We start from the raw sequence: 66042 nt of genomic DNA, 5'->3' as shown, positions 1-66042 counted from the left end.
CATTTTATAGCTGGATCTGGTTTTATTACATTCTGAATTGGACGTTGAAAATGAGCTTATCTCAGCCAGCAGAGAGGTCAAATCACAGTAATGCAAACTCAGTCAGAGACATAGATTTTCACTTGCAACTTGCTTTAACATGTTTAACAGTGCATGAAATGTTGTCTAAAACAAAAAAGAATGATGCATTTTATAGCTGGATCTGGTTTTATTACATTCTGAATTGGACGTTGAAAATGAGCTTATCTCAGCCAGCAGAGAGGTCAAATCACAGTAATGCAAACTCAGTCAGAGACATAGATTTTCACTTGCAACTTGCTTTAACATGTTTAACAGTGCATGAAATGTTGTCTAAAACAAAAAAGAATGATGCATTTTATAGCTGGATCTGGTTTTATTACATTCTGAATTGGACGTTGAAAATGAGCTTATCTCAGCCAGCAGAGAGGTCAAATCACAGTAATGCAAACTCAGTCAGAGACATAGATTTTCACTTGCAACTTGCTTTAACATGTTTAACAGTGCATGAAATGTTGTCTAAAACAAAAAAGAATGATGCATTTTATAGCTGGATCTGGTTTTATTACATTCTGAATTGGACGTTGAAAATGAGCTTATCTCAGCCAGCAGAGAGGTCAAATCACAGTAATGCAAACTCAGTCAGAGACATAGATTTTCACTTGCAACTTGCTTTAACATGTTTAACAGTGCATGAAATGTTGTATAAAACAAAAAAGAATGATGCATTTTATGGCTGGATCTGTTTTTATCACTTTCTAAATTGGACGTTGAAAATGAGCTTATCTCAGCCAGCAGAGAGGTCAAATCACAGTAATGCAAACTCAGTCAGAGACATATATTTTCACTCTCAACTTGCTTTAACATGTTTAACAGTGCATGAAATGTTGTCTAAAACAAAAAAGAATGATGCATTTTATGGCTGGATCTGGTTTTATTACATTCTGAATTGGACGTTGAAAATGAGCTTATCTCAGCCAGCAGAGAGGTCAAATCACAGTAATGCAAACTCAGTCAGGGACATATGTTTTCTCTTGCAACTTGCTTTAACATGTTTAACAGTGCATGAAATGTTGTCTAAAACAAAAAAGAATGATGCATTTTATAGCTGGATCTGGTTTTATTACATTCTGAATTGGACGTTGAAAATGAGCTTATCTCAGCCAGCAGAGAGGTCAAATCACAGTAATGCAAACTCAGTCAGAGACATAGATTTTCACTTGCAACTTCCTTTAACATGTTTAACAGTGCATGAAATGTTGTCTAAAACAAAAAAGAATGATGCATTTTATGTCTGGATCTGTTTTTATCACTTTTGAATTGGACGATGAAAATGAGCTTATCTCAGCCAGCAGAGAGGTCAAATCAAAGTAATGCAAACTCAGTCAGAGACATAGATTTTCACTTGCAACTTGCTTTAACATGTTTAACAGTGCATGAAATGTTGTCTAAAACAAAAAAGAATGATGCATTTTATAGCTGGATCTGGTTTTATTACATTCTAAATTGGACGTTGAAAATGAGCTTATCTCAGCCAGCAGAGAGGTCAAATCACAGTAATGCAAACTCAGTCAGAGACATAGATTTTCACTTGCAACTTGCTTTAACATGTTTAACTGTGCATGAAATGTTGTCTAAAACAAAAAAGAATCATGCATTTTATGTCTGGATCTATTTTTATCACTTTCTGAATTGGACGTTGAAAATGAGCTTATCTCAGCCAGCAGAGAGGTCAAATCACAGTAATGCAAACTCAGTCAAAGACATAGATTTTCACTTGCAACTTGCTTTAACATGTTTAACAGTGCATGAAATGTTGTCTAAAACAAAAAAGAATGATGCATTTTATGGCTGGATCTGGTTTTATTACATTCTGAATTGGACGTTGAAAATGAGCTTATCTCAGCCAGCAGAGAGGTCAAATCAAAGTAATGCAAACTCAGTCAGAGACATAGATTTTCACTTGCAACTTCCTTTAACATGTTTAACAGTGCATGAAATGTTGTCTAAAACAAAAAAGAAAGATGCATTTTATGGCTGGATCTGTTTTTAGCACTTTTGAATTGGACGATGAAAATGAGCTTATCTCAGCCAGCAGAGAGGTCAAATCACAGTAATGCAAACTCAGTCAGAGACATAGATTTTCACTTGCAACTTGCTTTAACATGTTTAACAGTGCATGAAATGTTGTCTAAAACAAAAAAGAATGATGCATTTTATAGCTGGATCTGGTTTTATTACATTCTAAATTGGACGTTGAAAATGAGCTTATCTCAGCCAGCAGAGAGGTCAAATCACAGTAATGCAAACTCAGTCAGAGACATAGATTTTCACTTGCAACTTGCTTTAACATGTTTAACAGTGCATGAAATGTTGTCTAAAACAAAAAAGAATGATGCATTTTATGTCTGGATCTATTTTTATCACTTTCTGAATTGGACGTTGAAAATGAGCTTATCTCAGCCAGCAGAGAGGTCAAATCACAGTAATGCAAACTCAGTCAAAGACATAGATTTTCACTTGCAACTTGCTTTAACATGTTTAACAGTGCATGAAATGTTGTCTAAAACAAAAAAGAATTATGCATTTTATGGCTGGATCTGGTTTTATTACATTCTGAATTGGACGTTGAAAATGAGCTTATCTCAGCCAGCAGAGAGGTCAAATCACAGTAATGCAAACTCAGTCAGAGACATAGATTTTCACTTGCAACTTGCTTTAACATGTTTAACAGTGCATGAAATGTTGTCTAAAACAAAAAAGAATTATCCATGCTATGGCTGGATCTGTTTTTATCATTTTCTGAAATGGACGTTGAAAATGAGCTTATCTCAGCCAGCAGAGAGGTCAAATCACAGTAATGCAAACTCAGTCAGGGACATAGATTTTCTCTTGCAACTTGCTTTAACATGTTTAACAGTGCATGAAATGTTGTCTAAAACAAAAAAGAATGATGCATTTTATGGCTGGATCTGTTTTTATCACTTTTGAATTGGACGATGAAAATGAGCTTATCTCAGCCAGCAGAGAGGTCAAATCACAGTAATGCAAACTCAGTCAGAGACATAGATTTTCACTTGCAACTTGCTTTAACATGTTTAACAGTGCATGAAATGTTGTCTAAAACAAAAAAGAATGATGCATTTTATGGCTGGATCTGGTTTTATTACATTCTGAATTGGACGTTGAAAATGAGCTTATCTTAGCCAGCAGAGAGGTCAAATCACAGTAATGCAAACTCAGTCAGAGACATAGATTTTCACTTGCAACTTGCTTTAACATGTTTAACAGTGCATGAAATGTTGTCTAAAACAAAAAAGAATGATGCATTTTATAGCTGGATCTGGTTTTATTACATTCTGAATTGGACGTTGAAAATGAGCTTATCTCAGCCAGCAGAGAGGTCAAATCACAGTAATGCAAACTCAGTCAGAGACATAGATTTTCACTTGCAACTTGCTTTAACATGTTTAACAGTGCATGAAATGTTGTCTAAAACAAAAAAGAAAGATGCATTTTATGGCTGGATCTGTTTTTATCACTTTTGAATTGGACGATGAAAATGAGCTTATCTCAGCCAGCAGAGAGGTCAAATCACAGTAATGCAAACTCAGTCAGAGACATAGATTTTCACTTGCAACTTGCTTTAACATGTTTAACAGTGCATGAAATGTTGTCTAAAACAAAAAAGAATGATGCATTTTATGGCTGGATCTGGTTTTATTACATTCTGAATTGGACGTTGAAAATGAGCTTATCTCAGCCAGCAGAGAGGTCAAATCACAGTAATGCAAACTCAGTCAGAGACATAGATTTTCACTTGCAACTTGCTTTAACATGTTTAACAGTGCATGAAATGTTGTCTAAAACAAAAAAGAATTATCCATGCTATGGCTGGATCTGTTTTTATCATTTTCTGAAATGGACGTTGAAAATGAGCTTATCTCAGCCAGCAGAGAGGTCAAATCACAGTAATGCAAACTCAGTCAGGGACATAGATTTTCTCTTGCAACTTGCTTTAACATGTTTAACAGTGCATGAAATGTTGTCTAAAACAAAAAAGAATGATGCATTTTATGGCTGGATCTGTTTTTATCACTTTTGAATTGGACGATGAAAATGAGCTTATCTCAGCCAGCAGAGAGGTCAAATCACAGTAATGCAAACTCAGTCAGAGACATAGATTTTCACTTGCAACTTGCTTTAACATGTTTAACAGTGCATGAAATGTTGTCTAAAACAAAAAAGAATGATGCATTTTATGGCTGGATCTGGTTTTATTACATTCTGAATTGGACGTTGAAAATGAGCTTATCTTAGCCAGCAGAGAGGTCAAATCACAGTAATGCAAACTCAGTCAGAGACATAGATTTTCACTTGCAACTTGCTTTAACATGTTTAACAGTGCATGAAATGTTGTCTAAAACAAAAAAGAATGATGCATTTTATAGCTGGATCTGGTTTTATTACATTCTGAATTGGACGTTGAAAATGAGCTTATCTCAGCCAGCAGAGAGGTCAAATCACAGTAATGCAAACTCAGTCAGAGACATAGATTTTCACTTGCAACTTGCTTTAACATGTTTAACAGTGCATGAAATGTTGTCTAAAACAAAAAAGAATGATGCATTTTATAGCTGGATCTGGTTTTATTACATTCTGAATTGGACGTTGAAAATGAGCTTATCTCAGCCAGCAGAGAGGTCAAATCACAGTAATGCAAACTCAGTCAAAGACATAGATTTTCACTTGCAACTTGCTTTAACATGTTTAACAGTGCATGAAATGTTGTATAAAACAAAAAAGAATGATGCATTTTATGGCTGGATCTGTTTTTATCACTTTCTAAATTGGACGTTGAAAATGAGCTTATCTCAGCCAGCAGAGAGGTCAAATCACAGTAATGCAAACTCAGTCAGAGACATATATTTTCACTCTCAACTTGCTTTAACATGTTTAACAGTGCATGAAATGTTGTCTAAAACAAAAAAGAATGATGCATTTTATGGCTGGATCTGGTTTTATTACATTCTGAATTGGACGTTGAAAATGAGCTTATCTCAGCCAGCAGAGAGGTCAAATCACAGTAATGCAAACTCAGTCAGGGACATATGTTTTCTCTTGCAACTTGCTTTAACATGTTTAACAGTGCATGAAATGTTGTCTAAAACAAAAAAGAATGATGCATTTTATAGCTGGATCTGGTTTTATTACATTCTGAATTGGACGTTGAAAATGAGCTTATCTCAGCCAGCAGAGAGGTCAAATCACAGTAATGCAAACTCAGTCAGAGACATAGATTTTCACTTGCAACTTCCTTTAACATGTTTAACAGTGCATGAAATGTTGTCTAAAACAAAAAAGAATGATGCATTTTATGTCTGGATCTGTTTTTATCACTTTTGAATTGGACGATGAAAATGAGCTTATCTCAGCCAGCAGAGAGGTCAAATCAAAGTAATGCAAACTCAGTCAGAGACATAGATTTTCACTTGCAACTTGCTTTAACATGTTTAACAGTGCATGAAATGTTGTCTAAAACAAAAAAGAATGATGCATTTTATAGCTGGATCTGGTTTTATTACATTCTAAATTGGACGTTGAAAATGAGCTTATCTCAGCCAGCAGAGAGGTCAAATCACAGTAATGCAAACTCAGTCAGAGACATAGATTTTCACTTGCAACTTGCTTTAACATGTTTAACAGTGCATGAAATGTTGTCTAAAACAAAAAAGAATCATGCATTTTATGTCTGGATCTATTTTTATCACTTTCTGAATTGGACGTTGAAAATGAGCTTATCTCAGCCAGCAGAGAGGTCAAATCACAGTAATGCAAACTCAGTCAAAGACATAGATTTTCACTTGCAACTTGCTTTAACATGTTTAACAGTGCATGAAATGTTGTCTAAAACAAAAAAGAATGATGCATTTTATGGCTGGATCTGGTTTTATTACATTCTGAATTGGACGTTGAAAATGAGCTTATCTCAGCCAGCAGAGAGGTCAAATCAAAGTAATGCAAACTCAGTCAGAGACATAGATTTTCACTTGCAACTTCCTTTAACATGTTTAACAGTGCATGAAATGTTGTCTAAAACAAAAAAGAAAGATGCATTTTATGGCTGGATCTGTTTTTAGCACTTTTGAATTGGACGATGAAAATGAGCTTATCTCAGCCAGCAGAGAGGTCAAATCACAGTAATGCAAACTCAGTCAGAGACATAGATTTTCACTTGCAACTTGCTTTAACATGTTTAACAGTGCATGAAATGTTGTCTAAAACAAAAAAGAATGATGCATTTTATAGCTGGATCTGGTTTTATTACATTCTAAATTGGACGTTGAAAATGAGCTTATCTCAGCCAGCAGAGAGGTCAAATCACAGTAATGCAAACTCAGTCAGAGACATAGATTTTCACTTGCAACTTGCTTTAACATGTTTAACAGTGCATGAAATGTTGTCTAAAACAAAAAAGAATGATGCATTTTATGTCTGGGACTATTTTTATCACTTTCTAAATTGGACGTTGAAAATGAGCTTATCTCAGCCAGCAGAGAGGTCAAATCACAGTAATGCAAACTCAGTCAAAGACATAGATTTTCACTTGCAACTTGCTTTAACATGTTTAACAGTGCATGAAATGTTGTCTAAAACAAAAAAGAATGATGCATTTTATGGCTGGATCTGGTTTTATTACATTCTGAATTGGACGTTGAAAATGAGCTTATCTCAGCCAGCAGAGAGGTCAAATCAAAGTAATGCAAACTCAGTCAGAGACATAGATTTTCACTTGCAACTTCCTTTAACATGTTTAACAGTGCATGAAATGTTGTCTAAAACAAAAAAGAAAGATGCATTTTATGGCTAGATCTGTTTTTAGCACTTTTGAATTGGACGATGAAAATGAGCTTATCTCAGCCAGCAGAGAGGTCAAATCACAGTAATGCAAACTCAGTCAGAGACATAGATTTTCACTTGCAACTTGCTTTAACATGTTTAACAGTGCATGAAATGTTGTCTAAAACAAAAAAGAATGATGCATTTTATGGCTGGATCTGGTTTTATTACATTCTGAATTGGACGTTGAAAATGAGCTTATCTCAGCCAGCAGAGAGGTCAAATCACAGTAATGCAAACTCAGTCAGAGACATAGATTTTCACTTGCAACTTGCTTTAACATGTTTAACAGTGCATGAAATGTTGTCTAAAACAAAAAAGAATTATCCATGCTATGGCTGGATCTGTTTTTATCATTTTCTGAAATGGACGTTGAAAATGAGCTTATGTCAGCCAGCAGAGAGGTCAAATCACAGTAATGCAAACTCAGTCAGGGACATAGATTTTCTCTTGCAACTTGCTTTAACATGTTTAACAGTGCATGAAATGTTGTCTAAAACAAAAAAGAATGATGCATTTTATGGCTGGATCTGTTTTTATCACTTTTGAATTGGACGATGAAAATGAGCTTATCTCAGCCAGCAGAGAGGTCAAATCACAGTAATGCAAACTCAGTCAGAGACATAGATTTTCACTTGCAACTTGCTTTAACATGTTTAACAGTGCATGAAATGTTGTCTAAAACAAAAAAGAATGATGCATTTTATGGCTGGATCTGGTTTTATTACATTCTGAATTGGACGTTGAAAATGAGCTTATCTTAGCCAGCAGAGAGGTCAAATCACAGTAATGCAAACTCAGTCAGAGACATAGATTTTCACTTGCAACTTGCTTTAACATGTTTAAGAGTGCATGAAATGTTGTCTAAAACAAAAAAGAATGATGCATTTTATAGCTGGATCTGGTTTTATTACATTCTGAATTGGACGTTGAAAATGAGCTTATCTCAGCCAGCAGAGAGGTCAAATCACAGTAATGCAAACTCAGTCAGAGACATAGATTTTCACTTGCAACTTGCTTTAACATGTTTAACAGTGCATGAAATGTTGTCTAAAACAAAAAAGAATGATGCATTTTATAGCTGGATCTGGTTTTATTACATTCTGAATTGGACGTTGAAAATGAGCTTATCTCAGCCAGCAGAGAGGTCAAATCACAGTAATGCAAACTCAGTCAGAGACATAGATTTTCACTTGCAACTTGCTTTAACATGTTTAACAATGCATGAAATGTTGTCTAAAACAAAAAAGAATGATGCATTTTATAGCTGGATCTGGTTTTATTACATTCTGAATTGGACGTTGAAAATGAGCTTATCTCAGCCAGCAGAGAGGTCAAATCACAGTAATGCAAACTCAGTCAGAGACATAGATTTTCACTTGCAACTTGCTTTAACATGTTTAACAGTGCATGAAATCTTGTCTAAAACAAAAAAGAATGATGCATTTTATGGCTGGATCTGTTTTTATCACTTTTGAATTGGACGATGAAAATGAGCTTATCTCAGCCAGCAGAGAGGTCAAATCACAGTAATGCAAACTCAGTCAGAGACATAGATTTTCACTTGCAACTTGCTTTAACATGTTTAACAGTGCATGAAATGTTGTCTAAAACAAAAAAGAATGATGCATTTTATAGCTGGATCTGGTTTTATTACATTCTGAATTGGACGTTGAAAATGAGCTTATCTCAGCCAGCAGAGAGGTCAAATCACAGTAATGCAAACTCAGTCAGAGACATAGATTTTCACTTGCAACTTGCTTTAACATGTTTAACAGTGCATGAAATGTTGTCTAAAACAAAAAAGAATGATGCATTTTATGGCTGGATCTGGTTTTATTACATTCTGAATTGGACGTTGAAAATGAGCTTATCTCAGCCAGCAGAGAGGTCAAATCACAGTAATGCAAACTCAGTCAGAGACATAGATTTTCACTTGCAACTTGCTTTAACATGTTTAACAGTGCATGAAATGTTGTCTAAAACAAAAAAGAATTATCCATGCTATGGCTGGATCTGTTTTTATCATTTTCTGAAATGGACGTTGAAAATGAGCTTGTCTCAGCCAGCAGAGAGGTCAAATCACAGTAATGCAAACTCAGTCAGGGACATAGATTTTCTCTTGCAACTTGCTTTAACATGTTTAACAGTGCATGAAATGTTGTCTAAAACAAAAAAGAATGATGCATTTTATGGCTGGATCTGTTTTTATCACTTTTGAATTGGACGATGAAAATGAGCTTATCTCAGCCAGCAGAGAGGTCAAATCACAGTAATGCAAACTCAGTCAGAGACATAGATTTTCACTTGCAACTTGCTTTAACATGTTTAACAGTGCATGAAATGTTGTCTAAAACAAAAAAGAATGATGCATTTTATAGCTGGATCTGGTTTTATTACATTCTGAATTGGACGTTGAAAATGAGCTTATCTCAGCCAGCAGAGAGGTCAAATCACAGTAATGCAAACTCAGTCAGAGACATAGATTTTCACTTGCAACTTGCTTTAACATGTTTAACAGTGCATGAAATGTTGTCTAAAACAAAAAAGAATGATGCATTTTATAGCTGGATCTGGTTTTATTACATTCTGAATTGGACGTTGAAAATGAGCTTATCTCAGCCAGCAGAGAGGTCAAATCACAGTAATGCAAACTCAGTCAGAGACATAGATTTTCACTTGCAACTTGCTTTAACATGTTTAACAGTGCATGAAATGTTGTATAAAACAAAAAAGAATGATGCATTTTATGGCTGGATCTGTTTTTATCACTTTCTAAATTGGACGTTGAAAATGAGCTTATCTCAGCCAGCAGAGAGGTCAAATCACAGTAATGCAAACTCAGTCAGAGACATATATTTTCACTCTCAACTTGCTTTAACATGTTTAACAGTGCATGAAATGTTGTCTAAAACAAAAAAGAATGATGCATTTTATGGCTGGATCTGGTTTTATTACATTCTGAATTGGATGTTGAAAATGAGCTTATCTCAGCCAGCAGAGAGGTCAAATCACAGTAATGCAAACTCAGTCAGGGACATATGTTTTCTCTTGCAACTTGCTTTAACATGTTTAACAGTGCATGAAATGTTGTCTAAAACAAAAAAGAATGATGCATTTTATAGCTGGATCTGGTTTTATTACATTCTGAATTGGACGTTGAAAATGAGCTTATCTCAGCCAGCAGAGAGGTCAAATCACAGTAATGCAAACTCAGTCAGAGACATAGATTTTCACTTGCAACTTCCTTTAACATGTTTAACAGTGCATGAAATGTTGTCTAAAACAAAAAAGAATGATGCATTTTATGTCTGGATCTGTTTTTATCACTTTTGAATTGGACGATGAAAATGAGCTTATCTCAGCCAGCAGAGAGGTCAAATCAAAGTAATGCAAACTCAGTCAGAGACATAGATTTTCACTTGCAACTTGCTTTAACATGTTTAACAGTGCATGAAATGTTGTCTAAAACAAAAAAGAATGATGCATTTTATAGCTGGATCTGGTTTTATTACATTCTAAATTGGACGTTGAAAATGAGCTTATCTCAGCCAGCAGAGAGGTCAAATCACAGTAATGCAAACTCAGTCAGAGACATAGATTTTCACTTGCAACTTGCTTTAACATGTTTAACTGTGCATGAAATGTTGTCTAAAACAAAAAAGAATCATGCATTTTATGTCTGGATCTATTTTTATCACTTTCTGAATTGGACGTTGAAAATGAGCTTATCTCAGCCAGCAGAGAGGTCAAATCACAGTAATGCAAACTCAGTCAAAGACATAGATTTTCACTTGCAACTTGCTTTAACATGTTTAACAGTGCATGAAATGTTGTCTAAAACAAAAAAGAATGATGCATTTTATGGCTGGATCTGGTTTTATTACATTCTGAATTGGACGTTGAAAATGAGCTTATCTCAGCCAGCAGAGAGGTCAAATCAAAGTAATGCAAACTCAGTCAGAGACATAGATTTTCACTTGCAACTTCCTTTAACATGTTTAACAGTGCATGAAATGTTGTCTAAAACAAAAAAGAAAGATGCATTTTATGGCTGGATCTGTTTTTAGCACTTTTGAATTGGACGATGAAAATGAGCTTATCTCAGCCAGCAGAGAGGTCAAATCACAGTAATGCAAACTCAGTCAGAGACATAGATTTTCACTTGCAACTTGCTTTAACATGTTTAACAGTGCATGAAATGTTGTCTAAAACAAAAAAGAATGATGCATTTTATAGCTGGATCTGGTTTTATTACATTCTAAATTGGACGTTGAAAATGAGCTTATCTCAGCCAGCAGAGAGGTCAAATCACAGTAATGCAAACTCAGTCAGAGACATAGATTTTCACTTGCAACTTGCTTTAACATGTTTAACAGTGCATGAAATGTTGTCTAAAACAAAAAAGAATGATGCATTTTATGTCTGGATCTATTTTTATCACTTTCTGAATTGGACGTTGAAAATGAGCTTATCTCAGCCAGCAGAGAGGTCAAATCACAGTAATGCAAACTCAGTCAAAGACATAGATTTTCACTTGCAACTTGCTTTAACATGTTTAACAGTGCATGAAATGTTGTCTAAAACAAAAAAGAATTATGCATTTTATGGCTGGATCTGGTTTTATTACATTCTGAATTGGACGTTGAAAATGAGCTTATCTCAGCCAGCAGAGAGGTCAAATCACAGTAATGCAAACTCAGTCAGAGACATAGATTTTCACTTGCAACTTGCTTTAACATGTTTAACAGTGCATGAAATGTTGTCTAAAACAAAAAAGAATTATCCATGCTATGGCTGGATCTGTTTTTATCATTTTCTGAAATGGACGTTGAAAATGAGCTTATCTCAGCCAGCAGAGAGGTCAAATCACAGTAATGCAAACTCAGTCAGGGACATAGATTTTCTCTTGCAACTTGCTTTAACATGTTTAACAGTGCATGAAATGTTGTCTAAAACAAAAAAGAATGATGCATTTTATGGCTGGATCTGTTTTTATCACTTTTGAATTGGACGATGAAAATGAGCTTATCTCAGCCAGCAGAGAGGTCAAATCACAGTAATGCAAACTCAGTCAGAGACATAGATTTTCACTTGCAACTTGCTTTAACATGTTTAACAGTGCATGAAATGTTGTCTAAAACAAAAAAGAATGATGCATTTTATGGCTGGATCTGGTTTTATTACATTCTGAATTGGACGTTGAAAATGAGCTTATCTTAGCCAGCAGAGAGGTCAAATCACAGTAATGCAAACTCAGTCAGAGACATAGATTTTCACTTGCAACTTGCTTTAACATGTTTAACAGTGCATGAAATGTTGTCTAAAACAAAAAAGAATGATGCATTTTATAGCTGGATCTGGTTTTATTACATTCTGAATTGGACGTTGAAAATGAGCTTATCTCAGCCAGCAGAGAGGTCAAATCACAGTAATGCAAACTCAGTCAGAGACATAGATTTTCACTTGCAACTTGCTTTAACATGTTTAACAGTGCATGAAATGTTGTCTAAAACAAAAAAGAAAGATGCATTTTATGGCTGGATCTGTTTTTATCACTTTTGAATTGGACGATGAAAATGAGCTTATCTCAGCCAGCAGAGAGGTCAAATCACAGTAATGCAAACTCAGTCAGAGACATAGATTTTCACTTGCAACTTGCTTTAACATGTTTAACAGTGCATGAAATGTTGTCTAAAACAAAAAAGAATGATGCATTTTATGGCTGGATCTGGTTTTATTACATTCTGAATTGGACGTTGAAAATGAGCTTATCTCAGCCAGCAGAGAGGTCAAATCACAGTAATGCAAACTCAGTCAGAGACATAGATTTTCACTTGCAACTTGCTTTAACATGTTTAACAGTGCATGAAATGTTGTCTAAAACAAAAAAGAATTATCCATGCTATGGCTGGATCTGTTTTTATCATTTTCTGAAATGGACGTTGAAAATGAGCTTATCTCAGCCAGCAGAGAGGTCAAATCACAGTAATGCAAACTCAGTCAGGGACATAGATTTTCTCTTGCAACTTGCTTTAACATGTTTAACAGTGCATGAAATGTTGTCTAAAACAAAAAAGAATGATGCATTTTATGGCTGGATCTGTTTTTATCACTTTTGAATTGGACGATGAAAATGAGCTTATCTCAGCCAGCAGAGAGGTCAAATCACAGTAATGCAAACTCAGTCAGAGACATAGATTTTCACTTGCAACTTGCTTTAACATGTTTAACAGTGCATGAAATGTTGTCTAAAACAAAAAAGAATGATGCATTTTATGGCTGGATCTGGTTTTATTACATTCTGAATTGGACGTTGAAAATGAGCTTATCTTAGCCAGCAGAGAGGTCAAATCACAGTAATGCAAACTCAGTCAGAGACATAGATTTTCACTTGCAACTTGCTTTAACATGTTTAACAGTGCATGAAATGTTGTCTAAAACAAAAAAGAATGATGCATTTTATAGCTGGATCTGGTTTTATTACATTCTGAATTGGACGTTGAAAATGAGCTTATCTCAGCCAGCAGAGAGGTCAAATCACAGTAATGCAAACTCAGTCAGAGACATAGATTTTCACTTGCAACTTGCTTTAACATGTTTAACAGTGCATGAAATGTTGTCTAAAACAAAAAAGAATGATGCATTTTATAGCTGGATCTGGTTTTATTACATTCTGAATTGGACGTTGAAAATGAGCTTATCTCAGCCAGCAGAGAGGTCAAATCACAGTAATGCAAACTCAGTCAAAGACATAGATTTTCACTTGCAACTTGCTTTAACATGTTTAACAGTGCATGAAATGTTGTATAAAACAAAAAAGAATGATGCATTTTATGGCTGGATCTGTTTTTATCACTTTCTAAATTGGACGTTGAAAATGAGCTTATCTCAGCCAGCAGAGAGGTCAAATCACAGTAATGCAAACTCAGTCAGAGACATATATTTTCACTCTCAACTTGCTTTAACATGTTTAACAGTGCATGAAATGTTGTCTAAAACAAAAAAGAATGATGCATTTTATGGCTGGATCTGGTTTTATTACATTCTGAATTGGACGTTGAAAATGAGCTTATCTCAGCCAGCAGAGAGGTCAAATCACAGTAATGCAAACTCAGTCAGGGACATATGTTTTCTCTTGCAACTTGCTTTAACATGTTTAACAGTGCATGAAATGTTGTCTAAAACAAAAAAGAATGATGCATTTTATAGCTGGATCTGGTTTTATTACATTCTGAATTGGACGTTGAAAATGAGCTTATCTCAGCCAGCAGAGAGGTCAAATCACAGTAATGCAAACTCAGTCAGAGACATAGATTTTCACTTGCAACTTCCTTTAACATGTTTAACAGTGCATGAAATGTTGTCTAAAACAAAAAAGAATGATGCATTTTATGTCTGGATCTGTTTTTATCACTTTTGAATTGGACGATGAAAATGAGCTTATCTCAGCCAGCAGAGAGGTCAAATCAAAGTAATGCAAACTCAGTCAGAGACATAGATTTTCACTTGCAACTTGCTTTAACATGTTTAACAGTGCATGAAATGTTGTCTAAAACAAAAAAGAATGATGCATTTTATAGCTGGATCTGGTTTTATTACATTCTAAATTGGACGTTGAAAATGAGCTTATCTCAGCCAGCAGAGAGGTCAAATCACAGTAATGCAAACTCAGTCAGAGACATAGATTTTCACTTGCAACTTGCTTTAACATGTTTAACAGTGCATGAAATGTTGTCTAAAACAAAAAAGAATCATGCATTTTATGTCTGGATCTATTTTTATCACTTTCTGAATTGGACGTTGAAAATGAGCTTATCTCAGCCAGCAGAGAGGTCAAATCACAGTAATGCAAACTCAGTCAAAGACATAGATTTTCACTTGCAACTTGCTTTAACATGTTTAACAGTGCATGAAATGTTGTCTAAAACAAAAAAGAATGATGCATTTTATGGCTGGATCTGGTTTTATTACATTCTGAATTGGACGTTGAAAATGAGCTTATCTCAGCCAGCAGAGAGGTCAAATCAAAGTAATGCAAACTCAGTCAGAGACATAGATTTTCACTTGCAACTTCCTTTAACATGTTTAACAGTGCATGAAATGTTGTCTAAAACAAAAAAGAAAGATGCATTTTATGGCTGGATCTGTTTTTAGCACTTTTGAATTGGACGATGAAAATGAGCTTATCTCAGCCAGCAGAGAGGTCAAATCACAGTAATGCAAACTCAGTCAGAGACATAGATTTTCACTTGCAACTTGCTTTAACATGTTTAACAGTGCATGAAATGTTGTCTAAAACAAAAAAGAATGATGCATTTTATAGCTGGATCTGGTTTTATTACATTCTAAATTGGACGTTGAAAATGAGCTTATCTCAGCCAGCAGAGAGGTCAAATCACAGTAATGCAAACTCAGTCAGAGACATAGATTTTCACTTGCAACTTGCTTTAACATGTTTAACAGTGCATGAAATGTTGTCTAAAACAAAAAAGAATGATGCATTTTATGTCTGGATCTATTTTTATCACTTTCTGAATTGGACGTTGAAAATGAGCTTATCTCAGCCAGCAGAGAGGTCAAATCACAGTAATGCAAACTCAGTCAAAGACATAGATTTTCACTTGCAACTTGCTTTAACATGTTTAACAGTGCATGAAATGTTGTCTAAAACAAAAAAGAATGATGCATTTTATGGCTGGATCTGGTTTTATTACATTCTGAATTGGACGTTGAAAATGAGCTTATCTCAGCCAGCAGAGAGGTCAAATCAAAGTAATGCAAACTCAGTCAGAGACATAGATTTTCACTTGCAACTTCCTTTAACATGTTTAACAGTGCATGAAATGTTGTCTAAAACAAAAAAGAAAGATGCATTTTATGGCTAGATCTGTTTTTAGCACTTTTGAATTGGACGATGAAAATGAGCTTATCTCAGCCAGCAGAGAGGTCAAATCACAGTAATGCAAACTCAGTCAGAGACATAGATTTTCACTTGCAACTTGCTTTAACATGTTTAACAGTGCATGAAATGTTGTCTAAAACAAAAAAGAATGATGCATTTTATGGCTGGATCTGGTTTTATTACATTCTGAATTGGACGTTGAAAATGAGCTTATCTCAGCCAGCAGAGAGGTCAAATCACAGTAATGCAAACTCAGTCAGAGACATAGATTTTCACTTGCAACTTGCTTTAACATGTTTAACAGTGCATGAAATGTTGTCTAAAACAAAAAAGAATTATCCATGCTATGGCTGGATCTGTTTTTATCATTTTCTGAAATGGACGTTGAAAATGAGCTTATGTCAGCCAGCAGAGAGGTCAAATCACAGTAATGCAAACTCAGTCAGGGACATAGATTTTCTCTTGCAACTTGCTTTAACATGTTTAACAGTGCATGAAATGTTGTCTAAAACAAAAAAGAATGATGCATTTTATGGCTGGATCTGTTTTTATCACTTTTGAATTGGACGATGAAAATGAGCTTATCTCAGCCAGCAGAGAGGTCAAATCACAGTAATGCAAACTCAGTCAGAGACATAGATTTTCACTTGCAACTTGCTTTAACATGTTTAACAGTGCATGAAATGTTGTCTAAAACAAAAAAGAATGATGCATTTTATGGCTGGATCTGGTTTTATTACATTCTGAATTGGACGTTGAAAATGAGCTTATCTTAGCCAGCAGAGAGGTCAAATCACAGTAATGCAAACTCAGTCAGAGACATAGATTTTCACTTGCAACTTGCTTTAACATGTTTAAGAGTGCATGAAATGTTGTCTAAAACAAAAAAGAATGATGCATTTTATAGCTGGATCTGGTTTTATTACATTCTGAATTGGACGTTGAAAATGAGCTTATCTCAGCCAGCAGAGAGGTCAAATCACAGTAATGCAAACTCAGTCAGAGACATAGATTTTCACTTGCAACTTGCTTTAACATGTTTAACAGTGCATGAAATGTTGTCTAAAACAAAAAAGAATGATGCATTTTATAGCTGGATCTGGTTTTATTACATTCTGAATTGGACGTTGAAAATGAGCTTATCTCAGCCAGCAGAGAGGTCAAATCACAGTAATGCAAACTCAGTCAGAGACATAGATTTTCACTTGCAACTTGCTTTAACATGTTTAACAATGCATGAAATGTTGTCTAAAACAAAAAAGAATGATGCATTTTATAGCTGGATCTGGTTTTATTACATTCTGAATTGGACGTTGAAAATGAGCTTATCTCAGCCAGCAGAGAGGTCAAATCACAGTAATGCAAACTCAGTCAGAGACATAGATTTTCACTTGCAACTTGCTTTAACATGTTTAACAGTGCATGAAATGTTGTCTAAAACAAAAAAGAATGATGCATTTTATGGCTGGATCTGTTTTTATCACTTTTGAATTGGACGATGAAAATGAGCTTATCTCAGCCAGCAGAGAGGTCAAATCACAGTAATGCAAACTCAGTCAGAGACATAGATTTTCACTTGCAACTTGCTTTAACATGTTTAACAGTGCATGAAATGTTGTCTAAAACAAAAAAGAATGATGCATTTTATAGCTGGATCTGGTTTTATTACATTCTGAATTGGACGTTGAAAATGAGCTTATCTCAGCCAGCAGAGAGGTCAAATCACAGTAATGCAAACTCAGTCAGAGACATAGATTTTCACTTGCAACTTGCTTTAACATGTTTAACAGTGCATGAAATGTTGTCTAAAACAAAAAAGAATGATGCATTTTATAGCTGGATCTGGTTTTATTACATTCTGAATTGGACGTTGAAAATGAGCTTATCTCAGCCAGCAGAGAGGTCAAATCACAGTAATGCAAACTCAGTCAGAGACATATGTTTTCTCTTGCAACTTGCTTTAACATGTTTAACAGTGCATGAAATGTTGTCTAAAACAAAAAAGAATGATGCATTTTATGTCCGGATCTATTTTTATCACTTTCTGAATTGGACGTTGAAAATGAGCTTATCTCAGCCAGCAGAGAGGTCAAATCACAGTAATGCAAACTCAGTCAGAGACATAGATTTTCACTCTCAACTTGCTTTAACATGTTTAACAGTGCATGAAATGTTGTCTAAAACAAAAAAGAATGATGCATTTTATAGCTGGATCTGGTTTTATTACATTCTGAATTGGACGTTGAAAATGAGCTTATCTCAGCCAGCAGAGAGGTCAAATCACAGTAATGCAAACTCAGTCAGAGACATAGATTTTCACTTGCAACTTGCTTTAACATGTTTAACAGTGCATGAAATGTTGTCTAAAACAAAAAAGAATGATGCATTTTATGGCTGGATCTGTTTTTATCACTTTTGAATTGGACGATGAAAATGAGCTTATCTCAGCAAGCAGAGAGGTCAAATCACAGTAATGCAAACTCAGTCAGAGACATAGATTTTCACTTGCAACTTGCTTTAACATGTTTAACAGTGCATGAAATGTTGTCTAAAACAAAAAAGAATGATGCATTTTATAGCTGGATCTGGTTTTATTACATTCTGAATTGGACGTTGAAAATGAGCTTATCTCAGCCAGCAGAGAGGTCAAATCACAGTAATGCAAACTCAGTCAGAGACATAGATTTTCACTTGCAACTTGCTTTAACATGTTTAACAGTGCATGAAATGTTGTCTAAAACAAAAAAGAATGATGCATTTTATGGCTGGATCTGTTTTTATCACTTTTGAATTGGACGATGAAAATGAGCTTATCTCAGCCAGCAGAGAGGTCAAATCACAGTAATGCAAACTCAGTCAGAGACATAGATTTTCACTTGCAACTTGCTTTAACATGTTTAACAGTGCATGAAATGTTGTCTAAAACAAAAAAGAATGATGCATTTTATGTCTGGATCTGGTTTTATTACATTCTGAATTGGACGTTGAAAATGAGCTTATCTCAGCCAGCAGAGAGGTCAAATCACAGTAATGCAAACTCAGTCAGAGACATAGATTTTCACTTGCAACTTGCTTTAACATGTTTAACAGTGCATGAAATGTTGTCTAAAACAAAAAAGAATGATGCATTTTATAGCTGGATCTGGTTTTATTACATTCTGAATTGGACGTTGAAAATGAGCTTATCTCAGCCAGCAGAGAGGTCAAATCACAGTAATGCAAACTCAGTCAGAGACATATGTTTTCTCTTGCAACTTGCTTTAACATGTTTAACAGTGCATGAAATGTTGTCTAAAACAAAAAAGAATGATGCATTTTATGTCCGGATCTATTTTTATCACTTTCTGAATTGGACGTTGAAAATGAGCTTATCTCAGCCAGCAGAGAGGTCAAATCACAGTAATGCAAACTCAGTCAGAGACATAGATTTTCACTCTCAACTTGCTTTAACATGTTTAACAGTGCATGAAATGTTGTCTAAAACAAAAAAGAATGATGCATTTTATAGCTGGATCTGGTTTTATTACATTCTGAATTGGACGTTGAAAATGAGCTTATCTCAGCCAGCAGAGAGGTCAAATCACAGTAATGCAAACTCAGTCAGAGACATAGATTTTCACTTGCAACTTCCTTTAACATGTTTAACAGTGCATGAAATGTTGTCTAAAACAAAAAAGAATGATGCATTTTATGGCTGGATCTGTTTTTATCACTTTTGAATTGGACGATGAAAATGAGCTTATCTCAGCCAGCAGAGAGGTCAAATCACAGTAATGCAAACTCAGTCAGAGACATAGATTTTCACTTGCAACTTGCTTTAACATGTTTAACAGTGCATGAAATGTTGTCTAAAACAAAAAAGAATGATGCATTTTATGGCTGGATCTGGTTTTATTACATTCTGAATTGGACGTTGAAAATGAGCTTATCTTAGCCAGCAGAGAGGTCAAATCACAGTAATGCAAACTCAGTCAGAGACATAGATTTTCACTTGCAACTTGCTTTAACATGTTTAACAGTGCATGAAATGTTGTCTAAAACAAAAAAGAATGATGCATTTTATAGCTGGATCTGGTTTTATTACATTCTGAATTGGACGTTGAAAATGAGCTTATCTCAGCCAGCAGAGAGGTCAAATCACAGTAATGCAAACTCAGTCAGAGACATAGATTTTCACTTGCAACTTGCTTTAACATGTTTAACAGTGCATGAAATGTTGTCTAAAACAAAAAAGAATGATCCATTTTATGGCTGGATCTGTTTTTATCACTTTTTGAAATGGACGTTGAAAATGAGCTTATCTCAGCCAGCAGAGAGGTCAAATCACAGTAATGCAAACTCAGTCAGAGACATAGATTTTCACTTGCAACTTGCTTTAACATGTTTAACAGTGCATGAAATGTTGTCTAAAACAAAAAAGAATGATGCATTTTATGTCTGGATCTGGTTTTATTACATTCTGAATTGGACGTTGAAAATGAGCTTATCTCAGCCAGCAGAGAGGTCAAATCACAGTAATGCAAACTCAGTCAGAGACATAGATTTTCACTTGCAACTTGCTTTAACATGTTTAACAGTGCATGAAATGTTGTCTAAAACAAAAAAGAATGATGCATTTTATAGCTGGATCTGGTTTTATTACATTCTGAATTGGACGTTGAAAATGAGCTTATCTCAGCCAGCAGAGAGGTCAAATCACAGTAATGCAAACTCAGTCAGAGACATAGATTTTCACTTGCAACTTGCTTTAACATGTTTAACAGTGCATGAAATGTTGTCTAAAACAAAAAAGAATGATGCATTTTATGTCTGGATCTGGTTTTATTACATTCTAAATTGGACGTTGAAAATGAGCTTATCTCAGCCAGCAGAGAGGTCAAATCACAGTAATGCAAACTCAGTCAGAGACATAGATTTTCACTTGCAACTTGCTTTAACATGTTTAACAGTGCATGAAATGTTGTCTAAAACAAAAAAGAATGATCCATGTTATGGCTGGATCTGTTTTTATCATTTTCTGAAATGGACGTTGAAAATGAGCTTATCTCAGCCAGCAGAGAGGTCAAATCACAGTAATGCAAACTCAGTCAGAGACATAGATTTTCACTTGCAACTTGCTTTAACATGTTTAACAGTGCATGAAATGTTGTCTAAAACAAAAAAGAATGATCCATTTTATGGCTGGATCTGTTTTTATCACTTTCTGAATTGGACGTTGAAAATGAGCTTATCTCAGCCAGCAGAGAGGTCAAATCACAGTAATGCAAACTCAGTCAGGGACATAGATTTTCACTTGCAACTTGCTTTAACATGTTTAACAGTGCAGGAAATGTTGTCTAAAACAAAAAAGAATGATGCATTTTATGGCTGGATCTGTTTTTATCACTTTCTGAATTGGACGTTGAAAATGAGCTTATCTCAGCCAGCAGAGAGGTCAAATCACAGTAATGCAAACTCAGTCAGAGACATAGATTTTCACTTGCAACTTGCTTTAACATGTTTAACAGTGCATGAAATGTTGTCTAAAACAAAAAAGAATGATGCATTTTATAGCTGGATCTGGTTTTATTACATTCTGAATTGGACGTTGAAAATGAGCTTATCTCAGCCAGCAGAGAGGTCAAATCACAGTAATGCAAACTCAGTCAGAGACATAGATTTTCACTTGCAACTTGCTTTAACATGTTTAACAGTGCATGAAATGTTGTCTAAAACAAAAAAGAATGATGCATTTTATGTCTGGATCTGGTTTTATTACATTCTAAATTGGACGTTGAAAATGAGCTTATCTCAGCCAGCAGAGAGGTCAAATCACAGTAATGCAAACTCAGTCAGGAACATAGATTTTCACTTGCAACTTGCTTTAACATGTTTAACAGTGCATGAAATGTTGTCTAAAACAAAAAAGAATGATGCATTTTATGGCTGGATCTGTTTTTATCACTTTCTGAATTGGACGTTGAAAATGAGCTTATCTCAGCCAGCAGAGAGGTCAAATCACAGTAATGCAAACTCAGTCAGAGACATAGATTTTCACTTGCAACTTGCTTTAACATGTTTAACAGTGCATGAAATGTTGTCTAAAACAAAAAAGAATGATGCATTTTATGTCTGGATCTGGTTTTATTACATTCTGAATTGGACGTTGAAAATGAGCTCATCTCAGCCAGCAGAGAGGTCAAATCACAGTAATGCAAACTCAGTCAGAGACATAGATTTTCACTTGCAACTTGCTTTACCATAATTAACAGTGCATGAAATGTTGTCTAAAACAAAATAGAATGATGCATTTTATAGCTGGATCTGGTTTTATTACATTCTGAATTGGACGTTGAAAATGAGCTTATCTCAGCCAGCAGAGAGGTCAAATCACAGTAATGCAAACTCAGTCAGAGACATATGTTTTCTCTTGCAACTTGCTTTAACATGTTTAACAGTGCATGAAATGTTGTCTAAAACAAAAAAGAATGATGCATTTTATGTCCGGATCTATTTTTATCACTTTCTGAATTGGACGTTGAAAATGAGCTTATCTCAGCCAGCAGAGAGGTCAAATCACAGTAATGCAAACTCAGTCAGAGACATAGATTTTCACTCTCAACTTGCTTTAACATGTTTAACAGTGCATGAAATGTTGTCTAAAACAAAAAAGAATGATGCATTTTATAGCTGGATCTGGTTTTATTACATTCTGAATTGGACGTTGAAAATGAGCTTATCTCAGCCAGCAGAGAGGTCAAATCACAGTAATGCAAACTCAGTCAGAGACATAGATTTTCACTTGCAACTTGCTTTAACATGTTTAACAGTGCATGAAATGTTGTCTAAAACAAAAAAGAATGATGCATTTTATAGCTGGATCTGGTTTTATTACATTCTGAATTGGACGTTGAAAATGAGCTTATCTCAGCCAGCAGAGAGGTCAAATCACAGTAATGCAAACTCAGTCAGAGACATAGATTTTCACTTGCAACTTGCTTTAACATGTTTAACAGTGCATGAAATGTTGTCTAAAACAAAAAAGAATGATGCATTTTATGGCTGGATCTGTTTTTATCACTTTTGAATTGGACAATGAAAATGAGCTTATCTCAGCCAGCAGAGAGGTCAAATCACAGTAATGCAAACTCAGTCAGAGACATAGATTTTCACTTGCAACTTGCTTTAACATGTTTAACAGTGCATGAAATGTTGTCTAAAACAAAAAAGAATGATGCATTTTATGTCTGGATCTGGTTTTATTACATTCTGAATTGGACGTTGAAAATGAGCTTATCTCAGCCAGCAGAGAGGTCAAATCACAGTAATGCAAACTCAGTCAGAGACATAGATTTTCACTTGCAACTTGCTTTAACATGTTTAACAGTGCATGAAATGTTGTCTAAAACAAAAAAGAATGATGCATTTTATAGCTGGATCTGGTTTTATTACATTCTGAATTGGACGTTGAAAATGAGCTTATCTCAGCCAGCAGAGAGGTCAAATCACAGTAATGCAAACTCAGTCAGAGACATATGTTTTCTCTTGCAACTTGCTTTAACATGTTTAACAGTGCATGAAATGTTGTCTAAAACAAAAAAGAATGATGCATTTTATGTCTGGATCTGGTTTTATTACATTCTGAATTGGACGTTGAAAATGAGCTTATCTCAGCCAGCAGAGAGGTCAAATCACAGTAATGCAAACTCAGTCAGAGACATAGATTTTCACTTGCAACTTGCTTTAACATGTTTAACAGTGCATGAAATGTTGTCTAAAACAAAAAAGAATGATGCATTTTATAGCTGGATCTAGTTTTATTACATTCTGAATTGGACGTTGAAAATGAGCTTATCTCAGCCAGCAGAGAGGTCAAATCACAGTAATGCAAACTCAGTCAGAGACATAGATTTTCACTTGCAACTTCCTTTAACATGTTTAACAGTGCATGAAATGTTGTCTAAAACAAAAAAGAATGATGCATTTTATGGCTGGATCTGGTTTTATCACTTTTGAATTGGACGATGAAAATGAGCTTATCTCAGCCAGCAGAGAGGTCAAATCACAGTAATGCAAACTCAGTCAGAGACATAGATTTTCACTTGCAACTTGCTTTAACATGTTTAACAGTGCATGAAATGTTGTCTAAAACAAAAAAGAATGATGCATTTTATGGCTGGATCTGGTTTTATTACATTCTGAATTGGACGTTGAAAATGAGCTTATCTTAGCCAGCAGAGAGGTCAAATCACAGTAATGCAAACTCAGTCAGAGACATAGATTTTCACTTGCAACTTGCTTTAACATGTTTAACAGTGCATGAAATGTTGTCTAAAACAAAAAAGAATGATGCATTTTATAGCTGGATCTGGTTTTATTACATTCTGAATTGGACGTTGAAAATGAGCTTATCTCAGCCAGCAGAGAGGTCAAATCACAGTAATGCAAACTCAGTCAGAGACATAGATTTTCACTTGCAACTTGCTTTAACATGTTTAACAGTGCATGAAATGTTGTCTAAAACAAAAAAGAATGATCCATTTTATGGCTGGATCTGTTTTTATCACTTTTTGAAATGGACGTTGAAAATGAGCTTATCTCAGCCAGCAGAGAGGTCAAATCACAGTAATGCAAACTCAGTCAGAGACATAGATTTTCACTTGCAACTTGCTTTAACATGTTTAACAGTGCATGAAATGTTGTCTAAAACAAAAAAGAATGATGCATTTTATGTCTGGATCTGGTTTTATTACATTCTGAATTGGACGTTGAAAATGAGCTTATCTCAGCCAGCAGAGAGGTCAAATCACAGTAATGCAAACTCAGTCAGAGACACAGATTTTCACTTGCAACTTGCTTTAACATGTTTAACAGTGCATGAAATGTTGTCTAAAACAAAAAAGAATGATGCATTTTATAGCTGGATCTGGTTTTATTACATTCTGAATTGGACGTTGAAAATGAGCTTATCTCAGCCAGCAGAGAGGTCAAATCACAGTAATGCAAACTCAGTCAGAGACATAGATTTTCACTTGCAACTTGCTTTAACATGTTTAACAGTGCATGAAATGTTGTCTAAAACAAAAAAGAATGATGCATTTTATGTCTGGATCTGGTTTTATTACATTCTAAATTGGACGTTGAAAATGAGCTTATCTCAGCCAGCAGAAAGGTCAAATCACAGTAATGCAAACTCAGTCAGGAACATAGATTTTCACTTGCAACTTGCTTTAACATGTTTAACAGTGCATGAAATGTTGTCTAAAACAAAAAAGAATGATGCATTTTATGTCTGGATCTGGTTTTATTACATTCTGAATTGGACGTTGAAAATGAGCTTATCTCAGCCAGCAGAGAGGTCAAATCACAGTAATGCAAACTCAGTCAGAGACATAGATTTTCACTTGCAACTTGCTTTACCATAATTAACAGTGCATGAAATGTTGTCTAAAACAAAAAAGAATGATGCATTTTATAGCTGGATCTGGTTTTATTACATTCTGAATTGGACGTTGAAAATGAGCTTATCTCAGCCAGCAGAGAGGTCAAATCACAGTAATGCAAACTCAGTCAGAGACATAGATTTTCACTTGCAACTTGCTTTAACATGTTTAACAGTGCATGAAATGTTGTCTAAAACAAAAAAGAATGATCCATGTTATGGCTGGATCTGTTTTTATCATTTTCTGAAATGGACGTTGAAAATGAGCTTATCTCAGCCAGCAGAGAGGTCAAATCACAGTAATGCAAACTCAGTCAGAGACATAGATTTTCACTTGCAACTTGCTTTAACATGTTTAACAGTGCATGAAATGTTGTCTAAAACAAAAAAGAATGATCCATTTTATGGCTGGATCTGTTTTTATCACTTTCTGAATTGGACGTTGAAAATGAGCTTATCTCAGCCAGCAGAGAGGTCAAATCACAGTAATGCAAACTCAGTCAGGGACATAGATTTTCACTTGCAACTTGCTTTAACATGTTTAACAGTGCAGGAAATGTTGTCTAAAACAAAAAAGAATGATGCATTTTATGGCTGGATCTGTTTTTATCACTTTCTGAATTGGACGTTGAAAATGAGCTTATCTCAGCCAGCAGAGAGGTCAAATCACAGTAATGCAAACTCAGTCAGAGACATAGATTTTCACTTGCAACTTGCTTTAACATGTTTAACAGTGCATGAAATGTTGTCTAAAACAAAAAAGAATGATGCATTTTATAGCTGGATCTGGTTTTATTACATTCTGAATTGGACGTTGAAAATGAGCTTATCTCAGCCAGCAGAGAGGTCAAATCACAGTAATGCAAACTCAGTCAGAGACATAGATTTTCACTTGCAACTTGCTTTAACATGTTTAACAGTGCATGAAATGTTGTCTAAAACAAAAAAGAATGATGCATTTTATGTCTGGATCTGGTTTTATTACATTCTGAATTGGACGTTGAAAATGAGCTTATCTCAGCCAGCAGAGAGGTCAAATCACAGTAATGCAAACTCAGTCAGAGACACAGATTTTCACTTGCAACTTGCTTTAACATGTTTAACAGTGCATGAAATGTTGTCTAAAACAAAAAAGAATGATGCATTTTATAGCTGGATCTGGTTTTATTACATTCTGAATTGGACGTTGAAAATGAGCTTATCTCAGCCAGCAGAGAGGTCAAATCACAGTAATGCAAACTCAGTCAGAGACATAGATTTTCACTTGCAACTTGCTTTAACATGTTTAACAGTGCATGAAATGTTGTCTAAAACAAAAAAGAATGATGCATTTTATGTCTGGATCTGGTTTTATTACATTCTAAATTGGACGTTGAAAATGAGCTTATCTCAGCCAGCAGAAAGGTCAAATCACAGTAATGCAAACTCAGTCAGGAACATAGATTTTCACTTGCAACTTGCTTTAACATGTTTAACAGTGCATGAAATGTTGTCTAAAACAAAAAAGAATGATGCATTTTATGTCTGGATCTGGTTTTATTACATTCTGAATTGGACGTTGAAAATGAGCTTATCTCAGCCAGCAGAGAGGTCAAATCACAGTAATGCAAACTCAGTCAGAGACATAGATTTTCACTTGCAACTTGCTTTACCATAATTAACAGTGCATGAAATGTTGTCTAAAACAAAAAAGAATGATGCATTTTATAGCTGGATCTGGTTTTATTACATTCTGAATTGGACGTTGAAAATGAGCTTATCTCAGCCAGCAGAGAGGTCAAATCACAGTAATGCAAACTCAGTCAGAGACATAGATTTTCACTTGCAACTTGCTTTAACATGTTTAACAGTGCATGAAATGTTGTCTAAAACAAAAAAGAATGATCCATGTTATGGCTGGATCTGTTTTTATCATTTTCTGAAATGGACGTTGAAAATGAGCTTATCTCAGCCAGCAGAGAGGTCAAATCACAGTAATGCAAACTCAGTCAGAGACATAGATTTTCACTTGCAACTTGCTTTAACATGTTTAACAGTGCATGAAATGTTGTCTAAAACAAAAAAGAATGATCCATTTTATGGCTGGATCTGTTTTTATCACTTTCTGAATTGGACGTTGAAAATGAGCTTATCTCAGCCAGCAGAGAGGTCAAATCACAGTAATGCAAACTCAGTCAGGGACATAGATTTTCACTTGCAACTTGCTTTAACATGTTTAACAGTGCAGGAAATGTTGTCTAAAACAAAAAAGAATGATGCATTTTATGGCTGGATCTGTTTTTATCACTTTCTGAATTGGACGTTGAAAATGAGCTTATCTCAGCCAGCAGAGAGGTCAAATCACAGTAATGCAAACTCAGTCAGAGACATAGATTTTCACTTGCAACTTGCTTTAACATGTTTAACAGTGCATGAAATGTTGTCTAAAACAAAAAAGAATGATGCATTTTATAGCTGGATCTGGTTTTATTACATTCTGAATTGGACGTTGAAAATGAGCTTATCTCAGCCAGCAGAGAGGTCAAATCACAGTAATGCAAACTCAGTCAGAGACATAGATTTTCACTTGCAACTTGCTTTAACATGTTTAACAGTGCATGAAATGTTGTCTAAAACAAAATAGAATGATGCATTTTATGTCTGGATCTGGTTTTATTACATTCTAAATTGGACGTTGAAAATGAGCTTATCTCAGCCAGCAGAGAGGTCAAATCACAGTAATGCAAACTCAGTCAGGAACATAGATTTTCACTTGCAACTTGCTTTAACATGTTTAACAGTGCATGAAATGTTGTCTAAAACAAAAAAGAATGATGCATTTTATGTCTGGATCTGGTTTTATTACATTCTGAATTGGACGTTGAAAATGAGCTTATCTCAGCCAGCAGAGAGGTCAAATCACAGTAATGCAAACTCAGTCAGAGACATAGATTTTCACTTGCAACTTGCTTTACCATAATTAACAGTGCATGAAATGTTGTCTAAAACAAAAAAGAATGATGCATTTTATAGCTGGATCTGGTTTTATTACATTCTGAATTGGACGTTGAAAATGAGCTTATCTCAGCCAGCAGAGAGGTCAAATCACAGTAATGCAAACTCAGTCAGAGACATAGATTTTCACTCTCAACTTGCTTTAACATGTTTAACAGTGCATGAAATGTTGTCTAAAACAAAAAAGAATGATGCATTTTATAGCTGGATCTGGTTTTATTACATTCTGAATTGGACGTTGAAAATGAGCTTATCTCAGCCAGCAGAGAGGTCAAATCACAGTAATGCAAACTCAGTCAGAGACATAGATTTTCACTTGCAACTTGCTTTAACATGTTTAACAGTGCATGAAATGTTGTCTAAAACAAAAAAGAATGATGCATTTTATGGCTGGATCTGTTTTTATCACTTTTGAATTGGACGATGAAAATGAGCTTATCTCAGCCAGCAGAGAGGTCAAATCACAGTAATGCAAACTCAGTCAGAGACATAGCTTTTCACTTGCAACTTGCTTTAACATGTTTAACAGTGCATGAAATGTTGTCTAAAACAAAAAAGAATGATGCATTTTATGTCTGGATCTGGTTTTATTACATTCTGAATTGGACGTTGAAAATGAGCTTATCTCAGCCAGCAGAGAGGTCAAATCACAGTAATGCAAACTCAGTCAGAGACATAGATTTTCACTTGCAACTTGCTTTAACATGTTTAACAGTGCATGAAATGTTGTCTAAAACAAAAAAGAATGATGCATTTTATAGCTGGATCTAGTTTTATTACTTTCTGAATTGGACGTTGAAAATGAGCTTATCTCAGCCAGCAGAGAGGTCAAATCACAGTAATGCAAACTCAGTCAGAGACATAGATTTTCACTTGCAACTTGCTTTAACATGTTTAACAGTGCATGAAATGTTGTCTAAAACAAAAAAGAATGATGCATTTTATGTCTGGATCTGGTTTTATTACATTCTAAATTGGACGTTGAAAATGAGCTTATCTCAGCCAGCAGAGAGGTCAAATCACAGTAATGCAAACTCAGTCAGGAACATAGATTTTCACTTGCAACTTGCTTTAACATGTTTAACAGTGCATGAAATGTTGTCTAAAACAAAAAAGAATGATGCATTTTATGTCTGGATCTGGTTTTATTACATTCTGAATTGGACGTTGAAAATGAGCTTATCTCAGCCAGCAGAGAGGTCAAATCACAGTAATGCAAACTCAGTCAGAGACATAGATTTTCACTTGCAACTTGCTTTACCATAATTAACAGTGCATGAAATGTTGTCTAAAACAAAAAAGAATGATGCATTTTATAGCTGGATCTGGTTTTATTACATTCTGAATTGGACGTTGAAAATGAGCTTATCTCAGCCAGCAGAGAGGTCAAATCACAGTAATGCAAACTCAGTCAGAGACATAGATTTTCACTTGCAACTTGCTTTAACATGTTTAACAGTGCATGAAATGTTGTCTAAAACAAAAAAGAATGATCCATGTTATGGCTGGATCTGTTTTTATCATTTTCTGAAATGGACGTTGAAAATGAGCTTATCTCAGCCAGCAGAGAGGTCAAATCCAACACATTCTCACTCCCAACTCGTCATATACTGACGCTTGGTCAGGAACCCTCGGCGTAAGTTATTGACGCACAGGGTACCCCTTTAGCGTCATATTTAGACGTGCAGGGATTCCCTATAGAATCTGTACCTGAGCCTGAAGCGTCATAGGGAGACGCTGGAGGCTCGTATAATTACCAATAGATGTCAACGCACTTTTTAAAACCTGATTTACGCCTATTATCGCAGTTTTCTTCTTTTAAAAATATGTAATTTTTATTTTGATCATGAAAAGCGTCTGTAAACTGGGTCGAAACTACTGTATGAATAAACTTCGGTCCACGTGACATCCCTTCACGGTGAGTTTAACGCCGCTCTGCTATTGGTCAAATTGCATCAACGGTGAGTTCTCAGATGAGTTCAACTGTCAACATTAAATAGTATGTTAATGCTGCATAATGTATTTTTATTGGAGATTAGTTGGTGTTTATAAATATTTTATCATTAACTTTATATTTAATGAGTGAAAATATATTCGGTTGTCCAGTTTAGGTTAACTATAAAACTATACTACTAATAAAACTTTGATTCATTCATATTATTTATTATTTTTTTACTTTAAAAAATATTACATTTCAAGTACTAAGTTTAAAAATGTTTTTGGCTGATCTTTTTTCATTTTAAATTATTCATTGAAGTTGGGGTCATTGTATGTGGCGATCTATTTTTTACAGTCTATGCTCGCTATCCCAAGGTTCATTGCGATCCCAAGGTTCACTGCGGTTTTCCACAAGGTAAGTAAAAAGTAAACAAATAAAGACGATTTGTTGATAAAGCATGTACTGTAAACTAGCGACGTTATCTAATTACATCAAGTTCATTTATTAAAAACATATTTTTCTCACATATAACGTTGGTCATGCATTAGAACAATATATAAATTTTAAGATAAGGAACAGTGTTACCAGATTGTTGTTTTCCACAATAGAATTCGTGCAAAATCTTTATATGATATGCAATATGCAACTCTAATAATACAAATGTATTCGTAATTGTTTCAATATTAAAGAACATCAAGTGTTTCCAAAGGTTTAAAGGCTACATTGTAAAAACAATTATTTTCCATGCCTTTAAAGGAAAAAAGGCAGAAATTTTGCCCGTCTGAGCACGTTTTTAATTTTATTTTATTTTTATTTTAATCTACCACACACACACACACATATGTATGTGTATATATATATATATATATATATATATATATATATATATATATATATATATATATATATATATATATATATATATATATATATATATATATATATAAATACAGGTGTAAATTATAAGGTGTTCACTGTTATACATGAATATATAGATATGAATATTTTTTCTTTGCTCTTTTCAGGTTCTTTAGATTTCTTTAAAAATCCAATTTTGTTTTCTAATAAGCAAAAAGTAAAGCCACTTTACCCATGTCTGTATGTTAAATTGAACTTGTCTTTCTCTCTATCTCTGTTAACACATTTGTATTTGTTTGATTAATTCTTGTGTCTTTCAGCCTGTTTCTGCCTATCACCATGAGTGATTCCTTTATACTCAGATTTATCATCAAGATCTCAATTATAAGCTCAAGTCTTGATGACAACTTGATGATCTGCAGGAAGCACCACCATGTATAGAGGGCAAAGACCACTCTGAAATCAGTCAAGGGTTAGTGAAGTTTTTCATTCCATGTATATGAAATGTCTATATTGTTTAGGCATATATGATTGTATGAGATAAAATGCATTTATTCTTTCACTTCTATTGTAATAACAGAAAGAAACGCATTAGTTTTACTATTACTATTGTTTATGAAAAACATTATAAACTACAGTATAAGCTCACAAAATATTGTGACCTAACTGTTTAAAACTATTTGTTCTGGGTGTTGATAGTGGCCAACCATTTTTTTTTTTCTTTTTCAGAAAGTATTTTGTTTTGTCTGATTTTATGACATCTTATAGGCCATCAACTGTCCACATTGGGGTTTAGGAAATTAAACTACTAATGCTGCTTGTCTACTAGTCTTAGGATAAGTTAGAATTGTTATAAATGTTAATTTCTTTGTTGTTTTTATCTGGTACAGCTCATAGGAACTCCAATCTTCCCAACTGTGAGAGGGCCTTGCTCCAGTGACTGTTGGTGTGTACTTTAATGTTTCCATTAGTCCCTGTATCTGTAGATCTAGGTGAGAGTGGGCTAGAGTAAAAATTTGTTTTTATTTAAACTAAGGCATACTGATGGCCTTTTTTATCTCAGATTTGGTCATGCAAGTATAAATATATCCTAAAATATTTTTATATTCTTTCCATTGGTGGAAAAGAGTTTGGTATAATTATTTTTAATAGACTGCCAAGTTCTCAGCAGACATTTTTCTGAGATACTCTTGAGTGGGAGTCTGTGCAATACAAGGTGGATAGTATTTGCAAGGAAGAGCCCTTCATCTGTCTTGCTTCCACACTAGATATACTGCCAATTTAAGTAGATGTGAACCATAAGCATAACCATTTCATGAATGCACAAGGTACTTTAAACTGTATGTGTTGAAACTAAATTAACAAGAAAACAGCTCTTTGATGTTCACCTAGTAAAATTAGATTAGAAGATAATATTTTGAAGGTTTGTTTACAGCTAAGGATTAAGGATTGACAGGAAGATTTGTGGACTACATCAACTAATGACACTACCTCCAAAGAGTTGCAAAAAGCTGTCCAAAGTTTCAGCACCATCTTTAAGACCATGATTTTAGTGTGTTTCATGCCTAAGCACATGAGTTTATATCTGAGATAGATGAACTATGTGATTATCTTAAACTGATCTACAAGTAAATGCCAAAACTTATTGGTTTACTTATTTGCTTGTTTGTTTGTTTGTTTGTTTTTTTGTATATGTTAACCAGGTGAAATGGAGTGAGGCATACAAGGATATGTGTGGTTTTACTCTTGGGAAGGAGGTTGAACAGTGCAATATTTCTTCTATAGAATTGCAGTGACCAGACATGCTACTGTAACTGTCATGGTCATGTGCTGGAATTAGCAGATATTCAACAATTTGGCCATCTTGCTGACCTATTGATATCAGAAGGTAACGATATCCAGTAGAATTTGTTTTAGATGTTCAGTAACCTATTTGAATAGTATTGTGATTTTTGATTGCTTATCACTGTAGACCGCAACAGCTCTGCAAAGCAAGTTGCAAAACAGAATCCATGAAACTGGCAGTGACCGGAAACCAGTTGGAAGACCTTGGTCTGTGATGTAGAGGAGTGGGCAGAGGGTGAGGAAATTCTTATTAATATTACATGTAGTCATGAAAAATTGTAAGTGTTACTATTATTGTCATTTTTTTCAGTAGCAGAAGCAAAGACAACAAACAACAGAAGTGATATGGATGTCTTCGTCATATGGCATGGTATGTACACTAGACTTCTGTCAGTGTTGATTCTTTAAAAGTTGACGTATATTCCTTGTTATACAACTTTCTTTTTATAAATATATTTCAGACTCTGCTGACCCAGCAACAAAGAGGAGGGTGTTCAACATCATCCTGCTAGTCAGGATTCTTAAGGAGAAGCAGAGGATTCTTGTGGCAGAGATGGCCAACCACTATAAATACCTTTCAACTCATCCTGGTTCCTTCAAAGAACTTTCCTGCTTGTTTGCTACTGAAAAGTACTGGTATGTATTTGTATTATTTGGCATAGACATAAGCATAAGGTTACCCAGTCCAAAGGATATTAATATATTTTTATGTTGTTGTGTTCTTTTAAGATTCGACATGTGGCCTAAACGAAGAGGGGTTAAAAGGTCTATGGATCATCATTCTCAGAAAGCAACAAAATAACTGAGAAATAAACAACAATATGATGGTGCAATCTAGAGACCTGCAAGGTACCTGCAAGTTTTGGCTGGAGCAGAGAACATACATTTTTTAAATAAAGCTCCAGCTGATGAGTTTGACATTGACTGTGGATTTTCTTTTACTGTAATCCAGAAGAGGATGACCTTAACCCTGAATCTAAAGCATGTAATACAATCTGTAAAAATAAAATAAAATTTTCATCATCTATAACCAAATTGTTGTCTTTTTTTTTTAAAACATAGATATGTACAGTATGTAAGCATTCCTCTAAAATCAATCAGTGTTGTAAATTAAGAGCATTATTGTATGCCTAACTGCTTACAACATATAACGATTTAAGGAACTCTATATTAAAATAAAATTATTACATTAAATGACATTAAGAGCTTTTAAAATATTAATTTTATGATACATTTTTATGATAAATTTAATTTTTGCATATACTTGGCCAAAAAATGTACATTATTATTGTCCACTGCTCAGATACCTCCAGTCAATATGTGGCTGAGTCAGGCAACCAGACTTCTACCTCTGAACAAATTAACCTATGATTTACATCAAAGATCTGATGGATCTATTTGGTCCTCATGGATTTTTCTAAAAAAAAAAAAAATGTATCTCCTTTTATTTTTGTCTTTACTTTGAAACATTTGTATTCATTTGTTAGAATGTCTAACAAAAAACTACTGTACTTGTGAGATAACAGTGCCACTGTTGTTATGCAGAAAATAAAAATTAACTTTGTATAATGTTTTATTGAATGCAAGATAAAAAATAAAAAAATAAAGTATTTTCCAAGAGATGGATTGCGGCTGGAAGAGCATCTGCTGCATAAAAACATGCTGGAAAAGTTGGCGGTTCATAGAGCTGTGGCGACCCCTGGTTAATAAAGGGACTAAGCCAAAAAGTAAAATAAAATATGTATTTTTTGTAGACAGAACTTCACAGTAACTTATAAGTACAGCACAGAACTTTTTTACTTCTAGTTTAGATAATTTAAAGGTTTGCATATTTATTTTGTTGGTTCATGGCTATGTATTTTTATTCATTTTGAACTATTCACAGCATTTGAAAGGATATCTTATTGTCATTGTTACCTCATTTCTCACTATTTTCATGATTCTTACAATGCAGCAAATCTTAAAATCATTTGATCATAAAGAAAATAATTAACAAATTAACCCACATGCAGGACAAAGACATGATGTGGAATCATTATTTAACACAAAGTTCATCCATTGTCATCAAAACATACTGTTACACAAACAGTTGAAGATTTAGAAAGTAAAAATAATCAGATAAAGAGTGGTTTTCAAACAAATACATGTCTTTAAAAAGGTTATATTTATAAACATTTACATATTTTAAGAGCTTTTATCCATACTTCAAATAAAGTGAAAACAATTAAACATCACATGATGACCATTAATGAAACACACTTACAGAATTACATCCACACATTTTATTCTGAACTCATAATATTTGTGATGAACATAGATCACTATTGCTAATAACTTGTGATTAAAGAGGATACTAATGTTTAGCTTATTTTTACAGCTTTTTTGTTTTTTTACCACAACTGTACATGTGACAATACAATTTCTTGTCCATGTTGAAGATAATACATCTACATAGCTTAACTGCCCTTTTACTCAAAGGGGATGAGTAGAGCCCCGTAGAAAAGGAAAAAGTATTCACATTTCAAACGAGAAATGAGTGAGAGAATATCAGCAAGACTATTATCTATGCTATGTTCAATAAATAATGTTGGATATAATAGTCTGATATATACTGATCAAGTCAATAAAAGCTGTTTTAAAAAAATACTCATTGTAAAATAACAAATATATGCCTGGCTTTCATATATGTCATAAATATATGCACAATGACCTTATTCAAATAGTCTTTAGTTCATTAAAAATAGTATTTGTTCCATTTTATTACAAAAAGGCTTTAAACTACATTACCCACAATCCTTTGTCGCTGTATAGATGGGACGGGAAAGACATGGCGGTACAAATTGTAGTTCATTGAAAGCTGTAGTTAGGGTTAAGTTTAGGGTTACGATCTTGGTTAATCGGTAACTATTTGAAACACAGCGATAACTCATTGATAAAGGACACTGTAAGTAAAGTGGCAAAGTTAGCAAAACATAGTTAGCAACACGAAGGATCTTTTAATTTGGCTTAGAAGTTATAGTCCAATCACAATGTCGCAATCTACGTCACACTTTGTCTCTATTTGGTAATTTTCCGGTTGAAGGTAGATCATAATAACCTCATAATATAACTTAAATATCAAAATGTGTATTAATATTACATGTTATTTATTGTCTTATTAAAAATACAAATGTATATTTACCGTGAGATTCCTTTGTGGGGGTAACCTGATGTGCAAAATGATCATAGTAAAACCAGATCCTAGGCAGTATACTAAATTTGAAACGAATAATAAAATAATAAAAAAAGCTTCATGTTTGAAAACATTTCCAGCATTTCCTGTAACTAAACACTGCGTCCTGTAGGTATACAAATATAAATATATGTCAAACTTAAATGACAAATATAGTGCCCATTAAATAGTAAAAATAGTAGTTCATTGTAAATGAGTATGCAAATAAACACAATACATCTTAATGAAACATTTATAATTTATTCATAATGCCACAAAAAAAATAAAAAAAATAAATCATGCAAACATGCAAAAACCAAATATATATATATATTTATAACAGTTTTTAATGCAATAATATATTACCATACATATATAAATGATTAAAAACAATTATAATTGAAGGAAATTTATATTTTGTATTATCATTATTATATTTATTTTGTGATATTTATTCATGTCATACATCTGGTATGTCAAGCTCAAGTAAAACTGCACTGCAAAAAATATTTTCAAATGATGCCTTTGGAAATGCCATCATAATAAACAGCTTTCACAACAAAAAGAAGTCAATTTCATGACAAATGCAAATTATGTTTATAATAACAACTTTCTGAACTTAAACATCAAAAGTAGAATAAGTTCAAAACATATTCAAGTATTTACTGAAGAATAGCAAAAAAAAATTGTACAAAACACTGAGAACCAAAGTGTGCTTGGTCAGTCCAGGTGTTTATGCTGACTAGACTGTCATATTGCAATCCGGTTAGCATGAGGAGACTTGGGCGTAAAGTGTCAGGAATTCCTGGAGGGCTCCCATGTGTTATTCCAGATTTTGCCACTGTAAAGTATTAGAAGTGCACAATATCATTACTGAACAAAGAATGAGTGTTAGGTTTCATTTAGAAAGTTCAGTGATATTTATTTATATATGTAAAGTGTCATTAAACCTGGCACTCTTGAATTAACTGTATAATAAGTTAAACTTTTCCAGCATGTTTCCATGTATTCCAAGCAGATCTGTCAGTTCTACAAACTCAGAGATCAGGATAGTGACTGCACTTCTCATTATGAACACCCTTATCCTTCTCATACATTTTTATCACCACTGATGTCCACTGCTGTAGTTTTCATTGAAGGGAATGCTGACACAAATTCCAGCAAGTTTTCTTTTTAAAATAGCAGAATATGGGTATTATTGGGCCAAAACCTTAAAAAATATAAGATGCAAGATTTGAATCTTGATGAACATATTGTTAATTCACTTCTTGCAATTGAAAACACATCTCATGTTTGACTCATCAATTATATGAAAACTACAACAGCATACTGTGCTTCACCCTAAAAATATTTCTAAATTATAACAAGCTTATTGCTTTACAAGGCTAAACATTAATTTCATGCCTGCATGATTCACTGCTTTTACTGAAACCCATTACACTCTTAACTCAAACTAGTTGACTTTATAAAAAAACTGCATGGAAAATGTTGCCTTAAACCCTTTATGTTTTTACACAAGGTGAAACTAAACAGCCCTCTTTAAATTAACCTAGAACCTTTACAATCTTCTTGGACTTACAGTAATATTTTAATTCAAGTATGGCTGTTAAGTTGTACCCTGTATAAAATGTAAGGGGTTTAAGGCACTGGGTTTCTATACAATTTTCTAGTAAAGTCAACTAGATTGGGTTAAAGGAATAGTTCACTATTTACTCTCCCTCAAGTGGTTGTAAACCTTTTTTTAAAAACTTCCAAGTTACTTTGTGTTGAACATGAAGGAAGTTTTTGAAGAAAGCTGAAAAGCTGAAAACATTGACATGCATAGTAGGAAAAAACAAATACCATGGAAGTTAATGTTTGCAGGTTTTCATCTTTCTTTAAAATATAAATTGTGTTTAACTGAAGAAAGCAACTCAGACATATTTGGAACAAGTGAAGTATGAGTCATTAATGACAGTATTTTCATTTTTGGGTAAATCTCTTTAAGAGTATACTGAAAGAAATGTCCTACTCCATGTAGCTAACTTCAGCTGCATGTGTAGCCCCATAAGTACTTATCTAGAAATCAAAACAATAATCACGTTAGTCCCATTTTAGGCCTTTTATATCAAATTGGCCACAGAATGGACTACTTAGTGTTGCAATAAAAAAATAAATAAATAAAACTATGACTTACCACACAATACAAGACAAACAGTGAATTTTCAGCTCTGCCTTTGCTGTACACAAGATGAGGTTCCAGCTTCAACACTGATCTTGAGTGGGGCAGTTGTGCAGCTCTGTGAGGTTGTGACTGTTCAGATGCAGTGCTGTGAAGAGTTCTTTATTAAAATAAAGTACATTCTTTTAAAATCTGTACATAATAACAAAGAAAATACAATGATTTTAAATAATGATTAATTCTGAACAAAAACCTTACCCTTAGTCAAGATGAATTCATATGTCAAAAGTTTCTGCATCTGAACTGAATAAAAACATGTGTGACATTAGTTAAACCCACTAACTACTAGATACATCAGTACTGCATTAAGCAGTTGTAAAGTAATGTAAGTGTAGTCCAAAATGAGCCTTAATCTGTTTAAGATAATGATTTAAAAAACGTTGCTTGTGTTAAAAACAATCCAGCCACTTGTAATACATATGATCAATGGTAAATTTCTGAGAAGGTGCAAGGTAATCCTTGAGTTTTACCATTGCCATCCTGACTGACATAATATTTGACAAAGAAGACAGCTTGTTGTGCCTCTTTACCACAATTTAGAGATGATAGATTCTTTCTTTTATTAAATAAATTGGTAAAGGCCAAATTATACTTGTAATAGTGTAAGATTTTTACTTGAGCTTTTGTTATGTTATATATATATATATATATATATATATATATATATATATATATATATATATATATATATATATATATATATATATATATATATATATATATATATATGTGTGTGTGTATATATATATATATATATATATATATATATATATATATATATATRTGTGTGTGTRTATATATATATATATATATATATGTGTGTGTGTGTGTGTGTGTGTGTGTGTGTGTTTTAAGGCATGGAAAATAATTGTTTTTACAATGTAGCCTTTAAACCTTTGGAAACACTTGATGTTCTTTAATATTGAAACAATTACGAATACATTTGTATTATTAGAGTTGCATATTGCATATCATATAAAGATTTTGCACGAATTCTATTGTGGAAAACAACAATCTGGTAACACTGTTCCTTATCTTAAAATTTATATATTGTTCTAATGCATGACCAACGTTATATGTGAGAAAAATATGTTTTTAATAAATGAACTTGATGTAATTAGATAACGTCGCTAGTTTACAGTACATGCTTTATCAACAAATCGTCTTTATTTGTTTACTTTTTACTTACCTTGTGGAAAACCGCAGTGAACCTTGGGATCGCAATGAACCTTGGGATAGCGAGCATAGACTGTAAAAAATAGATCGCCACATACAATGACCCCAACTTCAATGAATAATTTAAAATGAAAAAAGATCAGCCAAAAACATTTTTAAACTTAGTACTTGAAATGTAATATTTTTTAAAGTAAAAAAATAATAAATAATATGAATGAATCAAAGTTTTATTAGTAGTATAGTTTTATAGTTAACCTAAACTGGACAACCGAATATATTTTCACTCATTAAATATAAAGTTAATGATAAAATATTTATAAACACCAACTAATCTCCAATAAAAATACATTATGCAGCATTAACATACTATTTAATGTTGACAGTTGAACTCATCTGAGAACTCACCGTTGATGCAATTTGACCAATAGCAGAGCGGCGTTAAACTCACCGTGAAGGGATGTCACGTGGACCGAAGTTTATTCATACAGTAGTTTCGACCCAGTTTACAGACGCTTTTCATGAACAAAATAAAAATTACATATTTTTAAAAGAAGAAAACTGCGATAATAGGCGTAAATCAGGTTTTAAAAAGTGCGTTGACATCTATTGGTAATTATACGAGCCTCCAGCGTCTCCCTATGACGCTTCAGGCTCAGGTACAGATTCTATAGGGAATCCCTGCACGTCTAAATATGACGCTAAAGGGGTACCCTGTGCGTCAATAACTTACGCCGAGGGTTCCTGACCAAGCGTCAGTATATGACGAGTTGGGAGTGAGAATGTGTTGGATTTGACCTCTCTGCTGGCTGAGATAAGCTCATTTTCAACGTCCATTTCAGAAAATGATAAAAACAGATCCAGCCATAACATGGATCATTCTTTTTTGTTTTAGACAACATTTCATGCACTGTTAAACATGTTAAAGCAAGTTGCAAGTGAAAATCTATGTCTCTGACTGAGTTTGCATTACTGTGATTTGACCTCTCTGCTGGCTGAGATAAGCTCATTTTCAACGTCCAATTCAGAATGTAATAAAACCAGATCCAGCTATAAAATGCATCATTCTTTTTTGTTTTAGACAACATTTCATGCACTGTTAATTATGGTAAAGCAAGTTGCAAGTGAAAATCTATGTCTCTGACTGAGTTTGCATTACTGTGATTTGACCTCTCTGCTGGCTGAGATAAGCTCATTTTCAACGTCCAATTCAGAATGTAATAAAACCAGATCCAGACATAAAATGCATCATTCTTTTTTGTTTTAGACAACATTTCATGCACTGTTAAACATGTTAAAGCAAGTTGCAAGTGAAAATCTATGTTCCTGACTGAGTTTGCATTACTGTGATTTGACCTCTCTGCTGGCTGAGATAAGCTCATTTTCAACGTCCAATTTAGAATGTAATAAAACCAGATCCAGACATAAAATGCATCATTCTTTTTTGTTTTAGACAACATTTCATGCACTGTTAAACATGTTAAAGCAAGTTGCAAGTGAAAATCTATGTCTCTGACTGAGTTTGCATTACTGTGATTTGACCTCTCTGCTGGCTGAGATAAGCTCATTTTCAACGTCCAATTCAGAATGTAATAAAACTAGATCCAGCTATAAAATGCATCATTCTTTTTTGTTTTAGACAACATTTCATGCACTGTTAAACATGTTAAAGCAAGTTGCAAGTGAAAATCTATGTCTCTGACTGAGTTTGCATTACTGTGATTTGACCTCTCTGCTGGCTGAGATAAGCTCATTTTCAACGTCCAATTCAGAATGTAATAAAACCAGATCCAGACATAAAATGCATCATTCTTTTTTGTTTTAGACAACATTTCATGCACTGTTAAACATGTTAAAGCAAGTTGCAAGTGAAAAGCTATGTCTCTGACTGAGTTTGCATTACTGTGATTTGACCTCTCTGCTGGCTGAGATAAGCTCATTTTCATCGTCCAATTCAAAAGTGATAAAAACAGATCCAGCCATAAAATGCATCATTCTTTTTTGTTTTAGACAACATTTCATGCACTGTTAAACATGTTAAAGCAAGTTGCAAGTGAAAATCTATGTCTCTGACTGAGTTTGCATTACTGTGATTTGACCTCTCTGCTGGCTAAGATAAGCTCATTTTCAACGTCCAATTCAGAATGATGCATTTTATGGCTGGATCTGGTTTTATTACATTCTGAATTGGACGTTGAAAATGAGCTTATCTTAGCCAGCAGAGAGGTCAAATCACAGTAATGCAAACTCAGTCAGAGACATAGATTTTCACTTGCAACTTGCTTTAACATGTTTAACAGTGCATGAAATGTTGTCTAAAACAAAAAAGAATGATGCATTTTATAGCTGGATCTGGTTTTATTACATTCTGAATTGGACGTTGAAAATGAGCTTATCTCAGCCAGCAGAGTGGTCAAATCACAGTAATGCAAACTCAGTCAGAGACATAGATTTTCACTTGCAACTTGCTTTAACATGTTTAACAGTGCATGAAATGTTGTCTAAAACAAAAAAGCATGATGCATTTCATGTCTGGATCTATTTTTATCACTTTCTGAATTGGACGTTGAAAATGAGCTTATCTCAGCCAGCAGAGAGGTCAAATCACAGTAATGCAAACTCAGTCAGAGACATAGATTTTCACTTGCAACTTGCTTTAACATGTTTAACAGTGCATGAAATGTTGTCTAAAACAAAAAAGAATGATGCATTTTATGGCTGGATCTGGTTTTATTACATTCTGATTTGGACGTTGAAAATGAGCTTATCTCAGCCAGCAGAGAGGTCAAATCACAGTAATGCAAACTCAGTCAGAGACATAGATTTTCACTTGCAACTTGCTTTAACATGTTTAACAGTGCATGAAATGTTGTCTAAAACAAAAAAGAATGATGCATTTTATAGCTGGATCTGGTTTTATTACATTCTGAATTGGACGTTGAAAATGAGCTTATCTCAGCCAGCAGAGAGGTCAAATCACAGTAATGCAAACTCAGTCAGAGACATAGATTTTCACTTGCAACTTGCTTTAACATGTTTAACAGTGCATGAAATGTTGTCTAAAACAAAAAAGAATGATGCATTTTATAGCTGGATCTGGTTTTATTACATTCTGAATTGGACGTTGAAAATGAGCTTATCTCAGCCAGCAGAGAGGTCAAATCACAGTAATGCAAACTCAGTCAGAGACATAGATTTTCACTTGCAACTTGCTTTAACATGTTTAACAGTGCATGAAATGTTGTCTAAAACAAAAAAGAATGATGCATTTTATGTCCGGATCTATTTTTATCACTTTCTGAATTGGACGTTGAAAATGAGCTTATCTCAGCCAGCAGAGAGGTCAAATCACAGTAATGCAAACTCAGTCAGAGACATAGATTTTCACTCTCAACTTGCTTTAACATGTTTAACAGTGCATGAAAGGTTGTCTAAAACAAAAAAGAATGATGCATTTTATAGCTGGATCTGGTTTTATTACATTCTGAATTGGACGTTGAAAATGAGCTTATCTCAGCCAGCAGAGAGGTCAAATCACAGTAATGCAAACTCAGTCAGAGACATAGATTTTCACTTGCAACTTGCTTTAACATGTTTAACAGTGCATGAAATGTTGTCTAAAACAAAAAAGAATGATGCATTTTATGGCTGGATCTGTTTTTATCACTTTTGAATTGGACGATGAAAATGAGCTTATCTCAGCCAGCAGAGAGGTCAAATCACAGTAATGCAAACTCAGTCAGAGACATAGATTTTCACTTGCAACTTGCTTTAACATGTTTAACAGTGCATGAAATGTTGTCTAAAACAAAAAAGAATGATGCATTTTATAGCTGGATCTGGTTTTATTACATTCTGAATTGGACGTTGAAAATGAGCTTATCTCAGCCAGCAGAGAGGTCAAATCACAGTAATGCAAACTCAGTCAGAGACATAGATTTTCACTTGCAACTTGCTTTAACATGTTTAACAGTGCATGAAATGTTGTCTAAAACAAAAAAGAATGATGCATTTTATGTCTGGATCTGGTTTTATTACATTCTGAATTGGACGTTGAAAATGAGCTTATCTCAGCCAGCAGAGAGGTCAAATCACAGTAATGCAAACTCAGTCAGAGACATAGATTTTCACTTGCAACTTGCTTTAACATGTTTAACAGTGCATGAAATGTTGTCTAAAACAAAAAAGAATGATGCATTTTATGGCTGGATCTGTTTTTATCACTTTTGAATTGGACGATGAAAATGAGCTTATCTCAGCCAGCAGAGAGGTCAAATCACAGTAATGCAAACTCAGTCAGAGACATAGATTTTCACTTGCAACTTGCTTTAACATGTTTAACAGTGCATGAAATGTTGTCTAAAACAAAAAAGAATGATGCATTTTATAGCTGGATCTGGTTTTATTACATTCTGAATTGGACGTTGAAAATGAGCTTATCTCAGCCAGCAGAGAGGTCAAATCACAGTAATGCAAACTCAGTCAGAGACATATGTTTTCTCTTGCAACTTGCTTTAACATGTTTAACAGTGCATGAAATGTTGTCTAAAACAAAAAAGAATGATGCATTTTATGTCCGGATCTATTTTTATCACTTTCTGAATTGGACATTGAAAATGAGCTTATCTCAGCCAGCAGAGAGGTCAAATCACAGTAATGCAAACTCAGTCAGAGACATAGATTTTCACTCTCAACTTGCTTTAACATGTTTAACAGTGCATGAAATGTTGTCTAAAACAAAAAAGAATGATGCATTTTATAGCTGGATCTGGTTTTATTACATTCTGAATTGGACGTTGAAAATGAGCTTATCTCAGCCAGCAGAGAGGTCAAATCACAGTAATGCAAACTCAGTCAGAGACATAGATTTTCACTTGCAACTTGCTTTAACATGTTTAACAGTGCATGAAATGTTGTCTAAAACAAAAAAGAATGATGCATTTTATGGCTGGATCTGTTTTTATCACTTTTGAATTGGACAATGAAAATGAGCTTATCTCAGCCAGCAGAGAGGTTAAATCACAGTAATGCAAACTCAGTCAGAGACATAGATTTTCACTTGCAACTTGCTTTAACATGTTTAACAGTGCATGAAATGTTGTCTAAAACAAAAAAGAATGATGCATTTTATGGCTGGATCTGGTTTTATTACATTCTGAATTGGACGTTGAAAATGAGCTTATCTCAGCCAGCAGAGAGGTCAAATCACAGTAATGCAAACTCAGTCAGAGACATAGATTTTCACTTGCAACTTGCTTTAACATGTTTAACAGTGCATGAAATGTTGTCTAAAACAAAAAAGAATGATGCATTTTATAGCTGGATCTGGTTTTATTACATTCTGAATTGGACGTTGAAAATGAGCTTATCTCAGCCAGCAGAGAGGTCAAATCACAGTAATGCAAACTCAGTCAGAGACATATGTTTTCTCTTGCAACTTGCTTTAACATGTTTAACAGTGCATGAAATGTTGTCTAAAACAAAAAAGAATGATGCATTTTATGTCCGGATCTATTTTTATCACTTTCTGAATTGGACGTTGAAAATGAGCTTATCTCAGCCAGCAGAGAGGTCAAATCACAGTAATGCAAACTCAGTCAGAGACATAGATTTTCACTCTCAACTTGCTTTAACATGTTTAACAGTGCATGAAATGTTGTCTAAAACAAAAAAGAATGATGCATTTTATAGCTGGATCTGGTTTTATTACATTCTGAATTGGACGTTGAAAATTAGCTTATCTCAGCCAGCAGAGAGGTCAAATCACAGTAATGCAAACTCAGTCAGAGACATAGATTTTCACTTGCAACTTGCTTTAACATGTTTAACAGTGCATGAAATGTTGTCTAAAACAAAAAAGAATGATGCATTTTATGTCTGGATCTGGTTTTAATCACTTTTTGAAATGGACGTTGAAAATGAGCTTATCTCAGCCAGCAGAGAGGTCAAATCACAGTAATGCAAACTCAGTCAGAGACATAGATTTTCACTTGCAACTTGCTTTAACATGTTTAACAGTGCATGAAATGTTGTCTAAAACAAAAAAGAATGATGCATTTTATGTCTGGATCTGGTTTTATTACATTCTGAATTGGACGTTGAAAATGAGCTTATCTCAGCCAGCAGAGAGGTCAAATCACAGTAATGCAAACTCAGTCAGAGACATAGATTTTCACTTGCAACTTGCTTTAACATGTTTAACAGTGCATGAAATGTTGTCTAAAACAAAAAAGAATGATGCATTTTATAGCTGGATCTGGTTTTATTACATTCTGAATTGGACGTTGAAAATGAGCTTATCTCAGCCAGCAGAGAGGTCAAATCACAGTAATGCAAACTCAGTCAGAGACATAGATTTTCACTTGCAACTTGCTTTAACATGTTTAACAGTGCATGAAATGTTGTCTAAAACAAAAAAGAATGATGCATTTTATGTCTGGATCTGGTTTTATTACATTCTAAATTGGACGTTGAAAATGAGCTTATCTCAGCCAGCAGAGAGGTCAAATCACAGTAATGCAAACTCAGTCAGAGACATAGATTTTCACTCTCAACTTGCTTTAACATGTTTAACAGTGCATGAAATGTTGTCTAAAACAAAAAAGAATGATGCATTTTATAGCTGGATCTGGTTTTATTACATTCTGAATTGGACGTTGAAAATGAGCTTATCTCAGCCAGCAGAGAGGTCAAATCACAGTAATGCAAACTCAGTCAGAGACATAGATTTTCACTTGCAACTTGCTTTAACATGTTTAACAGTGCATGAAATGTTGTCTAAAACAAAAAAGAATGATGCATTTTATGGCTGGATCTGTTTTTATCACTTTTGAATTGGACAATGAAAATGAGCTTATCTCAGCCAGCAGAGAGGTCAAATCACAGTAATGCAAACTCAGTCAGAGACATAGATTTTCACTTGCAACTTGCTTTAACATGTTTAACAGTGCATGAAATGTTGTCTAAAACAAAAAAGAATGATGCATTTTATGGCTGGATCTGGTTTTATTACATTCTGAATTGGACGTTGAAAATGAGCTTATCTCAGCCAGCAGAGAGGTCAAATCACAGTAATGCAAACTCAGTCAGAGACATAGATTTTCACTTGCAACTTGCTTTAACATGTTTAACAGTGCATGAAATGTTGTCTAAAACAAAAAAGAATGATGCATTTTATAGCTGGATCTGGTTTTATTACATTCTGAATTGGACGTTGAAAATGAGCTTATCTCAGCCAGCAGAGAGGTCAAATCACAGTAATGCAAACTCAGTCAGAGACATATGTTTTCTCTTGCAACTTGCTTTAACATGTTTAACAGTGCATGAAATGTTGTCTAAAACAAAAAAGAATGATGCATTTTATGTCCGGATCTATTTTTATCACTTTCTGAATTGGACGTTGAAAATGAGCTTATCTCAGCCAGCAGAGAGGTCAAATCACAGTAATGCAAACTCAGTCAGAGACATAGATTTTCACTCTCAACTTGCTTTAACATGTTTAACAGTGCATGAAATGTTGTCTAAAACAAAAAAGAATGATGCATTTTATAGCTGGATCTGGTTTTATTACATTCTGAATTGGACGTTGAAAATTAGCTTATCTCAGCCAGCAGAGAGGTCAAATCACAGTAATGCAAACTCAGTCAGAGACATAGATTTTCACTTGCAACTTGCTTTAACATGTTTAACAGTGCATGAAATGTTGTCTAAAACAAAAAAGAATGATGCATTTTATGTCTGGATCTGGTTTTAATCACTTTTTGAAATGGACGTTGAAAATGAGCTTATCTCAGCCAGCAGAGAGGTCAAATCACAGTAATGCAAACTCAGTCAGAGACATAGATTTTCACTTGCAACTTGCTTTAACATGTTTAACAGTGCATGAAATGTTGTCTAAAACAAAAAAGAATGATGCATTTTATGTCTGGATCTGGTTTTATTACATTCTGAATTGGACGTTGAAAATGAGCTTATCTCAGCCAGCAGAGAGGTCAAATCACAGTAATGCAAACTCAGTCAGAGACATAGATTTTCACTTGCAACTTGCTTTAACATGTTTAACAGTGCATGAAATGTTGTCTAAAACAAAAAAGAATGATGCATTTTATAGCTGGATCTGGTTTTATTACATTCTGAATTGGACGTTGAAAATGAGCTTATCTCAGCCAGCAGAGAGGTCAAATCACAGTAATGCAAACTCAGTCAGAGACATAGATTTTCACTTGCAACTTGCTTTAACATGTTTAACAGTGCATGAAATGTTGTCTAAAACAAAAAAGAATGATGCATTTTATAGCTGGATCTGGTTTTATTACATTCTAAATTGGACGTTGAAAATGAGCTTATCTCAGCCAGCAGAGAGGTCAAATCACAGTAATGCAAACTCAGTCAGGAACATAGATTTTCACTTGCAACTTGCTTTAACATGTTTAACAGTGCATGAAATGTTGTCTAAAACAAAAAAGAATGATGCATTTTATAGCTGGATCTGGTTTTATTACATTCTAAATTGGACGTTGAAAATGAGCTTATCTCAGCCAGCAGAGAGGTCAAATCACAGTAATGCAAACTCAGTCAGAGACATAGATTTTCACTCTCAACTTGCTTTAACATGTTTAACAGTGCATGAAATGTTGTCTAAAACAAAAAAAGAATGATGCATTTTATAGCTGGATCTGGTTTTATTACATTCTGAATTGGACGTTGAAAATGAGCTTATCTCAGCCAGCAGAGAGGTCAAATCACAGTAATGCAAACTCAGTCAGAGACATAGATTTTCACTTGCAACTTGCTTTAACATGTTTAACAGTGCATGAAATGTTGTCTAAAACAAAAAAGAATGATGCATTTTATGGCTGGATCTGTTTTTATCACTTTTGAATTGGACAATGAAAATGAGCTTATCTCAGCCAGCAGAGAGGTCAAATCACAGTAATGCAAACTCAGTCAGAGACATAGATTTTCACTTGCAACTTGCTTTAACATGTTTAACAGTGCATGAAATGTTGTCTAAAACAAAAAAGAATGATGCATTTTATGGCTGGATCTGGTTTTATTACATTCTGAATTGGACGTTGAAAATGAGCTTATCTCAGCCAGCAGAGAGGTCAAATCACAGTAATGCAAACTCAGTCAGAGACATAGATTTTCACTTGCAACTTGCTTTAACATGTTTAACAGTGCATGAAATGTTGTCTAAAACAAAAAAGAATGATGCATTTTATAGCTGGATCTGGTTTTATTACATTCTGAATTGGACGTTGAAAATGAGCTTATCTCAGCCAGCAGAGAGGTCAAATCACAGTAATGCAAACTCAGTCAGAGACATATGTTTTCTCTTGCAACTTGCTTTAACATGTTTAACAGTGCATGAAATGTTGTCTAAAACAAAAAAGAATGATGCATTTTATGTCCGGATCTATTTTTATCACTTTCTGAATTGGACGTTGAAAATGAGCTTATCTCAGCCAGCAGAGAGGTCAAATCACAGTAATGCAAACTCAGTCAGAGACATAGATTTTCACTCTCAACTTGCTTTAACATGTTTAACAGTGCATGAAATGTTGTCTAAAACAAAAAAGAATGATGCATTTTATAGCTGGATCTGGTTTTATTACATTCTGAATTGGACGTTGAAAATTAGCTTATCTCAGCCAGCAGAGAGGTCAAATCACAGTAATGCAAACTCAGTCAGAGACATAGATTTTCACTTGCAACTTGCTTTAACATGTTTAACAGTGCATGAAATGTTGTCTAAAACAAAAAAGAATGATGCATTTTATGTCTGGATCTGGTTTTAATCACTTTTTGAAATGGACGTTGAAAATGAGCTTATCTCAGCCAGCAGAGAGGTCAAATCACAGTAATGCAAACTCAGTCAGAGACATAGATTTTCACTTGCAACTTGCTTTAACATGTTTAACAGTGCATGAAATGTTGTCTAAAACAAAAAAGAATGATGCATTTTATGTCTGGATCTGGTTTTATTACATTCTGAATTGGACGTTGAAAATGAGCTTATCTCAGCCAGCAGAGAGGTCAAATCACAGTAATGCAAACTCAGTCAGAGACATAGATTTTCACTTGCAACTTGCTTTAACATGTTTAACAGTGCATGAAATGTTGTCTAAAACAAAAAAGAATGATGCATTTTATAGCTGGATCTGGTTTTATTACATTCTGAATTGGACGTTGAAAATGAGCTTATCTCAGCCAGCAGAGAGGTCAAATCACAGTAATGCAAACTCAGTCAGAGACATAGATTTTCACTTGCAACTTGCTTTAACATGTTTAACAGTGCATGAAATGTTGTCTAAAACAAAAAAGAATGATGCATTTTATAGCTGGATCTGGTTTTATTACATTCTAAATTGGACGTTGAAAATGAGCTTATCTCAGCCAGCAGAGAGGTCAAATCACAGTAATGCAAACTCAGTCAGGAACATAGATTTTCACTTGCAACTTGCTTTAACATGTTTAACAGTGCATGAAATGTTGTCTAAAACAAAAAAGAATGATGCATTTTATAGCTGGATCTGGTTTTATTACATTCTGAATTGGACGTTGAAAATGAGCTTATCTCAGCCAGCAGAGAGGTCAAATCACAGTAATGCAAACTCAGTCAGGAACATAGATTTTCACTTGCAACTTGCTTTACCATAATTAACAGTGCATGAAATGTTGTCTAAAACAAAAAAGAATGATGCATTTTATAGCTGGATCTGGTTTTATTACATTCTGAATTGGACGTTGAAAATGAGCTTATCTCAGCCAGCAGAGAGGTCAAATCACAGTAATGCAAACTCAGTCAGAGACATAGATTTTCACTTGCAACTTGCTTTAACATGTTTAACAGTGCATGAAATGTTGTCTAAAACAAAAAAGAATGATCCATGTTATGGCTGGATCTGTTTTTATCATTTTCTGAAATGGACGTTGAAAATGAGCTTATCTCAGCCAGCAGAGAGGTCAAATCACAGTAATGCAAACTCAGTCAGAGACATAGATTTTCACTTGCAACTTGCTTAAACATGTTTAACAGTGCATGAAATGTTGTCTAAAACAAAAAAGCATGATGCATTTCATGTTTGGATCTATTTTTATCACTTTCTGAATTGGACGTTGAAAATGAGCTTATCTCAGCCAGCAGAGAGGTCAAATCACAGTAATGCAAACTCAGTCAGAGACATAGATTTTCACTTGCAACTTGCTTTAACATGTTTAACAGTGCATGAAATGTTGTCTAAAACAAAAAGAATGATGCATTTTATGGCTGGATCTGGTGTTATTACATTCTGAATTGGACGTTGAAAATGAGCTTATCTCAGCCAGCAGAGAGGTCAAATCACAGTAATGCAAACTCAGTCAGAGACATAGATTTTCACTTGCAACTTGCTTTAACATGTTTAACAGTGCATGAAATGTTGTCTAAAACAAAAAAGAATGATCCATTTTATGGCTGGATCTGTTTTTATCACTTTTTGAAACGGAAGTTGAAAATGAGCTTATCTCAGCCAGCAGAGAGGTCAAATCACAGTAATGCAAACTCAGTCAGAGACATAGATTTTCACTTGCAACTTGCTTTAACATGTTTAACAGTGCATGAAATGTTGTCTAAAACAAAAAAGAATTATGCATTTTATAGCTGGATCTGGTTTTATTACATTCTGAATTGGACGTTGAAAATGAGCTTATCTCAGCCAGCAGAGAGGTCAAATCACAGTAATGCAAACTCAGTCAGAGACATAGATTTTCACTTGCAACTTGCTTTAACATGTTTAACAGTGCATGAAATGTTGTCTAAAACAAAAAAGAATGATGCATTTTATAGCTGGATCTGGTTTTATTACATTCTGAATTGGACGTTGAAAATGAGCTTATCTCAGCCAGCAGAGAGGTCAAATCACAGTAATGCAAACTCAGTCAGAGACATAGATTTTCACTTGCAACTTGCTTTAACATGTTTAACAGTGCATGAAATGTTGTCTAAAACAAAAAAGAATGATGCATTTTATAGCTGGATCTGGTTTTATTACATTCTGAATTGGACGTTGAAAATGAGCTTATCTCAGCCAGCAGAGAGGTCAAATCACAGTAATGCAAACTCAGTCAGAGACATATGTTTTCTCTTGCAACTTGCTTTAACATGTTTAACAGTGCATGAAATGTTGTCTAAAACAAAAAAGAATGATGCATTTTATGTCCGGATCTATTTTTATCACTTTCTGAATTGGACGTTGAAAATGAGCTTATCTCAGCCAGCAGAGAGGTCAAATCACAGTAATGCAAACTCAGTCAGAGACATAGATTTTCACTCTCAACTTGCTTTAACATGTTTAACAGTGCATGAAATGTTGTCTAAAACAAAAAAGAATGATGCATTTTATAGCTGGATCTGGTTTTATTACATTCTGAATTGGACGTTGAAAATGAGCTTATCTCAGCCAGCAGAGAGGTCAAATCACAGTAATGCAAACTCAGTCAGAGACATAGATTTTCACTTGCAACTTGCTTAAACATGTTTAACAGTGCATGAAATGTTGTCTAAAACAAAAAAGCATGATGCATTTCATGTCTGGATCTATTTTTATCACTTTCTGAATTGGACGTTGAAAATGAGCTTATCTCAGCCAGCAGAGAGGTCAAATCACAGTAATGCAAACTCAGTCAGAGACATAGATTTTCACTTGCAACTTGCTTTAACATGTTTAACAGTGCATGAAATGTTGTCTAAAACAAAAAAGAATGATGCATTTTATGGCTGGATCTGGTGTTATTACATTCTGAATTGGACGTTGAAAATGAGCTTATCTCAGCCAGCAGAGAGGTCAAATCACAGTAATGCAAACTCAGTCAGAGACATAGATTTTCACTTGCAACTTGCTTTAACATGTTTAACAGTGCATGAAATGTTGTCTAAAACAAAAAAGAATGATCCATTTTATGGCTGGATCTGTTTTTATCACTTTTTGAAACGGAAGTTGAAAATGAGTTTATCTCAGCCAGCAGAGAGGTCAAATCACAGTAATGCAAACTCAGTCAGAGACATAGATTTTCACTTGCAACTTGCTTTAACATGTTTAACAGTGCATGAAATGTTGTCTAAAACAAAAAAGAATGATGCATTTTATAGCTGGATCTGGTTTTATTACATTCTGAATTGGACGTTGAAAATGAGCTTATCTCAGCCAGCAGAGAGGTCAAATCACAGTAATGCAAACTCAGTCAGAGACATAGATTTTCACTTGCAACTTGCTTTAACATGTTTAACAGTGCATGAAATGTTGTCTAAAACAAAAAAGAATGATGCATTTTATAGCTGGATCTGGTTTTATTACATTCTGAATTGGACGTTGAAAATGAGCTTATCTCAGCCAGCAGAGAGGTCAAATCACAGTAATGCAAACTCAGTCAGAGACATAGATTTTCACTTGCAACTTGCTTTAACATGTTTAACAGTGCATGAAATGTTGTCTAAAACAAAAAAGAATGATGCATTTTATAGCTGGATCTGGTTTTATTACATTCTGAATTGGACGTTGAAAATGAGCTTATCTCAGCCAGCAGAGAGGTCAAATCACAGTAATGCAAACTCAGTCAGAGACATATGTTTTCTCTTGCAACTTGCTTTAACATGTTTAACAGTGCATGAAATGTTGTCTAAAACAAAAAAGAATGATGCATTTTATGTCCGGATCTATTTTTATCACTTTCTGAATTGGACGTTGAAAATGAGCTTATCTCAGCCAGCAGAGAGGTCAAATCACAGTAATGCAAACTCAGTCAGAGACATAGATTTTCACTCTCAACTTGCTTTAACATGTTTAACAGTGCATGAAATGTTGTCTAAAACAAAAAAGAATGATGCATTTTATAGCTGGATCTGGTTTTATTACATTCTGAATTGGACGTTGAAAATGAGCTTATCTCAGCCAGCAGAGAGGTCAAATCACAGTAATGCAAACTCAGTCAGAGACATAGATTTTCACTTGCAACTTGCTTTAACATGTTTAACAGTGCATGAAATGTTGTCTAAAACAAAAAAGAATGATGCATTTTATGGCTGGATCTGTTTTTATCACTTTTGAATTGGACGATGAAAATGAGCTTATCTCAGCCAGCAGAGAGGTCAAATCACAGTAATGCAAACTCAGTCAGAGACATAGATTTTCACTTGCAACTTGCTTTAACATGTTTAACAGTGCATGAAATGTTGTCTAAAACAAAAAAGAATGATGCATTTTATAGCTGGATCTGGTTTTATTACATTCTGAATTGGACGTTGAAAATGAGCTTATCTCAGCCAGCAGAGAGGTCAAATCACAGTAATGCAAACTCAGTCAGAGACATAGATTTTCACTTGCAACTTGCTTTAACATGTTTAACAGTGCATGAAATGTTGTCTAAAACAAAAAAGAATGATGCATTTTATGTCTGGATCTGGTTTTATTACATTCTGAATTGGACGTTGAAAATGAGCTTATCTCAGCCAGCAGAGAGGTCAAATCACAGTAATGCAAACTCAGTCAGAGACATAGATTTTCACTTGCAACTTGCTTTAACATGTTTAACAGTGCATGAAATGTTGTCTAAAACAAAAAAGAATGATGCATTTTATGTCCGGATCTATTTTTATCACTTTCTGAATTGGACGTTGAAAATGAGCTTATCTCAGCCAGCAGAGAGGTCAAATCACAGTAATGCAAACTCAGTCAGAGACATAGATTTTCACTCTCAACTTGCTTTAACATGTTTAACAGTGCATGAAATGTTGTCTAAAACAAAAAAGAATGATGCATTTTATAGCTGGATCTGGTTTTATTACATTCTAAATTGGACATTGAAAATGAGCTTATCTCAGCCAGCAGAGAGGTCAAATCACAGTAATGCAAACTCAGTCAGAGACATAGATTTTCACTTGCAACTTGCTTTAACATGTTTAACAGTGCATGAAATGTTGTCTAAAACAAAAAAGAATGATGCATTTTATGGCTGGATCTGTTTTTATCACTTTTGAATTGGACAATGAAAATGAGCTTATCTCAGCCAGCAGAGAGGTCAAATCACAGTAATGCAAACTCAGTCAGAGACATAGATTTTCACTTGCAACTTCCTTTACCATGTTTAACAGTGCATGAAATGTTGTCTAAAACAAAAAAGAATGATGCATTTTATGGCTGGTTCTGGTTTTATTACATTCTGAATCGGACGTTGAAAATGAGCTTATCTCAGCCAGCAGAGAGGTCAAATCACAGTAATGCAAACTCAGTCAGAGACATAGATTTTCACTTGCAACTTGCTTTAACATGTTTAACAGTGCATGAAATGTTGTCTAAAACAAAAAAAGAATGATGCATTTTATAGCTGGATCTGGTTTTATTACATTCTGAATTGGACGTTGAAAATGAGCTTATCTCAGCCAGCAGAGAGGTCAAATCACAGTAATGCAAACTCAGTCAGAGACATATGTTTTCTCTTGCAACTTGCTTTAACATGTTTAACAGTGCATGAAATGTTGTCTAAAACAAAAAAGAATGATGCATTTTATGTCCGGATCTATTTTTATCACTTTCTGAATTGGACGTTGAAAATGAGCTTATCTCAGCCAGCAGAGAGGTCAAATCACAGTAATGCAAACTCAGTCAGAGACATAGATTTTCACTCTCAACTTGCTTTAACATGTTTAACAGTGCATGAAATGTTGTCTAAAACAAAAAAGAATGATGCATTTTATAGCTGGATCTGGTTTTATTACATTCTGAATTGGACGTTGAAAATGAGCTTATCTCAGCCAGCAGAGAGGTCAAATCACAGTAATGCAAACTCAGTCAGAGACATAGATTTTCACTTGCATCTTGCTTTAACATGTTTAACAGTGCATGAAATGTTGTCTAAAACAAAAAAGAATGATGCATTTTATGTCTGGATCTGGTTTTAATCACTTTTTGAAATGGACGTTGAAAATGAGCTTATCTCAGCCAGCAGAGAGGTCAAATCACAGTAATGCAAACTCAGTCAGAGACATAGATTTTCACTTGCAACTTGCTTTAACATGTTTAACAGTGCATGAAATGTTGTCTAAAACAAAAAAGAATGATGCATTTTATAGCTGGATCTGGTTTTATTACATTCTGAATTGGACGTTGAAAATGAGCTTATCTCAGCCAGCAGAGAGGTCAAATCACAGTAATGCAAACTCAGTCAGAGACATAGATTTTCACTTGCAACTTGCTTTAACATGTTTAACAGTGCATGAAATGTTGTCTAAAACAAAAAAGAATGATGCATTTTATGTCTGGATCTGGTTTTATTACATTCTGAATTGGACGTTGAAAATGAGCTTATCTCAGCCAGCAGAGAGGTCAAATCACAGTAATGCAAACTCAGTCAGAGACATAGATTTTCACTTGCAACTTGCTTTAACATGTTTAACAGTGCATGAAATGTTGTCTAAAACAAAAAAGAATGATGCATTTTATAGCTGGATCTGGTTTTATTACATTCTGAATTGGACGTTAAAAATGAGCTTATCTCAGCCAGCAGAGAGGTCAAATCACAGTAAAGCAAACTCAGTCAGAGACATATGTTTTCTCTTGCAACTTGCTTTAACATGTTTAACAGTGCATGAAATGTTGTCTAAAACAAAAAAGAATGATGCATTTTATGTCCGGATCTATTTTTATCACTTTCTGAATTGGACGTTGAAAATGAGCTTATCTCAGCCAGCAGAGAGGTCAAATCACAGTAATGCAAACTCAGTCAGAGACATAGATTTTCACTCTCAACTTGCTTTAACATGTTTAACAGTGCATGAAATGTTGTCTAAAACAAAAAAGAATGATGCATTTTATAGCTGGATCTGGTTTTATTACATTCTAAATTGGACATTGAAAATGAGCTTATCTCAGCCAGCAGAGAGGTCAAATCACAGTAATGCAAACTCAGTCAGAGACATAGATTTTCACTTGCAACTTGCTTTAACATGTTTAACAGTGCATGAAATGTTGTCTAAAACAAAAAAGAATGATGCATTTTATGGCTGGATCTGTTTTTATCACTTTTGAATTGGACAATGAAAATGAGCTTATCTCAGCCAGCAGAGAGGTCAAATCACAGTAATGCAAACTCAGTCAGAGACATAGATTTTCACTTGCAACTTACTTTAACATGTTTAACAGTGCATGAAATGTTGTCTAAAACAAAAAAGAATGATGCATTTTATGGCTGGATCTGGTTTTATTACATTCTGAATCGGACGTTGAAAATGAGCTTATCTCAGCCAGCAGAGAGGTCAAATCACAGTAATGCAAACTCAGTCAGAGACATAGATTTTCACTTGCAACTTGCTTTAACATGTTTAACAGTGCATGAAATGTTGTCTAAAACAAAAAAAGAATGATGCATTTTATAGCTGGATCTGGTTTTATTACATTCTGAATTGGACGTTGAAAATGAGCTTATCTCAGCCAGCAGAGAGGTCAAATCACAGTAATGCAAACTCAGTCAGAGACATATGTTTTCTCTTGCAACTTGCTTTAACATGTTTAACAGTGCATGAAATGTTGTCTAAAACAAAAAAGAATGATGCATTTTATGTCCGGATCTATTTTTATCACTTTCTGAATTGGACGTTGAAAATGAGCTTATCTCAGCCAGCAGAGAGGTCAAATCACAGTAATGCAAACTCAGTCAGAGACATAGATTTTCACTCTCAACTTGCTTTAACATGTTTAACAGTGCATGAAATGTTGTCTAAAACAAAAAAGAATGATGCATTTTATAGCTGGATCTGGTTTTATTACATTCTGAATTGGACGTTGAAAATGAGCTTATCTCAGCCAGCAGAGAGGTCAAATCACAGTAATGCAAACTCAGTCAGAGACATAGATTTTCACTTGCAACTTGCTTTAACATGTTTAACAGTGCATGAAATGTTGTCTAAAACAAAAAAGAATGATGCATTTTATAGCTGGATCTGGTTTTATTACATTCTAAATTGGACGTTGAAAATGAGCTTATCTCAGCCAGCAGAGAGGTCAAATCACAGTAATGCAAACTCAGTCAGGGACATAGATTTTCTCTTGCAACTTGCTTTAACATGTTTAACAGTGCATGAAATGTTGTCTAAAACAAAAAAGAATGATGCATTTTATAGCTGGATCTGGTTTTATTACATTCTGAATTGGACGTTGAAAATGAGCTTATCTCAGCCAGCAGAGAGGTCAAATCACAGTAATGCAAACTCAGTCAGAGACATAGATTTTCACTTGCAACTTGCTTTAACATGTTTAACAGTGCATGAAATGTTGTCTAAAACAAAAAAGAACGATCCATTTTATGGCTGGATCTGTTTTTATCACTTTTTGAAATGGACGTTGAAAATGAGCTTATCTCAGCCAGCAGAGAGGTCAAATCACAGTAATGCAAACTCAGTCAGAGACATAGATTTTCACTTGCAACTTGCTTTAACATGTTTAACAGTGCATGAAATGTTGTCTAAAACAAAAAAGAATGATGCATTTTATAGCTGGATCTGGTTTTATTACATTCTGAATTGGACGTTGAAAATGAGCTTATCTCAGCCAGCAAAGAGGTCAAATCACAGTAATGCAAACTCAGTCAGAGACATAGATTTTCACTTGCAACTTGCTTTAACATGTTTAACAGTGCATGAAATGTTGTCTAAAACAAAAAAGAATGATCCATGTTATGGCTGGATCTGTTTTTATCATTTTCTGAAATGGACGTTGAAAATGAGCTTATCTCAGCCAGCAGAGAGGTCAAATCACAGTAATGCAAACTCAGTCAGAGACATAGATTTTCACTTGCAACTTGCTTTAACATGTTTAACAGTGCATGAAATGTTGTCTAAAACAAAAAAGAATGATCCATGTTATGGCTGGATCTGTTTTTATCATTTTCTGAAATGGACGTTGAAAATGAGCTTATCTCAGCCAGCAGAGAGGTCAAATCACAGTAATGCAAACTCAGTCAGAGACATAGATTTTCACTTGCAACTTACTTTAACATGTTTAACAGTGCATGAAATGTTGTCTAAAACAAAAAAGAATGATGCATTTTATGGCTGGATCTGGTTTTATTACATTCTGAATCGGACGTTGAAAATGAGCTTATCTCAGCCAGCAGAGAGGTCAAATCACAGTAATGCAAACTCAGTCAGAGACATAGATTTTCACTTGCAACTTGCTTTAACATGTTTAACAGTGCATGAAATGTTGTCTAAAACAAAAAAGAATGATGCATTTTATAGCTGGATCTGGTTTTATTACATTCTGAATTGGACGTTGAAAATGAGCTTATCTCAGCCAGCAGAGAGGTCAAATCACAGTAATGCAAACTCAGTCAGAGACATATGTTTTCTCTTGCAACTTGCTTTAACATGTTTAACAGTGCATGAAATGTTGTCTAAAACAAAAAAGAATGATGCATTTTATGTCCGGATCTATTTTTATCACTTTCTGAATTGGACGTTGAAAATGAGCTTATCTCAGCCAGCAGAGAGGTCAAATCACAGTAATGCAAACTCAGTCAGAGACATAGATTTTCACTCTCAACTTGCTTTAACATGTTTAACAGTGCATGAAATGTTGTCTAAAACAAAAAAGAATGATGCATTTTATGGCTGGATCTGGTTTTATTACATTCTGAATTGGACGTTGAAAATGAGCTTATCTCAGCCAGCAGAGAGGTCAAATCACAGTAATGCAAACTTAGTCAGAGACATAGATTTTCACTTGCAACTTGCTTTAACATGTTTAACAGTGCATGAAATGTTGTCTAAAACAAAAAAGAATGATGCATTTTATAGCTGGATCTGGTTTTATTACATTCTGAATTGGACGTTGAAAATGAGCTTATCTCAGCCTGCAGAGAGGTCAAATCACAGTAATGCAAACTCAGTCAGAGACATAGATTTTCACTTGCAACTTGCTTTAACATGTTTAACAGTGCATGAAATGTTGTCTAAAACAAAAAAGAATGATGCATTTTATGTCTGGATCTGGTTTTATTACATTCTAAATTGGACGTTGAAAATGAGCTTATCTCAGCCAGCAGAGAGGTTAAATCACAGTAATGCAAACTCAGTCAGAGACATAGATTTTCACTTGCAACTTGCTTTAACATGTTTAACAGTGCATGAAATGTTGTCTAAAACAAAAAAGAATGATGCATTTTATGTCTGGATCTGGTTTTATTACATTCTGAATTGGACGTTGAAAATGAGCTTATCTCAGCCAGCAGAGAGGTCAAATCACAGTAATGCAAACTCAGTCAGAGACATAGATTTTCACTTGCAACTTGCTTTAACATGTTTAACAGTGCATGAAATGTTGTCTAAAACAAAAAAGAATGATGCATTTTATAGCTGGATCTGGTTTTATTACATTCTGAAATGGACGTTGAAAATGAGCTTATCTCAGCCAGCAGAGAGGTCAAATCACAGTATAGCAAACTCAGTCAGAGACATAGATTTTCACTTGCAACTTGCTTTAACATGTTTAACAGTGCATGAAATGTTGTCTAAAACAAAAAAGAATGATGCATTTTATGGCTGGATCTGTTTTTATCACTTTCTAAATTGGACGTTGAAAATGAGCTTATCTCAGCCAGCAGAGAGGTCAAATCACAGTAATGCAAACTCAGTCAGAGACATATATTTTCACTTGCAACTTGCTTTAACATGTTTAACAGTGCATGAAATGTTGTCTAAAACAAAAAAGAATGATGCATTTTATGGCTGGATCTGGTTTTATTACATTCTGAATTGGACTTTGAAAATGAGCTTATCTCAGCCAGCAGAGAGGTCAAATCACAGTAATGCAAACTCAGTCAGAGACATATGTTTTCTCTTGCAACTTGCTTTAACATGTTTAACAGTGCATGAAATGTTGTCTAAAACAAAAAAGAATGATGCATTTTATGTCCGGATCTATTTTTATCACTTTCTGAATTGGACGTTGAAAATGAGCTTATCTCAGCCAGCAGAGAGGTCAAAACACAGTAATGCAAACTCAGTCAGAGACATAGATTTTCACTTGCAACTTGCTTTAACATGTTTAACAGTGCATGAAATGTTGTCTAAAACAAAAAAGAATGATCCATTTTATGGCTGGATCTGTTTTTATCACTTTCTGAATTGAACGTTGAAAATGAGCTTATCTCAGCCAGCAGAGAGGTCAAATCACAGTAATGCAAACTCAGTCAGGGACATAGATTTTCACTTGCAACTTGCTTTAACATGTTTAACAGTGCAGGAAATGTTGTCTAAAACAAAAAAGAATGATGCATTTTATGGCTGGATCTGTTTTTATCACTTTCTGAATTGGACGTTGAAAATGAGCTTATCTCAGCCAGCAGAGAGGTCAAATCACAGTAATGCAAACTCAGTCAAAGACATAGATTTTCACTTGCAACTTGCTTTAACATGTTTAACAGTGCATAAAATGTTGTCTAAAACAAAAAAGAATGATGCATTTTATGGCTGGATCTGGTTTTATTACATTCTGAATTGGACGTTGAAAATGAGCTTATCTCAGCCAGCAGAGAGGTCAAATCACAGTAATGCAAACTCAGTCAGAGACATAGATTTTCACTTGCAACTTCCTTTAACATGTTTAACAGTGCATGAAATGTTGTCTAAAACAAAAAAGAATGATGCATTTTATGGCTGGATCTGGTTTTATTACATTCTGAATTGGACGTTGAAAATGAGCTTATCTTAGCCAGCAGAGAGGTCAAATCACAGTAATGCAAACTCAGTCAGAGACATAGATTTTCACTTGCAACTTGCTTTAACATGTTTAACAGTGCATGAAATGTTGTCTAAAACAAAAAAGAATGATGCATTTTATAGCTGGATCTGGTTTTATTACATTCTGAATTGGACGTTGAAAATGAGCTTATCTCAGCCAGCAAAGAGGTCAAATCACAGTAATGCAAACTCAGTCAGAGACATAGATTTTCACTTGCAACTTGCTTTAACATGTTTAACAGTGCATGAAATGTTGTCTAAAACAAAAAAGAATGATCCATTTTATGGCTGGATCTGTTATTATCACTTTCTGAATTGGACGTTGAAAATGAGCTTATCTCAGCCAGCAGAGAGGTCAAATCACAGTAATGCAAACTCAGTCAGAGACATAGATTTTCACTCTCAACTTGCTTTAACATGTTTAACAGTGCATGAAATGTTGTCTAAAACAAAAAAGAATGATGCATTTTATAGCTGGATCTGGTTTTATTACATTCTGAATTGGACGTTGAAAATGAGCTTATCTCAGCCAGCAGAGAGGTCAAATCACAGTAATGCAAACTCAGTCAGAGACATAGATTTTCACTTGCAACTTGCTTTAACATGTTTAACAGTGCATGAAATGTTGTCTAAAACAAAAAAGAATGATGCATTTTATGGCTGGATCTGTTTTTATCACTTTTAAATTGGACGATGAAAATGAGCTTATCTCAGCCAGCAGAGAGGTCAAATCACAGTAATGCAAACTCAGTCAGAGACATAGATTTTCACTTGCAACTTGCTTTAACATGTTTAACAGTGCATGAAATGTTGTCTAAAACAAAAAAGAATGATGCATTTTATAGCTGGATCTGGTTTTATTACATTCTGAATTGGACGTTGAAAATGAGCTTATTTCAGCCAGCAGAGAGGTCAAATCACAGTAATGCAAACTCAGTCAGAGACATATGTTTTCTCTTGCAACTTGCTTTAACATGTTTAACAGTGCATGAAATGTTGTCTAAAACAAAAAAGAATGATGCATTTTATGTCCGGGTCTATTTTTATCACTTTCTGAATTGGACGTTGAAAATGAGCTTATCTCAGCCAGCAGAGAGGTCAAATCACAGTAATGCAAACTCAGTCAGAGACATAGATTTTCACTCTCAACTTGCTTTAACATGTTTAACAGTGCATGAAATGTTGTCTAAAACAAAAAAGAATGATGCATTTTATAGCTGGATCTGGTTTTATTACATTCTGAATTGGACGTTGAAAATGAGCTTATCTCAGCCAGCAGAGAGGTCAAATCACAGTAATGCAAACTCAGTCAGAGACATAGATTTTCACTTGCAACTTCCTTTAACATGTTTAACAGTGCATGAAATGTTGTCTAAAACAAAAAAGAATGATGCATTTTATGGCTGGATCTCTTTTTATCACTTTTGAATTGGACGATGAAAATGAGCTTAGCCAGCAGAGAGGTCAAATCACAGTAATGCAAACTCAGTCAGAGACATAGATTTTCACTCTCAACTTGCTTTAACATGTTTAACAGTGCATGAAATGTTGTCTAAAACAAAAAAGAATGATGCATTTTATAGCTGGATCTGGTTTTATTACATTCTGAATTGGACGTTGAAAATGAGCTTATCTCAGCCAGCAGAGAGGTCAAATCACAGTAATGCAAACTCAGTCAGAGACATAGATTTTCACTTGCAACTTGCTTTAACATGTTTAACAGTGCATGAAATGTTGTCTAAAACAAAAAAGAATGATGCATTTTATGGCTGGATCTGTTTTTATCACTTTTAAATTGGACGATGAAAATGAGCTTATCTCAGCCAGCAGAGAGGTCAAATCACAGTAATGCAAACTCAGTCAGAGACATAGATTTTCACTTGCAACTTGCTTTAACATGTTTAACAGTGCATGAAATGTTGTCTAAAACAAAAAAGAATGATGCATTTTATAGCTGGATCTGGTTTTATTACATTCTGAATTGGACGTTGAAAATGAGCTTATCTCAGCCAGCAGAGAGGTCAAATCACAGTAATGCAAACTCAGTCAGAGACATATGTTTTCTCTTGCAACTTGCTTTAACATGTTTAACAGTGCATGAAATGTTGTCTAAAACAAAAAAGAATGATGCATTTTATGTCCGGGTCTATTTTTATCACTTTCTGAATTGGACGTTGAAAATGAGCTTATCTCAGCCAGCAGAGAGGTCAAATCACAGTAATGCAAACTCAGTCAGAGACATAGATTTTCACTCTCAACTTGCTTTAACATGTTTAACAGTGCATGAAATGTTGTCTAAAACAAAAAAGAATGATGCATTTTATAGCTGGATCTGGTTTTATTACATTCTGAATTGGACGTTGAAAATGAGCTTATCTCAGCCAGCAGAGAGGTCAAATCACAGTAATGCAAACTCAGTCAGAGACATAGATTTTCACTTGCAACTTGCTTTAACATGTTTAACAGTGCATGAAATGTTGTCTAAAACAAAAAAGAATGATGCATTTTATGTCTGGATCTGGTTTTATTACATTCTCAATTGGACGTTGAAAATGAGCTTATCTCAGCCAGCAGAGAGGTCAAATCACAGTAATGCAAACTCAGTCAGAGACATAGATTTTCACTTGCAACTTGCTTTAACATGTTTAACAGTGCATGAAATGTTGTCTAAAACAAAAAAGAATGATGCATTTTATAGCTGGATCTGGTTTTATTACATTCTGAATTGGACGTTGAAAATGAGCTTATCTCAGCCAGCAGAGAGGTCAAATCACAGTAATGCAAACTCAGTCAGAGACATAGATTTTCACTTGCAACTTGCTTTAACATGTTTAACAGTGCATGAAATGTTGTCTAAAACAAAAAAGAATGATGCATTTTATGTCTGGATCTGGTTTTATTACATTCTAAATTGGACGTTGAAAATGAGCTTATCTCAGCCAGCAGAGAGGTCAAATCACAGTAATGCAAACTCAGTCAGGAACATAGATTTTCACTTGCAACTTGCTTTAACATGTTTAACAGTGCATGAAATGTTGTCTAAAACAAAAAAGAATGATGCATTTTATGTCTGGATCTGGTTTTATTACATTCTGAATTGGACGTTGAAAATGAGCTTATCTCAGCCAGCAGAGAGGTCAAATCACAGTAATGCAAACTCAGTCAGAGACATAGATTTTCACTTGCAACTTGCTTTAACATGTTTAACAGTGCATGAAATGTTGTCTAAAACAAAAAAGAATGATGCATTTTATAGCTGGATCTGGTTTTATTACATTCTGAATTGGACGTTGAAAATGAGCTTATCTCAGCCAGCAGAGAGGTCAAATCACAGTAATGCAAACTCAGTCAGAGACATAGATTTTCACTTGCAACTTGCTTTAACATGTTTAACAGTGCATGAAATGTTGTCTAAAACAAAAAAGAATGATCCATGTTATGGCTGGATCTGTTTTTATCATTTTCTGAAATGGACGTTGAAAATGAGCTTATCTCAGCCAGCAGAGAGGTCAAATCACAGTAATGCAAACTCAGTCAGGAACATAGATTTTCACTTGCAACTTGCTTTAACATGTTTAACAGTGCATGAAATGTTGTCTAAAACAAAAAAGAATGATGCATTTTATGTCTGGATCTGGTTTTATTACATTCTGAATTGGACGTTGAAAATGAGCTTATCTCAGCCAGCAGAGAGGTCAAATCACAGTAATGCAAACTCAGTCAGAGACATAGATTTTCACTTGCAACTTGCTTTAACATGTTTAACAGTGCATGAAATGTTGTCTAAAACAAAAAAGAATGATGCATTTTATAGCTGGATCTGGTTTTATTACATTCTGAATTGGACGTTGAAAATGAGCTTATCTCAGCCAGCAGAGAGGTCAAATCACAGTAATGCAAACTCAGTCAGAGACATAGATTTTCACTTGCAACTTGCTTTAACATGTTTAACAGTGCATGAAATGTTGTCTAAAACAAAAAAGAATGATCCATGTTATGGCTGGATCTGTTTTTATCATTTTCTGAAATGGACGTTGAAAATGAGCTTATCTCAGCCAGCAGAGAGGTCAAATCACAGTAATGCAAACTCAGTCAGGGACATAGATTTTCTCTTGCAACTTGCTTTAACATGTTTAACAGTGCATGAAATGTTGTCTAAAACAAAAAAGAATGATGCATTTTATAGCTGGATCTGGTTTTATTACATTCTAAATTGGACGTTGAAAATGAGCTTATCTCAGCCAGCAAAGAGGTCAAATCACAGTAATGCAAACTCAGTCAGAGACATAGATTTTCACTTGCAACTTGCTTTAACATGTTTAACAGTGCATGAAATGTTGTCTAAAACAAAAAAGAATGATGCATTTTATGGCTGGATCTGTTTTTATCACTTTCTGAATTGGACGTTGAAAATGAGCTTATCTCAGCCAGCAGAGAGGTCAAATCACAGTAATGCAAACTCAGTCAGAGACATAGATTTTCACTTGCAACTTGCTTTAACATGTTTAACAGTGCAGGAAATGTTGTCTAAAACAAAAAAGAATGATGCATTTTATGGCTGGATCTGTTTTTATCACTTTCTGAATTGGACGTTGAAAATGAGCTTACCTCAGCCTGCAGAGAGGTCAAATCACAGTAATGCAAACTCAGTCAGAGACATAGATTTTCACTTGCAACTTGCTTTACCATAATTAACAGTGCATGAAATGTTGTCTGAAACAAAAAAGAATGATGCATTTTATAGCTGGATCTGGTTTTATTACATTCTGAATTGGACGTTGAAAA

The 66042-nt window shown here is 34.4% G+C and overlaps 2 long non-coding RNA genes across 2 annotated transcripts; one reads left to right on the top strand and one right to left on the bottom strand.

The window, feature by feature from the left end:
• The first annotated feature begins 30548 nt into the window (after positions 1-30548).
• On the top strand, positions 30549-33905 carry LOC141377906 (uncharacterized). The gene is made up of 8 exons (XR_012391020.1): positions 30549-30591; positions 31356-31507; positions 31926-31981; positions 32739-32923; positions 33008-33115; positions 33194-33250; positions 33342-33516; positions 33610-33905. It is a non-coding gene; the product is annotated as an uncharacterized lncRNA (long non-coding RNA).
• A 2767-nt stretch (positions 33906-36672) lies between these two features.
• On the bottom strand, positions 36673-39544 carry LOC141377903 (uncharacterized). The gene is made up of 4 exons (XR_012391012.1): positions 39502-39544; positions 38511-38550; positions 38268-38412; positions 36673-36932 (listed from the first exon to the last, which is right to left on the bottom strand). It is a non-coding gene; the product is annotated as an uncharacterized lncRNA (long non-coding RNA).
• Positions 39545-66042: the final 26498 nt, after the last annotated feature.

The sequence above is a fragment of the Danio rerio genome, chromosome 2 (genome assembly GCF_049306965.1).
Source record: "Danio rerio strain Tuebingen ecotype United States chromosome 2, GRCz12tu, whole genome shotgun sequence".
Lineage (NCBI taxonomy): Eukaryota > Metazoa > Chordata > Actinopteri > Cypriniformes > Danionidae > Danio > Danio rerio.
The sequence above is the reverse complement of the archived record's forward strand: the minus strand, read 5'-3'. Positions and strand labels throughout refer to the sequence as shown.